This window comes from Micropterus salmoides, unplaced genomic scaffold (assembly GCF_014851395.1).
Source record: "Micropterus salmoides isolate LMB-PRFRI ecotype aquatic unplaced genomic scaffold, ASM1485139v1 Ms_hic_scaffold_1, whole genome shotgun sequence".
Taxonomy (NCBI): domain Eukaryota; kingdom Metazoa; phylum Chordata; class Actinopteri; order Centrarchiformes; family Centrarchidae; genus Micropterus; species Micropterus salmoides.
The window spans coordinates 23107501-23179589 of NW_024040040.1; the positions used below are offsets into that span (position 1 = coordinate 23107501).

A 72089-nucleotide genomic window follows, 5' to 3' on the forward strand; every position below is an offset into this window, starting at 1 on the left:
CATGGCCTAAACATTCTCGAAAACTCACCAAAATTTGCAAACGTGTCAGAACCGGTGAAAAATTTCGTATTCTACAAGTTTCGCACATGGGCGTTGCAAAATGACTCGCTAGCGCCACCTAGAAAATTGGAAAAAATTAGCCCCTCGTTCACGTTCAACCTACATGTACGAAATTTTCTGGGGACATGTATCATATCAAGACGCACAAAAAAGCCTCAAGAACCCATAGCCTAAAGTCAACAGGAAGTCGGCCATTTTGAATTTTACGGCCATTTTTGGATGATTTACACACTTCGTACTTTAACGAACTCCTCCTAGGGATTTAGTCGGATCGACGTCAAATTTCTGCTGTGCCTTCTAAAGGCATTGACGATGAAAAGTTGTGCTATTTGCGCGTTTTCGTCAATGGGCGTGTCCGTGGCGTCGATGATTCGCTATGAAACAGGAAGTTGTTGTAACTTCAGTGTACATGCTCACATCTGGACCAAACTGTACATGTAGGATGATAGTCCCGCCCTGAACACATGTACATGCCGACATTCACCCACAGTCATAGCGCCACCTGCTGGCAATAGAAAGTGACCTTTAACGAAGCAGCCCCCGCCGCATGTTTCACCTACGTGCACGAATTTTCTGTGGTACGTGTATCTTGTCCAGACGCACAAAAAAGTCTCTTGGAGCCATAGCCTAAACCCAACAGGAAGTCGGCTATTTTGAATTTTACGTCAAATTTTGGATGATTTACACACTTCGTACTTTAACGAACTCCTCCTAGGGATTTAGTCCGACCGACCTCAAATTTCTGCTGTGCCTTCTAAAGGCATTGAAGATGAAAAGTTGTGCTATTTGCAAGTTTTCGTCAATGGGCGTGTCCGTGGCGTGGCGTCAAAGATCAACTCTTCACCATGACACGGAAGATGTCGTAACTTCAGTGTACATGCTCACATCTGCACCAAACTGTACATGTAGGATGATAGTCCCGCCCTGAACACATGTACATGCCGACATTCACCCACAGTCATAGCGCCACCTGCTGGCAACAGGAAGTGACTTTTAACGAAGCAGCCCCCGCCGCACGTTTTACCTACGTGCACGAATTTTCTGTGGTACGTGTATCTTGTCCAGACGCACAAAAAAGCCTCTTGGAGCGATGCCCTAAAATCAACAGGAAGTCGGCCATTTTGAATTTTACGTCAAATTTTGGATGATTTACACACTTCGTACTTTAACGAACTCCTCCTAGGGATTTAGTCCGACCGACCTCAAATTTCTGCTGTGCCTTCTAAAGGCATTGAAGATGAAAAGTTGTGCTATTTGCAAGTTTTCGTCAATGGGCGTGTCCGTGGCGTGGCGTCAAAGATCAACTCTTCGCCATGACACGGAAGTTGTCGTAACTTCAGTGTACATGCTCACATCTGGACCAAACTGTACATGTAGGATGAGAGTCCCGCCCTGAACACATGTACATGCTGACATTCACAGACAGTCATAGCGCCACCTGCTGGCAACAGGAAGTGACTTTTAACGAAGCAGCCCCCGCCGCACGTTTCACCTACGTGCACGAATTTTCTGTGGTACGTGTATCTTGTCCAGACGCACAAAAAAGCCTCTTGGAGCGATGCCCTAAAATCAACAGGAAGTAGGCCATTTTGAATTTTACGTCAAATTTTGGATGATTTACACACTTCGTACTTTAACGAACTCCTCCTAGGGATTTAGTCCGACCGACTTCAAATTTCTGCTGTGCCTTCTAAAGGCATTGAAGATGAAAAGTTGTGCTATTTGCGAGTTTTCGTCAATGGGTGTGTCCGTGGCGTGGCGTCAGAGATCAAGTCTTCGCCATGACACAGGAAGTTGTTGTAACTTCAGTGTACATGCTCACATCTGAACCAAACTTTACGTGCTTGATAACTCTCCCACCCCGCTATGGAGGACCGATCCTGACACAGTCAGAAATAAATACAGAAATAAATAAATGCTCAATAAATAAATAAGCATCCAATTAAATACACAAAAAAATTAAGTAAATAAATAAATGTAGGTAGTAATTAAATTATACAAGGAGACATAAATGTATATATTTTAATTAGTGCCTTTACTTATTCACCTTTGTTATAATTACCTTATTTGTTTATTCAACTTTATTTATTACTAATTTTTTTAATGTATTTATTTATGTGTGTGTTTTAATATTTTTGTCTGTTTTATTCTTCCTTTGTATTTATTTACCTTATTTATTTTCACCCATGGTATTTATTTCTGCCTGTCTTTTTTAAATTTTTGTATGCATTTCTGCCTCATTATGCAAATGAGGAGGGGCTGTGTCTCAAGGGGTCATCTTCTCTGCTATTGGTGGACCAGTCAGACAGGAGAGCTCCTACTCTGCCTGCAGACATCAACGATCTTGCCCCTCACACAGTCAGATGGCTTCCTTCAGTGCGCTGAGGTGTTTAACAACTCTGAAGACAATACTACCAGCAATGTCTTCCTTCTCTTTTCACGTAGACACTCCGACAGACAGTGCTTTCAGTTTGCTGCATGCATGGACACAGAACTGCGGTATAGGGAGAAGCACACGGTCAGCTGGCTGCAGCTAAATCTGGAGTGCACTCGTATTCAATTCTGTATGGTAAATTCAGTTTTAACGGAGCAGAGCGAGCTGACAGGCAGAGTTAGAGACTTTTTCTGTCTGTTTCTCTCTTTACAAAGACGCATGTTGCAGTCAGAGTCTTCTCTGAGATGCGAGCACGACATACAACACAATTTATCAAATTACACAACGGACATACAGTATGAAAATAAGATTGATTGGATTATACTCACAGGAAGTATAAAACCTGTTACATGGGTCTATTAAAAGTAAAGTAACACAAAAATGTCAGGGAAATTACTTTACTTAGATTTAAGTACTGCAGTTGTACATTTGAAATACCTTCCTACCTTTCTGATAGGAAGCCTTCTTGAGGTGGTATAAAACATTTCTTCTTATATTCTGATTTGAGTTGTGGACAACTATGACCACATGAATTAAAAAAATTAAACATTTCACTGCCCAAGTCAGCTATAACACAAGTCTTGTTCATCAGACTACATGCTGTGGACAGATTTTGTCCCAGGATTTATTATGCATTTCTTCTTCTTTGTTGCATGATTTAGAATAATAAGGTGAGAAATGGTTCTATTCTGAGTTCATCCTGCACTGCAGTAGCTAATAAAGTCCATTTAATCCCAAAACGCTTTTCTTTTAGGCAGGCTGGAGCAGAAAACAACTCACCTTTCTCAAGTTGTACAGTAATGTCACATGTGTATGAAGGTGGATCAAACCAGCTAATCTTAAATGTCAAAGTAGAGAGGAGCCTAGTAGGCCTATTTATTTTCATTCATTACACAATATGAATAAGCTATGCAGACAGTTGTAAAGAAAGAACATCTTTTTCTTCTGTTCTCTACTTGTTATAGTTACACAGTATTAGGGGTGTGGGCTGTATTAAAAGTATCCACTGTTCTCCCATGCTCTAACACACAGTAACGATGAAATGTGTGCTGTTCTCACATTCTCCCTCTGTATGTACACATAAACAACAAGGCAGGGAAATATAAAAGGAATTTATTTTATTGTTTGGGTACATTATTGTTCAGTGTACATGCTCACATCTGAAACAAACTTTACGTGCTTGATAACTGTCCCACCCCGCAGATATCTACACGTCAATACCGATTTATATTCATAGCGGCAAGTGCTATGTAGCTCCACATAGGGGACACAGGAAGTGACATATAACACCTTCATGCGGCGTCGGAACCGCGTAGGAAATTCACAGCCGCACCGGCAGAGCTCCAGAATATGCAACTCGGCCGGCTCACGCGCGGACGCGCTTATAAGTGCGAGGGCCCGCCCAACGCTGCTTGCAGCTTTAATTAGCTTTAACCTTTGTTATTCAGACTGCATTACAGTTGCACATCATTTGGTATCTGCTTGTTTCACGTTTACTTTACACTTTATTGGAACTATACGTGTGTTTATACTGAAAATTCAAATCCAAGACGTTTTTATGGCTGAATTATTCCATCAAATGGAAATATACTACTGTAGATCATCAACATTATTTTATACACATTCCTCGGTTCACTCTGCCATATTAGGTATTTGTGAGAAGTCTGGGACCACTACAATTCATAACAAAGACCTGTGGGTCTGAACAATACTTTTTTGAACATGAGTCTGACTGACCCTCCAGGTTCTGGGACTTTGTGTACAAATAGCTTTTTATTTATCTGTTTCAACCATCACTGGCTTCTTCTGAAACAGCCTTTCAACCCTGATGGGACTAAAAGTCTTGAAAGCAAGACTAATGAAACTAATGAGTTAGCAGCTTTCTAAGGCAATGCAAGCCTGTTGTGTAATGTCCTCTCTCAGTAAGCTGAAGTCATTTGTCCGCCTAGACATCTGATAAATCATTCTGATTGGCTCTGTTCAGGAGGAAGCTTCCTCACAGAAGAAGAAGGCAATACTGACTGGCTGATAATCTGACATAAAAGGCAGCATATACCCTGTAAATCATCTCACCCTGTCTTGTAAATGCTCTGTATTTGTATAGCGCCTTTCTAGTCTTTTCGACCACTCAAAGCACTTTTACACTAGATGTCTGCATTCACCAGTCAAACACATTCATACACTGAGCCTAAGTACTCAAACAGAAACTAACATTCACACACATTCATACACTGGCGGCAGGGCAATTCGGGGTTCGACATGCAGCCTGGGGGAGCCGGGGACTGCACTTGTAAGGCCATCTTAGTTTCATAGGCCCCGTGAAGCCCCACCCGGCCAAACAACAGGGTGTGTATGTTTACACGCCCTTTGATATTGGTCTAATAACAAGTGAGCACTCAGGTCGTGTCCGCAGCAGCAACCTGGGACTCCTGTCATCAGTGCAGGTTGCGAATGCACCACACCCCTGCCGGGAAAGAGATGACGCCTCCACACAGCACCCACCTCAATCCAGGGTGCCACCCACCTACCTGGCCCGACAAAAAGTTTATCTAAACAGAAACTACCTGTTGTATACGTAAGTGCACTGCACTTTTCTGCCTTTTTAATACAGCAGTGTTTATATACATGTGGCTGCTGACTGGATAACACCTCTGTCACCCACCAAATTAGAGAAAACGTACCTCAAAGCCCTTTTTGAGGAAACATGTCGTTCAACCCTGAAACTGTAGTAAACAGGTGCAAAACATTTGAGACTGAAAGTGCCCCAGGACTCGCTCAGCTTTGATCAATTCGGCTGAGGCACAGCAAGACTGGAACTCTACAGGCACATTAACAGCCATTCAGAGACATGCTCTCTCTCTCTCTCTCTCTCTTTCTCTGTTCTCTATGAAAGGTTATTATGGCCAGGTGAAAAACGGAAATAGTAAATAGTAAACAGAAAGAGATTCAGAAATGAATCTCTGAATTCTGGGGAAAAAAGTCAGGCAACCCAGAATAAAGGCCGGATACTGAGAATTAATGTAAAAGTCCACTTACTAGCTTATTACAGAGCTTTTAACTGCATCTGCAACTGCTTCCATGCTGCTTTCTGCTGTTTACTGACCCTGTTTAACGGCATGGCCGACATCAGAAAAAAAACACAAAAGGCCAACATCTACTGTCCATTTTGGGAAGGAGTCAATCACCTAGTTTAAAAAACGTGCAACACGCGCTGTTTTGATGTGAAAAGGGGATTAGATTTATAACAGATGATATTATTCTGTCTTTATTCCAACAATTGTGACTTGTTTTCTCCAAATATGTCTCATGCAGTGATGTCACTAAAATTCAGCTGTGACCTGTGTGGACTTTTTAAAACATTAATCAGGAATGTAAATTTAAATGAAAGACAAAACCTCCCTTACCATTCTGTAAGTGTTTCAGTTTACACAACCTTGTCACCAACCAGTCTTGCTGGGTGGACTGCAGAGAGGAGGACAGAAATATTGTGGCCCCTTCTGTAGTTTACTTTAATTATAGAGTACTTGGTGTTGGATCAAAGTGAGGATCACCCCAAAGCAAGACCCCATAGTTCCAGGCTCAATCAATAGATGCTCACCTGAGAGTTCCCCCTCCCTGGCCTCCAGGCCCCTGTTTCTCTAATCCTAATCTTTAAATAATCTTTAGTCTTGCCCCTTGCCAAGGGTCAGTTTGCTATTGGTAACCCTACCAGGAGCCACAGGTGTACATGTAAACTTCTCCACCATCCAAGGGGGGCAAGAAATTCAGTGTTTTGCTCAGTGTTAGCCTGAAAGCAGGCTCACACCAACCACATCACATTGCTTTGCTAACTTGTTAGGACATTTCTTAGAAATCAAAAACATGGGAATCCTATTGTTAAAATCTACTAGTGTTGCATCCCTTTTGATCCCTCCGCTTTAATCTTAAGAAGCTGCCTTTCACTGGTCTTGTGCCGAGTTTTGCGTGCATGCCGTACGGCCAAAAGCTTCATGCACATCGTTGTTGCTCGCATGTCTATTTAAAATATTATTTAAAAATGAGATAATATTGTTTGTGTGGGGCTTCAATGGTGATGAATGATCTGAACGTCTCGCGAGGTACCAACAACTCGGCACAATACCAGTGAAGCTGGGGCTCCATCTCAACAGCAAGTGTTCCTCTTCTGCCACTACACACAAACACATACACGCTATGCCTACAGCCTTGTAATAGGCTGTATATTAAATTATTGGGAGAAAACTGGCAGTTCCATGTGTACATCAGATATTGAGCACCCCCATATCACCAAAATGGCATGATCCTTGTTTCGCTGCGAAGCGAATATATATATGTATAATATTATATTATTATATAAATATATATATAATTATATATATATATTTTTTACCAAGTATATAGTAAATCTGTATTTCTGTTTAGAGATATTTGTTTGTATTTTAGACACTTTTGGCTACCAAACTAGCACACTATTTATTAAGTATATTTTAGGTATCAGAAATGTTGCACCTGAAAGTGTAATCATAATTTGTAAAAAAAAAAAAAAAAAAAAAAAGACAAACTTGACATATAACGTCAGTGCATTTTAAATACATTTTGAGGAATTATAAATATGCTTTTACTCAAATTTAGGAAAAAGTATACTCAGCAGTTAGTTTGTGTTAAGTTGAAAGCACTTAGTACTTAGTGTACTTAGTGTAGTAAAATGCTGCATTTAGGATAAACTTTAATGTATAGAAATTGTCAGATACATTATGTGGAGGTGCTGCAGACAGACGGCCAAACAGAGGTTGGAGTTAGTGTGGACTTAACTGACTGGATACTTTGGTACTTTAATGCCTAAAATATTGCTTAATGGAGCTGTAAATAAAATGTCTGTGAACCATCCATTTATGGTAAGCATGACTCAATAGCACTAAAAACATTTGGCATAATATCTGTGACAGAATCTTTTTTTGTTTGCATGTATTTTTTTTTGTTTACAGAAAGTTTTTAATTTTTTCGTTTTCCACTCAGTATTTCTAACAAGACAGGTTGGACTTTGCCAACTTCTAAAAAAGAGTGTAAGCCATGTTGTGTTTATGTGATGCTTGTCTCTTTGTGAGAGCATCACAATAGAACTCCTCTGTCAGTAAACGGCCACACATGCCTGGTGCTTCCCATCCATCAGCACTGCTGGATATTATTGAGCATTTCTTTTCCCCCTTCCCTTTGACAACGACGCATACAAACACACACACACACACGCCGTTTCTCACACAGTCTAGTCTTGCTGTCTTTCTCTTCCCAACTTTCTCTCTCACATTAAACCAAACCTCTGGAGAAAGCCCATTTTCAAGGCTCAACTAGGATCTCAATCATCCAGGCTTCCCTCAAATACCTCCCATGTGTTTTAAATATACTCCTGACATTTCTTTCTCAGCTCTGTTATCCCTAGAAACATTTCATTTCATTGATGGATTTTCATATTAGCTTTCCCCTTCTCCCCCCAGATGCTACTTACCTTTTCAGCCATGCTTGTTTGCATATTAAGCCCACTTAGCCTTGTGACCCCCTGACAGACAGAGTAAGTGTTTTGCTGGTGCCCTGACGCTCAGAGGACACTTTGCTGTCAAGCACAATGTGGGATTCAGCACAATTGGAGACATCTTCTTGGCACAGGAGGAAGGAAACATTAAACACAGGCTGATGGCTGTAAGATGAGAGAGAGAGAGAGATTCATCATCTTGCTGGACAGGAACACGTCCAAACACTGCTGCCTAGCGTAGTTGGCCCACCACAAATCAATGAATCATCCTAATTCCTGACGGCTAATGTGTCTTCTTTACAAAACTGCGTATCAGTGGCGATATTAGATAGAGTGCAGCATCAGTTGGCCTAATTCAGCATCCGAATCACGAAGAATAGCCACCATGCTGCCAGAGAGTGTGTTTTGATATTTACTCGGTGAAAGGTCCAGGAAAGAAATTCATTCTCCTGCCATCCATCTCGTCTGTCCCTTATGAATCATGAATAACTCGCTGAAAATGTCCAGACACATTACTAACGTGTTATCATGAAATCAGGTTACATCAGACTCTGCAGTCTGCTGCTGAAATGTACAGTGATCTTGTTTTTAAGGCACAGCCTCAAGTTCCTGTCATCACCCACTTATTACCTCTCTGTGTGTATGTGTGTTCATGGTGATGTGCACTGATGATGTGCAGACATGGCTGATGAGTGTGTGTTTTTGTGTATAAATGATGGCTCAGTCTGTCTCTCCGTGCAGTCTTTGATGTGCCTAGAGATGTTGTATCATGTGAACTGGGGACAGCTGCATGCTGTGTAGTCCAGGCTGCTGAATGATGAGGCCTTTGCTGTAGAAAAGTATTATTGTGGAAAGCAGAGGCTTTTGTTTTACTGTTTATAAGGGGTTAGACTATTTCTCGTTCAGGCACAATAACTTCCTGGAATCTCCAGTGGTTACCTGGCAACTGACAGAGGCAAGAAGTAGTCCAGTACACTCACCTGTAAAATGTCAAATTTATACACTTTGATTTCTGTACAGATAATGAGTTAATTAGTGTCTTTTATGTCTTTGTGCGACGCTAATATAACCAACTGCCCATGGTGGCTTCATATTTACTGTACAGTCATTAGGGAGGAACGAACTTCTGATCTAACTCTCCACCAGAAAGCAAATAAGTGTTTCTTCCTAAAATGTCTAACATCTCCTCAAAGTACAGGACTATGTTCAATAACAGTATCTTTTTAATCCAACCAGTTTCCAAACGTTTTTATGACACTTTCTACAATATCCACATATGGCAACTGAAGTATGACTATGGTTAGTAAAAAAGACCCACTACTTCCTTTCCTTTCCATTGAAACTGAACATTGTCAGTGAATGTAAATTGTGAGGTTTAGTACTCTTTGGCTCATTGGTTCACTGACAACTTTGTTCCACTCTATGAAGTGTGACATCCTTAAAAGTTCAGTATGCTGTCTACAGTCCAGCAACATCTGAAAGTGAAGAAAAAATATTTATGGCTGTTATAAATGGCCACAGTGGGAGGCTATCATAGCCTCCTCCTGTCTGCATCACAAAGCCTTCTGTGTGTCCTAGCACAGTTAATCGAACAAAGGGGAATAACAGTTTGCCTGAAATTTGCCTTCTCAGGCGCATTCATGGTGTTGCACGTTCGTTCACACACAATAAGTGACAGAAGTAGTTGTGAAGAATGAAAATAGAGATCATACTTACACACCTGGCCAATCACTGCATGCATGACTTATTGGATTTTCTGTTTCATAAATTACAAAAATTGTTGGCCCACCACTCTGAGTCCTCCATCACCTTTATGTTGCACAGAAGCAATGGGTGGATATAGATGGTTGGGTGTACAAAGCACATTAAACCAGAGCATTCTCATACCATATCTATGGGTGTGAAGGTTTATAGACACCATAACACTGCACAGAGGTTTATTGGCCCACACATTTTGAATTGAACTGAAAAACAAGTAGCAGATGTCCACCAACTGTACATAACACAAAACATCTCAACTTCCGGCGTAGACAGGAAGTTAAAAGACAAAACACCTGAGTCAGAGCACTTCCTTCTTTCTGAAACACATAAGGTTAACAGGCCAACGAGACAGGATTTTACAATTCTGAAAAGATCATGATTGCTATCACCCTGTCATCCATCTGGAAAGCAAGACAGCTATTTGCTGTGCAGCCTTCTCTCTCTCTCCCTCTCTCTCAGCTCTCTCCATTGTCCAGAAACAACAGCTGAGCACATGTATCTTGGCCAATAACTTGACGTAGCCTCGGGGCAAGGCACATAGGAGTTATCTAATATGACTTCACTCCAAAGAAAATTGCTCAAATGTTCATAGGGACAATTCTGTCTATATGCAATGCTATGCCCTGAGGGGTAGGGGGCGGGTTGTTGTGCCCCTACCAATGTTGAGACCAAACCTACACCCTTGGATATAAAGACCAGGATCCTGATTGTGACATATCTGTATGTGTGGAATTCCCTACCTGAGGCAGGTGTTGCTGAGTTGTTGGAGAATTTCAAGCATTTCTCCTCATCCTGTTTCTTTCTGTCTCCATGTGTCTGCCTGGCATTGGTCCCTGTGAGCCCCTCTCCATATGCTCACCCCAGCCATCTCTGCTGCACTGCTTACAAGAAAACCATGTGTTTGTTTTCAGAGATGCATCTGCTTAACTCCCAACACTCAGAGGCCTGCTGTCCCATCTGCCTCCAACTAAGTTTCTCATATTTTTTTATGGCGTACTACCTTTATCAGTTTTTGGTTTGTTGTTATGTAAGCGTGCATCCTCTGTAATATTTTATGCTTCACCTAGGAGGAGCAGGAGAGCCTGGAATCATTTTCGTATTTGTTCCAAATACGACTTGTGTGTGCCTCTGTCTCTCAGTCTGCAGTGCATGAAATTATTATGGAGTGAAGAGTTAGTTCATCTTTACAGTGAGTTTGCTATAGGTTTCTTTCAGCTGGAGGAGGGTACCAGTGATTTTGTGCAGTAGGAGGCCAAGCTGAGTATTCATCAGGCAAAACACAATGTTTTCACAATATGGTTGAGTACAAATTCCCATTAAAGCTGTTCTGGTCAGATGTATTGAATGGATATGACCACCATGACCACAACAAGAGGAGACAAGTGTTAAATCCACTGAAAAATACCTTATATTACATATAAATTTCATGCAACTTTTCATAGATGGCCCTTGCATTTGTGTTTTTGGACCTCTGGTGGACATGGAAACTATGACTCTTCCTAATCAGCCTGAAGTAGATTGAGAAGCACCACATCCACCACCATAACTGTCAACACTGGAGCCCCCCAAGGCTGCGTCCTGAGCCCCTTTCTCTACACTTTGTACACCAATGACTGCATTAGCCCTTCTCCCATTACAAAATACTTCAAAATACTCTGATGACACCGGCTTACTCGCCCTCCTCTCTGACACAGAATCAGTTGCAGCATATCACCAATCCATTGCCCACTTCACAAATTGGTGTAAGGACAGTCACCTCCTCCTCAACGTCACCAAGACAAAGGAACTCATCCTGGACACACGCCGTAAACTCTCCACCCCTCACTGCCCCACCTCCATAAACAGCCAGCCAGTAGAAATTGTTGACAGCTTCAGGTACCTTGGCATCACTATGGACAATAAACTGAGTTTTGATCACCACATCACAGACATCCACAAACATTGTCAACAAAGACTTTTTGTCATTCGTAAACTCAGGACTCTATCAGTCAAACCACACCTACTGCTTCTCCTGTACCGTAGTATGATTCAATTTTCAATTCAATTCAATTTTATTTATATAGCGCCAAATCACAACAACAGTTATCTCACAGCGCTTTTCATAAAAGAGCAGGTCTAGACCGTACTCTGTGATGTTATTTACAGAAGCCCAACAGTTCCCACCAAGAGCAAGCACTAGGCGACAGAGGCAAGGAAAAACTTCCTTTTAAGAGGCAGAAACCTCGAGCAGAACCATGGCTCAGGGTGGGCGGCCATCTGCCTCGACCGGTTGGGGTGAGAGAGAGAGAGAGAGAGAGAGAGAGATGGAGAGAGAGAGAGAGGTGTAAGGAGAGAGAGATGTAAGGAGAGAGAGAGGGGAGGGAGGCAGCCTACACAATATACACACAGAGGTACACACAGTGAAGGTAATGTTGCTATAGACTAAATGAAAAATGGTACAGATATTTATAATAGTGTTAATGGTAACCATCGTAATGTTAATGATTATAATAACAATAATAACAATAAGACTAGCAACAATAGTCGTTGCAGCAGAGGGTGTCGAGCAGGAACACGGGGGCAGCAGGTGACCCGCAGCCACAGATCCAGACTCCACAGCTCCAGAGCCAGAAAACCTGCAGGAAGTGATAGGAGAGAGGAGAGAGACGAGAAAGCACAAGACTACCAGAAAGGGGAGAAGTTGTGTTAGTAACATGCAATAATGGGATAAGGTTGCATACAGAGGGAGAGAAAGTAGAGGGAGAGGAGCTCAGTGCATCATGGGAAATCCCCCGGCAGTCTAGGCCTATAGCAGCATAACTAAGGGATGGTTCAGGACTACCTGAGCCAGCCCTAACTATAAGCTTTATCAAAGAGGAAAGTCTTAAGCCTACTCTTAAATGTGGAGATGGTGTCTGCCTCCTGAACCCAAACTGGAACCTGGTTCCACAGGAGAGGAGCTTGATAGCTGAACGCTCTGGCTCCTAGTCTACTTTTGGAGACTCTAGGAACCACAAGTAACCCTGCATTCTGGGAGCGCAGTGCTCTGGTGGGGTAGTAAGGTACTATGAGCTCTTTAAGATAAGATGGTGCCTGACCATTAAGAGCTTTGTAGGTAAGAAGAATGATTTTAAATTCTATTCTGGATTTTACTGGAAGCCAATGCAAAGAAGCTAAAACAGGAGAAATGTGATCTCTTTTCCTGGTTCCTGTCAGAACACGTGCAGCAGCATTCTGGATCAGCTGAAGAGTCTTAATGGACTTTTTCGAGCAGCCTGATAATAAGGAATTGCAGTAATCCAGCCTAGAAGTAACAAATGCATGGACTAGTTTTTCTGCATCATTTTTAGACAGGATGTTCCTGATTTTCGCAATATTACGTAGGTGAAAAAAGCGGTCCTTGAAATTTGCTTAATGTGAGACTTAAACGACATGTCCTGATCAAAGATAACTCCAAGATTCCTCACAGTGGTGCTGGAGGCCAAGGCGATGCCATCCAGGGGAACTATATCTTTAGATAATGCGTCACGGAGGTGCTTAGGCCCCAGAACAATAACTTCAGTTTTATCTGAGTTTAACATGAGAAAATTACAGGTCATCCAGGTTTTAACATCCTGAAGGCACATTTGAAGTTTAGCAAACTGATGAGTTTCATCTGGCTTGATCGATAGATATAACTGAGTATCATCTGCATAACAATGAAAGCTTATAGAATGTTTCCTGATAATATTGCCTAAGGGAAGCATATATAAAGTGAAGAGGATTGGTCCAAGGACAGATCCTTGAGGAACTCCATGAGTAACTTTGGCGTGCATGGAGGACTCATCGTTAACATGTACAAACTGAAATCGATCTGATAAATAGGACTTAAACCATCTTAGAGCGGTTCCTTTAATGCCAATGAAATATTCCAGTCTCTGCAATAGGATCTGATGGTCAATGGTATCAAATGCAGCACTAAGATCTAATAAAACCAGTACAGAGACAAGTCCTTTGTCTGATGCAATAAGGAGGTCGTTAGTAATTTTCACCAGTGCTGTCTCTGTGCTATGATGAGCTCTAAATCCTGACTGAAAATCCTCAAATAAACTATTGCTCTGTAGAAAGTCATACAGCTGTTTAGCAACTGCTTTCTCCAGAACCTTAGAGAGAAATGGAAGGTTAGATATAGGTCTATAGTTGGCTAAAACATCCGGATCAAGTTTGGGCTTTTTCAGAAGAGGTTTAATTACAGCTACTTTAAAGTACTGTGGTACATAGCCTGTTGATAAAGATAGATTGATCATATCTAGTATAGAGGTGCTGACTAAGGGTAAAACATCTTTAAGCAGCCTAGTCGGGATGTGGTCTAAGAGGCAGGTTGATGGTTTAGATGAAGAAATTATTGAAGTTAGTTGGTAAAGATTGAGGGAAGCAAAACAGTCTAAACATGTATCTGGTTCTACAGCTGTTTCTAAGGTTCCTGAGTTAAGAGATAAGTCGGTGCCAGTTGAGGGCAGGTCTTGGTGAATTTTGTCTATAATAGCTAGAATTTTATCATTAAAGAAGCTCATGAAATCGTAACTACTGAGAGCTATGGGAACACTTGGCTCAGTAGAGCTGTGACTCTCTGTCAGCCTGGCTACAGTGCTGAAAAGAAACTTTGGGTTGTTCCTATTTTCCTCTATTAATGACGAGTAGTACGCTGCTCTAGCATTACGGAGGGCCTTCCTATAAGTTTTAAGACTATCTTGCCAAATTAAACGAGAATTTTCCACTTTGGTGGAACGCCAATTCCTCTCAAGTTTCCGCGATATTTGCGTTAATTTGCGAGTTTCAGTATTATACCATGGAGCTAACCGTCTTTGTTTTAGTATTTTCTTTTTTAGAGGGGCTACAGAGTCGAGTGTCATTCGCAGCGAGCCTGCAGCACTATCAACAAGATGATCGATTTGGGAGGGACTGAAACTAGCATAGGAGTCCTCCGTTACTTTGTGACTAGATAATGTATTTAGAGCTGATGGAATCGCATCCTTAAATTTAGCTATAGCACTATCAGACAGACATCTTGTATAGAAATTTTTGCCCAATGGCGAGTAGTTCAGCAATACAAACTCAAAAGTTATCAAACAGTGGTCGGACAAAGAGGGATTCTGTGGGAACACCACTAAATGTTCAATTTCAATACCATACACCAAAACAAGGTCGAGGGTGTGGTTAAAACAGTGAGTCGGTTCATGAACACTCTGAGAGAAGCCAATGGAATCTAACAAGAGATAAACGCAGTACTAAAGCTGTCATTCTCAACATCCACATGAATATTAAAATCCCCTACAATAATAACTTTGTCCGTTTTAAGGACTAAAGTTGACAAAAACTCTGCAAATTCAGATAAGAATTCAGAATACGGGCCAGGTGCTCGGTACACTATAACGAAGAGAATTGGTTGCAGTGATTTCCAACTTGGGTGCGAAAGACTAAGAACAAGACTTTCAAATGAGTTATAGTTTGGTTTAGGTTTAGAGCTGATTAGTAGGCTAGAGTCGAAGATAGCTGCAACTCCACCTCCTCGGCCTGTGCCTCGAGGAATGTGAGTATTAATATGATTGGGAGGGGTGGATTCATTTAGGCTAACATATTCTCCATCACCCAGCCAGGTTTCAGTAAGACAAAATAAATCAATATCATAATCTGATATTAGTTCATTTACTAGTACACCTTTAGAAGAGAGAGATCTGATGTTTAAGAGTCCACATTTAACTCTCCTATTCATTTGCACTATTGCTCTTGTGGTTTTAATTTTTATGGAGGTTTTTATGCACAGCTCCTCTTCTGTTTACCTTTTTAAATAATTTCGATGGTCGGGGGACAGACACCGTCACTATAGGATTTTCACTAAGTAACTCCTGAAATGGAGGAGCAGAGAAGTGTGTTAGACTGCGACTCTGCGTAGGGTTTTGGGTGGGTAACTGCTGAAAAAGAAGGGCAGAGAAGTGTGTTAAACTGCAACTCTGCCTCCTGGTCTCAACTCTGGGTTGTCATGGATTTGGTCCACTAATAAACTTGGCCAGATTTCTAGAAATGTGAGCTGCTCCTTCCCAAGTGGGATGGATGCCGTCTCTCCGAATCAGACCAGGTCTTCCCCAGAAAGTCTGCCAATGATCAACAAAGCCCACATCGTTTGCTGGACACCACCTCGACAACCAGCGGTGGAATTACGACATGCGGCTATACATGTCATCACTGGTCAGATTTGGCAGGGGTCCAGAGAAAACTACGGTGTCCGACATTGTTTTTGCATATGTACACACCGACTCAACATTAATCTTAGTGACCTCCGATTGGCGTAACCGGGTGTCATTACCGCCGACGTTATCCTTAGCCAGCAGTTTCAAATAAGACTCAATGTCGCCCGCTCTGGCCCAAGGGATGCACTTAACTATGGCCGCTGGCTTCGCTAACTTCACGTTTCTCAAAATGGAGCTGCCAATGATCAGAGTTGGTTTCTCAGCGGGTGTGTCGCTGAGTGGGGAAAATCTGTTAGAAACGTGAACAGGTTGATGGTGCCCCGTGGACTTTGAATGCTTACGACTATTCCTCCTTCAGACAGTCACCCAGCCCCCCCTTCCTGGCTGCACAGGGGATGCCGGGGGACGGCTACCACAGGCTAACTCAGGCCGTTCCGCACCGACTACCGGGGACTGGCTAGCTACGGTAGCTAAAGACTGATCTACCAAGGTGCGGAGCCGGACTTCTAAATCACTGAGCCTCGCCTCCATGTCTATAAATAAACTACACTTATTACACGTACCATTACCGCTAAAGGAGGCAGAGGAGTAACTGAACATCTGACACACCGAGCAGGAGAAAGTAGGAGAGAGAGAGGGAGGAGGAGAAGCCATCGCTAGCTGCTAAGCTAAAGTCGCTAACGGCTAAGCTAAAGTACTGTAGCGTCAGTTACCAAAACTTTAGAACGATGTCTATGAAGATTCTCAGTCATCCAGGTCATAGTTATCCAACGAAGGGTTGAGAAGCCGTCATTGAACAGGGGAGGGGGTCTACGCCACCACTTATCCCCCACTTACAATGCTGTCCCTGACCAGCAAGGCAGTACACACCCACCCCCATTAAGTGATAAAGTTGATCAAGGGGGACCAGAGAGATTGGAATTGTGTCAATTTGTTTTTTTTTACAGCAGACATTTTCTCCATGCTAATGTGATCTATAAGGTGATTCCGATATTGAGTGATACTTATATTCTTTTTGGCCTTCCAGTTCATGAGGATAGTTTTCTTGGCGATGCATAAGGCAGTGAGAAACATGTATGATGTGTCAACCTCTATACTAATGTCACTTAGGTCCCCCAGCACGCAGAGTGATGGGGAAACTAGGACGGGGTAACTTAGCCATATTGATAGGTCTTCACATATCTTCTGCCAGAACTTTTGAACAGGTATACATTGCCACATAGCATGCATGTAAGTATCAGATATGTTACCTGAGCAGTTCCGGCAGATGTTTGACTGCATAAGACCCATTCTGAATATCCTTTGTCCAGTATAGTGTGTTCTATGGAGAGTTTTATACTGTATAAGTTGTAGATTGGGATTTGTAGTCATTCTAAAGGTATTTAAACATATCTGCATCCAAAAGTTTTGGTCTGGACTAATGGATAGATCTGTCTCCCACTTTAAGAATGGGAGAGAGATTGAACTATCTGTTTTTAACAGTAACATGTATACATTTGATAACAGTTTTGGAGGCGAGAGTTTAAGAAAGTCTGTTATCATTGGAGGTAAATCTAAGTCCATTATTTTATCCTTAAATCTAGCCTGAATTATGGATTTAAACTGTTGAAATTCTAGAAATCTATTATGGCTAATTCCATATTGTGCCACTAGATCCTGGAATGGAATAAAGTTACTGCCTTGCATTACATGCTCTAGATGTCTTATCCCTTTGTCATACCACAGTGGGGAATTTAGTGTTTTTTTATTTTGCAGGATGTCAGGATTATTCCAGATTGGGGTAAATCTGCATGGGATAGGTGAAGACCCAGATATTTTGAGAAGTTCCCACCAAGCTGCCAAGGAAGTGCTTATGTTAATGCTTTTAAAGCAGGTATGACGTTTGATGCTGGAACTGATGAATGGCATATCGGAAATTTTAATTTCCTTACAGAATGTTTGTTCTATGTCCATCCATGAGTGGTCCAGGGGGCTCTGATTGATCCATTTTGAGATATATTGTAGTCTATTGGACAGGAAGTAATGATAAAAATTTGGCAGTTCTAAACCACCACAGTCTTTTGCTTTTTGCATAGTTTTTAGACTGATTCGTGGGGGTTTATTTTTCCACAAAAATTTTGAGATGTTTGAGTCCAGTGATTTAAACCAGACAGCAGAGGGTTTGGTGGGTAACATTGAAAACAGGTAATTGATTTTAGGTAGGACCATCATTTTTATGGTGGAGACTCTTCCCATGAGTGATATAGGTAATGATGTCCACCGTACAAGATCATCCTCTATTGATTTAAGTAAAGGCGTGTAGTTTAGCCATGGCAGTTCTGACAGCCTGGAGGAAATATTGACACTCAGATATTTAATATTCCCAGACTTTAGCGGTGTGGTAGATATTCTGGAAATCACACTTTACAGGTAAAACTATGGATTTACTCCAGTTAATGGAGTAGTCCGAGATGGATGAGAATTTATCTATAAGTGTGATTGTCTCAGAAAGAGAAGTTTGTGAGTTTAGGAGGAAAAGTAATACATCATCTGCATAAAGGCTTATCTTGTGGTGTATATTTTCTGTTTGAATTCCTTTAATATTATTATTTTGTCTGATCGCAGCTGCTAGCGGTTCTATAAAAATAGCAAATAGCGAGGGAGAGAGTGGGCAACCCTGCCTGGTACCCCTCTGGAGACTAAAGCATGGAGAAGTATGATCATTTGTTTTGACAGAAGCTCTTGGGGAACTGTATAAGATTTTAATCCAATCTATGAAAGAGTTTCTAAATCCAAATTTATCTAAAGTAGCGAATAGAAATTTCCAATTTACTCTGTCAAATGCTTTCTCGGCAAAGAAACAACTGTAGTTTCCAGGTTATGAATAGTGGCAGAGTCTATTACGTTAAGTAGCCTGCGTGTATTGTTGGTGGAGTGCCTGCCCTTAATAAATCCTGTTTGGTCAGAGTGTATTATACCAGGAGTGACCTTCTCTAGCCTTCTTGCTAGGGTTTTGCAGATGATTTTAAGATCTGCGTTAATAAGTGATATTGGGCGATAACTGGATGGGAGTGTGGGGTCTTTGTCTGGTTTAAGGAGCAGGCTGATATTGGCAGAATTCATTGTTGGAGGCAACATGCAAGTACCCCTAATTTGCATAACCATCCTATAGAATGTGGGCGCAAGTATTTCCCAGAATTCCTTATAGAGTTCAGCGGGAAAACCATCTGGCCCAGGGGCTTTATTATTCGGCATATGTAAGAGAGCTTCCTGGAGTTCAGCCATTGAAACAGGTGAATCCAGAGCCCTGATCTGTTCATCATCTAACCTTGGCAAATCTATATTGTTCAGAAATGCATCGATGTTAGAGCTAGATGGGTCAATTTGTGATGTATATAAGTTTTTATAATAATCTCTGAATGCATTGTTGATTTCTTCTGGGTTATAAGTCAGATTCCCAGCTGAGTCCTTTAAGGAAGAGATAGTTATTTTTTCGTTATTCAATTTCAATTGGCTGGCTAAGAATCTGCCGGATTTATTGCCATGTTCAAAGTTCTCCAAGCGTAGTCTTTGCAACTGAAATTGGGTCTTTTTATTAATAATTTAATTTAATTCAAGTTTTGATTTTCTCAGATCATTCAGCATGTGTTCCTGTGGGGAGGTAGCAAGGGCAGTTTCTAATGTTTTTATAATTCACAAGATCTCTCTTTCTTTTTTTTGTATGATGAATAGGAGATTATTTTACCTCTCATGACTGCTTTTGCTGCCTCCCAAAGAAGACATGGCGAGGTTCCTGGCAGGTCATTAGTTTCCATATATATTGCCCACTCCTTTTTGAAGTAACTTATAAAATCTAGGTCTTTAAGCAATGATGCATTAAATCTCCAACTTCTAGTTGGCCGTGTGACCCTTTTTTTAGTAAGAGTGATAGAAACCGGTGCATGATCACTGATAGTGATAGGGTGAATCTGAGTGTTGGAAATGTCTGTCATAATTGAGCTGCTAACCAAAAAATAGTCAAGGCGAGAATATGAGTGGTGGACTGGTGAAAAGAAGGTACATTCTCTAAGAGTGGGGTGGTGAGAACGCCAAACATCGCAAAGACCAAAATCGCTCATGTATTGTTTAAGGATGTCTGTTGATTTCCAAATACGGTGACCACCTGCTGTACTGAGCCTGTCAACTGCTGGATTACATACCATGTTGAAGTCCCCTCCTAATATAAGAGCTGTGTCTGAGTGAGCAGAGAGTGAGTTGAAGAAAGCATGAAAAAAGGAGGGGTCGTCAACATTTGGGCCATAGATGTTAGCAATGCATAAAGGAGTATTTTGAATCGAAATGTTAACAATAATGAATCGACCCTCTGGATCAATAGTAGTGGTATTATGATTGAAGTGTGTTTTTCTATTTATCATAATGGTGACACCCCTTTGTTTTGAGTTATAACAGGCTGAGTACGAGTGAGGAAACTGTGGTGAGGTTAGTTTATCTGCTGTCTTGGGTAAATGAGTCTCCTGTAGTAGGACAATGTCTGCTTGCAGATTATTTAGATGGTTAAAAATTTTTAATCTCTTTTCCCTTGAACCAACTCCGCGTACATTCCAAGAGGTGATTTTAAGTGTGGTCATCATTCAACTAAGGGATGTGGTGAAGGCTAGTGTGTGTATTGTGTGTGTTGTATGCGCCTGTATGTGTGTGTCTATGTGTTCATGTTGTATGCGCCTGCGTGTGTGTGCTAGCGGTGTGCCCGACTGTTTGTGAATTAAACAGTATGAAAATTGCGCAGCTGATTGACGTGCAAACGGCGGAGGAAGAGCAACATTAACAAAAGAAAGAAACAGTGAAACAAAAACAGAGGAAAATACACAAAACATTATCGGACAGTCTAGTCAGATAACTACAGTATAGGCTGTTGAGACGTGCACTGTATTTTATAACTATTAACTTGCCATATGTCACGGGGTAATTAACTGAGAGGGGGAAAAAATGATCGCATAGTGATACAGTTCACCTGTTGCTGGATTTGGTTCTTAGTAGAGCCAAGGAGTGGTGTCTCGGTCGCGGTACAGCTGGCCATCAACGGAAAGTTTATCCACCGCGATGACAGCCCGTGATCCTTCTCCAATAAGCTTCTTTCTTATCGGGAACAGGACTCGGCGTCGGTCCAGGATCTCCCGGGGAAACTGGTCATTAACGCTGAAGTTGGTCCCTCTCAGCTCCCTGCCGCGGCCTTTAACCAGTTCCTTCTGCTTGTGTTCAAGTGTTCAAACTTCGCGACGATGGGCCTGGGCCTCTGGTTCTCCTGTCGCCGTCCTCCCAGGCGGTGCACCCGGTGGAAGCTGATGTTCTTCCGCCGCAAGCTCAACCACCTGTTTCTGGCTGAACTCCAGGGATTCCCGCAGAGCCTGAAACTCTTTGTGAAGTACTTCCACCAGAGATAATCGGGCATCAAAGCTAGACAATTTCTTGTCTATGTCTATCAGATGTTGTGAACTCAACCAGACGCACTTCAAAGAAGGTCAGATGGTGTCAAAAGAGGGAGGGAAGTTTTCCTCCCCGAGATTTGACCTTTTTACATGCAAAAACCAAAGACATCGCCTGGTGTTTGGTAAGGACCGGCAGAGACTCAATCAGACAATGCATCGCTTAAGGATTGTGTATTCAAAGAGCCTTAGTGAACCACCCTAGCCGTAAAGGTGTCACTAAAGACAGTCAACAGGACAGGAAAAGGGGCTATCTGACCCCTTTCTCCCTCCCGCAGCTCACCTCCGGCCTTAACCTGACTCTTTTCTCTCCACAGAACGGCTGAGCCATAAACCACCATTTCGTTCTCTAATAGCCAATGCGATAATAATAATAATAATAATAATAATAATCTTTATTTGTAGAGCACTTTTCAAAAACAAGTTACAAAGTGCTTTAACAAGTGTAAAGACAATACTACCCAAGAGACAATAATACAAAAACAATACAAGATAAAAGCATGAAAACATTGAAAAGACTAAAATACACGTTTAAGATAAATATAAAATTAGTAAAATAGAATAAAATAAAAGGGATAAAATAAAGTCAAATAAGATCAGGAAAGGCTCTCCTATAAAAGTATGTTTTAAGAAGGGACTTAAAAGAGTTCACTGACTCAGCCGACCTGATTTCCTCGGGCAGGCTGTTCCAGAGCCTCGGGGCCCTGACAGCAAACGCTCTGTCCCCTTTAGTTTTCAGTCGAGACTCTGGAACAGACAACAGACCTCTGCCTGAGGATCTCAAGGTACGTGCTGGTGTGTATGGGACTAAAAGTTCAGAAATATAACAAGGCGAGAGGCCATGAAGAGCTTTAAAAGTAATCAATTGAATTTTAAAGTCAATTCTAAAACATACTGGGAGCCAGTGTAATGAAGCCAAAACAGGAGTAATGTGGTCATATTCCTTTGTTCTGGTTAAAAGCCTGGCAGCTGAGTTTTGGACAGTCTGGAGTTGATCAATAGATTTTTGGGTTAAACAGGTGAAAAGGCTGTTGCAATAATCCAGGCGTGATGAGATGAAGGCGTATAAAATGGTCTCGGTGTCCTTAAAGTTAGCATAGATCGAATTTTTGCTATATTTCTAAGTTGATAAAAACATGATTGAACAAGCTTTGTGGTGTGCTGCTCGAAATTTTAATTACTATCAAACCAAACACCAAGGTTCTTTGCCACAGGCTTAATGTGATTTACTAGGGAACCAGCAGATGGCAGTATTTGTTTTGCCATCTGCTGGGACCCAATGACCAGGATTTCTGTTTTGTCAGAGTTCAGCTGGAGGAAATTATTTGACTATTTGATTATTTTAACTTCACAAAGGCAGTTGTTAAGTGAACTCAGCATTCCAGGGTCTGTGGATCTGACGGGCAAGTACATCTGTGTGTCATCAACATAAATATGAAAAGAAATGCCATGTTTATGCATAATATGTTCAAGGCGAAGCAGATACAAGGAAAACAAAATGGGTCCTAAAACCGACCCCTGAGGCACACCATATTTAACTGGACAGAACGAAGAGACATAGTTGTTTACAGACACGCAAAACTTCCTATTTGACAGGTAGGATGAAAACCATTCTAGGGCAGTACCAGAGATCCCCACCCAGTGCCTCAGTCTGTCTAACATGATGTTGTGATCAATGGTGTCAAAAGCAGCGCTAAGGTCCAGGAGTACCAGGACTGAGCACGTGCCTTCATCAGCAGACATTAAAAGGTCATTGGTGACTTTAAGCAGGGCAGTGTCAGTGCTGTGGTACTTCCTGAAACCAGACTGAAACCTTTCAAATATTTTGTTATTTTCCAGTACAGTGAGCAGCTGTTTGGACACAATTCTTTCTAGAATCTTTGCAATAAAAGGCAGTTTTGAAATTGGTCTAAAATTATGTGGGAGGGAGGGATCTAAACCAGGTTTCTTTAAAAATGGGTTCACGCAAGCCATTTTAAAATAATCAGGGACACAACCAGTAGATAGAGAGCTGTTAAAAACAGAGATCAAATGGGGCCCAACAGAATCTATTACTTTCAGTAAAAACTTTGTAGGTATTACATCAAGTGGGCTGGATGACACTCTCATTTGTGATACTGTTTTTAAAAGCTCAGACAAGTCGATGGGATAAAACTGGTTAAAACTGTCTTGTTGCTGGTGAGGGACCTCTGAGTAAGAGGCCGTGGGGGTAATAGAGGCTCTGATTGACACCATCTTATTGGTAAAATAAGATAAAAACAATTCACAGTCATCATTACTTCCAGCTGAGGCACAAGGAGGGGTTGGGTTTACCAGCTGATCCACAGTCTTAAACAGAAACCTGGGATTGTGTTTATGTGTAGTAATGAGTTCAGAAAAATAGTGTGTTCTCGTATCCTTAACCAAGTTATTGTATTTAATTAATAAATCCTTCAGACTGAGGTAATTTTTTCCATCTGCACTCTGCTTTCCTGCATTCCCTTTTGAGGCTGCGAATGCTGTCATTTATCCAGGGTTGCTTACTAGTTTTAGACGTAGGCCTAACCTTTAGAGGAGCAGTAATATTTAGTGACGACAAGCAGATATGATTGAAGTGATCGACCAGATTGTTGGTGTTGGAATCAGACAGATGTTGGCTTTGGCTCTGAAAGAATGCGCAAAACTTTGAAACACTTTGTTCATTAAAGATGTGAGAACACACAGAGCGCAGCTAAAAACAATACATCTGTGGTCAGATATGGTCATGTCCACTAATTCCACAGAGGAAATGCTGACACTCAGGGTAAAAACTAAGTCCAGTGTATGACCACGGTTATGTGTTTGCCCTTTCACCTGTTGTTTGAAGTTAAAAGAAGTGGCCATATTTAAAAAGTCAGTTGCATTAACATTGGTGGGGTCATCAATATGAATATTAAAATCGCCACAAAGAACAATTCTGTCATAATTTAAAACCAGAGTAGATAAAAATTCAGGAAGTTCTGATAAAAATCCTCCAGGCGGTTTTGGGAGTGATAAATTACAACAAATATGATGGTTGGTTGCAGCCCTCCAAGTTTAAGAGTGAGAACTTCAAAGGAGTTAAATTCATCACAGCGTACTTGATGACATTTTAAATTTTTCCTATACACGCTCACTAGCCCACCACCACGACCACTGACCCTCGGCTGACTAAAACAATCATATTGAGGCGGACACAGTTCAGCTAGCTGGCTATAGTCATTCATTTGCAACCAGGATTCAGTTAAAAACATAAAATCTAGATTTGCAGACAAGATAAAATCATTTAAGATAAAAGTCTTACTTGAAAGTTATCTCACATTGAAGAGAGCCATTTTAAATGAGTTTGTTCTGGGTGCTGGAATTGGTGCAGTTGTCCTAATCCTTAAGAGATTACTAATATTTCTGTGGATGTGCACATTTTGGTTTACTGGTCTATGCGTGATGATGACAGAAATAGAAGTCTTTGGAACACTGGGAGCAGACAGCTTTACATGCCAGCAGGTGGAGACAGTTGTTAGTGGCAGTGAGGCAGAAATCTGTTCAGTGAGCGGTGGTGTGTCCAGGTGTGCTGCAAGAATGATTAGTAATTCACGTAAGTCATGTGTGGACCGCACCACATGCTGTATTTGAGCAGCTAACATTTCTGAGCCCCGTTTGTTTGGGTGAAGTCTGTCTGTCTTAAAAAGAGGCATTCTTTGCCAGAAAATATTAAAATTATCCACATAACACACACGGTGAGCCCTGCAGGCGGACTGGAGCCAGTCGTGGAGGCCAAGGAGTCTACTGAAGTGGCCAGCACCGCGACCAACTGTGGGAATGGGACCAAAGATAAAAACGGACTTTCCACACTGCTTTAAAAAGTTAAAAAGACGGTTAAAATCTGATTTTGTCAGCTCAGACTGCTGAAGAGCTGTGTCATTTGTTCCGACATGGACTATCACTCTTGTGATGGAGGACGGGAGCGATGGCATTAGGTCCTGGAGTTTTTTTAAAATGTCAGCCGTGGTGGCACCGGGGAAGCAGTGAGTGATAGTGTTAAAAAAACAGATGTTTCTGCTTATGGAGTCACCAATTATTAGTGTGGTTGGGGAGAAAAGAGGACGAGGAGATGCCGGTTGTGGGGTTCCAGAGCAGGACTGAGCAGAATCTGCTTCCACACTGCGTGCGGACTGAGGATGGAGGGTGTGAGCTGCCGAGTGTTGTGTTGGAGTAGCAGTAACATACCTGAGAGAAGGGCTACACGACGGTGCAGGGTAGAGATGGCCTCCGGAGCGTCTGAGCACAGCCTCCTTCAGGATCCTACGTCGGTAAGCGGAGGTTTTGATGACGGCCGCCGATCAGGCCCAGCAGCAGACCGGCAGCCCAGTGCAGGAGATGTAGCCGGTGAAGGAGATGCAACAGTGTCGGCAGGCACTGTGCGCCGAAAGAGATCCGTATCAGGGAGACTCGGAGTGTCGTCATACAGGGCTACATAGCGGTTGGAGAGGCCGATGTGCGGAGGAGAGGCAGCCCCGTCCGAGCCTCTCTTGCAGCCACGGACCACCACTTCAGCCCAGGTTGACTGATGCTTTGGAGTCGAGCAGGAGGAAAGCCTCGGAAGGCTAGAGGGGTCCAATAACACGATGTCCTGGATGTTAGCAGTTGCGCTAAGAGAAACAATCTGTTTGGCTTGTACTGAAACCACATCCATAAAGCCAGTGAGCAGGGAATCTTTCTCTTTGAGTTCCTCTGAAAGTCGTCGGATGTCTTCCATAAGGTCAGCAATCTTCTTGTTCACTTTCTTAAGGAGTGTGCAGTCCTCATGGGGCAGAGTTATCTCGGCTAGCATAGTCACCAGAGCTTTGTTGTGGTCAGTAGCGTTGAACGCGTTTTTACGGTCATCTAGCTTAAAATCCATGTCGGATAACTAAAATCCTTAACCCACGTAAAACTTAAGTTAAATAAAAAGGATATAAAAAATGTAACGAAAAAGAGTGGATTAAAACTGGATAAGAGTCCAGTTTAAGACGGAGCTTCCGACAGGTGGCTACAGACGCCAACGCATGCGCAGAGTGCAGATTACGTCAGCGAATTAAGCCAGGAATGCAAAGAAAAGAGACCATAACAACCCGTTTCTCGAACCAAGCAAGGTTCCATTATAACTGTGTTTGTTCTGTTTAAATAATAACCTTTCTAAGTGAGCAGTGGCGTTTGCCTCTGAGTTTAGTAAGTAATGACCCCGTTGTTATCATTTTAGTGATGTTTGAAAACTAGCAGACCCATAAGAAAGTAATCTTGAAGAGTTCCCTAACCTCTTTCTGTTTTGTCTTAATTCATCCCTGTTACTCCCTAGTAATCACTGTCTGTTCAGTATTAACTAATGGTTTAGTTAAATGTTTCATATACAATTTCCTACTAAAATATCCATTGATACGCCTGTGTGTATCACCAGCCTCTCAGTTAAAGTGGTAAATCTCACAAGTGGAATGTCTACTGTTTTCTTGTGTGACCCGAGCGCCACCAAGGGGACAGGAAAGGTATAACACGCAAGTGTTTAAAACTCGGCTTACACTGACAATGATCGCTAAAGTAGGCCTACCTATCACCGTGTAATTGCATAAACGAAATTTTGCTGCCACACTTACATCTAAATTGTCTCTTGAGTTAAAACCGGTAACCAGCAAGTATACTGAGGACATGTAATTAAGCTTTGTTACGTTTTATATAACCATTATAACCTTTTCCATAGTGTTTAGCCTCGTTTTAATTGTCTTTATCCGAATGTTTAGAACTGAGTAGTTTTCCAAATGTCAATATTGTGGAGAGAGAGTTTAAAGGGAAATACACGCAACATATATTTCTTTATTCCAAAAGAAAGTTAACACCTTTGGGGTGACTTCCCCTGAGACCCACTCCCAAATTGACGTCACCACTAACTAATGGAGGCAGATAAAAGGTCCTTGTTGTCTTTTGTCTGCTCTTCTCTTCTAAAAACTCACTTGAAACTAAACGTATACGCTCTTTTAACTTCCTTTACTTTTTGAAATTCCGATCTTTTGTTGTTTCGTACTTAAATTTTCTTCAGACAAGCTGAGAAAGCTACGACCCTGAATCCCAATTTTCTTAGCGGGAGATCTGATTTTTGATTTTTGTTTGGAGCTGCCTGGGTGAAACTTTCCCCAGACCTGTTCAATCTCAGCAACATTAAATAGCCTATATTCCTGGGGCCTCACGAACCTACGGCGAATGTGTGAGTTTATTTGATTTTGTTGTTGCAACCTCATCTGATCGTTTTGAACAACTTTGGACCAGAAACTCAGAAGCCTTCATTTATGGCCTTGAATGAATGAAACCACATCTCTGACGACAGAACCCGGAGTGGGTTCCTCTATAGCGACACCAAACGAACTGAAATCAGAGTAAAAGCCTGGGCTGACGGCCCGTTGCTGCAAGCACTTCCCACAAAGGTATCCACCGGTTTCGAACTCAACTCGAAAACGCCACTGGGGTCAGGCCAGAACCAACTCCACAAGCCAACCAACAGTCGAGCCTTGCTACGGGACCTGCGGCAACGGTAGGGCAAAACAAACCACACTCTGTGACTCGGTGTTCTCTAGTTGGCTCCATCCACAGTTAATAAACCCCTAGATTAGTCAAACTAAACCTGCAACCTAATTTCGGGTATTCGTTCCCTCATACTCATAGAATTCTCTCCCTCTACAATATAAACTGAAATTCAATCGAGCCTTACATAGGCTACCCTGTTCATTACCTCCTGGTTGTCATATTGACTGTTGTCCCTGTAATATTACCACATTTACCCACTATTGTACTCTTTTGTTAGTTAATAAATTCACCTTGAGCACAGTGATGTGTGTGTGTTAAGAATCTAGAGTCCCTATACATAGAACTCACCCTCAGATTTGAGATTGACTGATTGACTAGAGTTTACGATTTCAGAATAACTGAACCAGTAACAACTAATGAATTACCAGAAATTTGTGTAATTCTCAGGCTATACTCAAGGACCTAAAGCCTTGGGCACACAAGCAAATCTTTAGGTGGTGCTCCTAATTTCGAGGCACAAATTAAAATTTTTTACGTAGCCTAGATCTGCTACACACTAAGTACAACCCTTTTCAACCCTGGCACACTGACCAATTTCTTCTGCTGTTAAACTAGCAAAATTGGATTTGGAAACTCTGTGGTAAAGTGGTAAAATATATTTCACATTTGTAATCAGCAACCATATAAAACATTTGTACATACAAATACAAATATACATACAGGTGCATCTCAAAACGTTTTAATATTGTGAAAAAGTGCATAAAGTGAATTAGTTTTTTGTTTTAATCTTGATGATTATGACTTACAGCTCATGGAAATAAAAAATCCATATATATATAAATACAATAAAGAATATCTAATACAGAAATGTCGACCTCTGAAAAGTTGAAAAGTTCTGAAATAGGTTCATTTATGCTCTCAGTACTTGGTTGGGACTCCTTTCGCAAGAATTACTACATCAATGTGGCGTGTCATGGAGGTCAATCAACCTGTGGTATTATGAAGCCCAGGTTGCTTTGATAGTGGCCTTCAGCTCGTCTAGATAGTTGGTCTGCTGTCTCTCATTTTCCTCTTGACAATACACCAGAGATTCTCTGTGGGGTTCAGGTCAGGTGAGTTGGCTGGCCAATCAAGCCCAGTAACACCATGGTCAGCAAACCAGTTCCTAGTGGTTTTGTACCTGTGGGCAGGTGACAGGTCCTGCTGGAAACGGAAACCAGCATGTCCACAAAGCTTGACAACAGATGGAAGAATGAAGTGCTCTAAAATCTCCTGGTAGATGCTACATTGATTCTGTCAATGCAATCTGTCAATATTGTCTTAGCTTCTCTGCATTGGCTTCCAGTAAAATCCAGAATAGAATTTAAAATCCTTCTTCTCACCTACAAAGCTCTTAATGGTCAGGCACCATCTTATCTTAAAGAGCTCATAGTACCTTACTACCCCATCAGAGCACTGTACTCCTAGAATACAGGGTTACTTGTGGTTCCTTGAGTCTCCAAAAGTAGAATGGGAGGCAGAGCGTTCAACTATCAAGCTCCTCTCCTGTGGAACCAGGTTCCAGTTTGGATTCAGGAGGCAGACACCATCTCCACATTTAAAAGAAGGCTTAAGACTTTCCTCGTTGATAAAGCTTATAGTTAGGGCTGGCTCAGGTGAGTCCTGAACCATCCCTTAGTTATGCTGCTATAGGCCTAGACTGATGATTTCCCATGATGCACTGAGCTCCTCTCTCCTCTACTTTCTCTCCCTCTGTATGCAACCTCATCCCATTTATTATTATTATTAGCTAGTTAGTTTTCAACATAGAAACGTCAAAGCTTAAAATATTCATCTCAATTAGGAATTGATTGCTTGTATTCAGAATTTTGATAATCTTCATACTTTTCAAGATATTCAAGGTTTTCCAGGATTTTTTCCCCATTCAAGTGAATGGACGGAATGTTCAAAATGTCCCCATTTTCACCCTTTTTCAAGGTTTTTCAAGTGTTAACTACTCATTCATACTTTCAGCTAGAAAGTCCATTCCAAGTAGAAAAGATTCCACATCTTTCCTTCTTTCTTTGTATTATTCAACTTTCAAATCCTATTCAAACTCTTCAATCTATTCAGCTTTCTTTGAAACTTTGTTATAATGAAAGTCAATGAGAAAATCATTCAAACTCACTGATCTTCAACCTCTTCCCACCAATTCATACATTCACGTTGAAACACCATTCCTTTAAAACGTTCATAAACCTTTGAACTCTTTCTAGTGAATTCAACTTTTTCACATCTCATCTATACTTTTTACACAATATCAATTCAAGTTTCATGTCGTTTACAGCCTGTTTCTTGAGTTTTATAATGAGTTTCTATGGGACGGAATGTTTGCAGCCAGAGTGAGAGGACCAACTGACAAAGTGGGAATTCACTTCAAAATCTTCTTAAAAAATTGTCTTCAACTGGCTGTATCTCCTACAGCTTTCACTATACATACGTAATTTTTCCACAAGTTGTAGGAATACTTGTTCTGCCACTCAAGCAAACAGACTTTCACAGCTGGTACAGTCGGCTTGAGAGTGAGAGGAGTCCCACTCAACTGCCGCATAGACTCCCATACTAAAAAAGTGCTGCAGTTTCAGGAAAGAGGCAGAAGGTGGACATCTCTATACTGCTGCTGTGAAGCCATTTTTGACAGTAGACACACAAATCACGTACATCACTTACCTGAGGATCTTATCTCTCTAACAATATGTTTACTTGAGCACTGAGAGTTACGGTCTGTTCGGTAGGACCAGGAGAAGCAGAGCTGTGCTCCAGGTTAAAACTCAATGAGATCAGCTGTCTAAGCCTGTCTAAGTCAGACAGCTTTTAGCATCGCCATGGAAACCTGGGAATGCTGGCTCAGCACACAGCTGATTGAGATGATGTCATGATGTAATGCAGACAACTCAGTAAACAACCCTTCACTACATCCTCCAGCACCTGGACTCTCCAGGAAACTACACCAGGATCCTGTTTGTGGACTCTGCCTTCAACAACATTATTCAAGCTCTGCTGCAGGACAAGTTCTCCCAGCTGATCATGCCTGCAGGTGTATCACAGACATACTGTCCAGCAGCAAGCGGCATGTGAACCTGAGAAAACATGTTTCTGACTCCAGGACCATCAGCAATGGTTCCCTTCAAGGCCGTGTTCTTTCCCCTCTGCTCTCCTCCCTGAACACCAACAGCTGCACCTCCAGTCACCAAACCACCAAGCTCCTGTTGTGTGCAGATGACACCAGCCTCACTGGGCTCATCTCTTGTGGGGATCAGTCTCCCCACAGGTGGGAGATTGACCATCTGGGGTCCTGGAGCAGCCAGATCAATCTGGACCTCAATGCTCTGAAGACAGTGGAGATGGGTATATATGGGTGTATACCAGTAAGAGCCCAGCCGCACTAATCCCATCAATCTGTGCAACTCCACACTCAACACCGTGGAGTCATTCTGCTCACCCAGGACCTCCAGTTGGAGCTGATACGCTTATGTCACCTTTCATACCCCTTTTTAAATATTTCAGATGATATCTTAACAACACTTGGGGGAGTTTCTCACATTTCTTTAACTTCTTCATGGCTTTCAGCTAAAAACTACATTCAAACCTACATTTATCAGTGCAGTTTGAAATTTATTAAACTTTAAAATCTTATTCATGTTCTTTAGATCATTTCATGTTTCCAAGATTTCATAGTCTTTCAGCTACTTTCTGTACATTAAAGCCAGCAACGCAGTGTAGCGTCAGCTTTTCAACAGTCCTTAAAACTTTCTGCATCTTTTATAAATTTGTACTATTCAACTTTATTCAAGACAGCAATTCAGTTTAGCGCAAGCCATTCAGCAGACAGCATTCACACCGCAATTTCTTCAGAAATTGCTTTTCTAGTTATTTGTCTTCTTTTGCACGTTTTTCGGCATGTTTCAACTCCTCTCTACTTTGTTCTACAAAAACCATTCAACTATCATAATGTTCAGCTTTTTAACGACATTAAGGTTTATATGTAACTTTTTTCTACCTTTTCTACTTTTTAAACTATTAAGCTTTTTATGCAATTTTTTTAACATGTAAATCAATGTAGAAATGTCATTTTAACTTTAAAATGTTCTGAAATCTTTAAGCTATTAAAGTTGTATTCAACTTTTTTTTTATATCTTTTATACTTTTTTCACTATAGCTGTTTTAGTTTGATGAACTCTTCAGGCTTTTTTTGAGTTTATAATGGGGAGCAGATGGGGAAATATTCAAATCCTTTTTAAGCTCCTTCAGCTTTCAAAGCCTACTACTTCTGCATACTTTAAGCTATTTTTGTCATTTCAACTGTAAAATGTTGAGAAATCTTTAAGCTATGAAACTTGTATTCAACTTTTTGATATCTTTTAGACTTTTTCCACTATCGCGATTCAGGCTGTTTCTGAGATTATAATGGACACGGATGAGACGGAATGTTCAGAGCTAGAGCACGTGACATCATCGCTAGAGGGCAGGCAGCTTGAGAACTCATACTAAAAAATAATTTTTAAATCGCTGGCCTGGCCACAATTTTAACTCTTCAGGCATGAAATTATACTTGAAATGTAATTTTTGTTGTGGTTCCTCACATGTGTTTAGTAAATCCCTCGGACTTATAGATTTGTCTCTGTCTCCTTCCAAAGGACAAGAGTGACAGAAAATCCTCCATAGGCTTCAGTAGTAAATTCTCCTCAACATTTCTTGACCAGAGCAGAACATACCAGTTTTTCAACTCGCCAAAGTGGTCCGTTTTTTCAACTTTATCCACACAAAAAATATATCACATCGTTTGCAAATGCCTTCTGCCGCTGCCAGTCAGGTCATTTTGCTGATACGACCTATAGTTTATACTCTGGAGAGGTTTGTTTTAGGCAAAGTCTCAGAGAGATTTTGCCAGCCCAGGTGATGTTAATAAGCAGAGAAAGATCTAAGGGAGACAAACACGCACACACATTCTCTCTCTCTCTGACACACATGCACACATACTTGGTCCTGTGTTGTGATTGGTGGATAGACGTTACGCTATTTCCTCAATGAAGTTAAGTGTACTGCATCCAGAGTACTGCATCTGCTACTACCACCACTACTACTACTACTACAATTAGTACTATTAGTAATGCAGTAGTTACTAAAACTGCTAATACTCCTACGACTAATAATACTTCTTGTACTACTACCACCAATACAACTGCACTCACTAGTACTACTACTACTACCACCACTACTACTACTACCTGGTACTACTATCACTACTACCTTGTACTATTTCTACTATTAGTACTATTAGTAATGCAGTAGTTACTACAACTGCTAATACTCCTACGACTAATAACACTTCTTGTACTACTACCACCATTACAACTGCACTCACTAGTACTACTACTAATACTTCTACTACTACTACTACTGCTAATAATAATACTTCTTTAGAGTGTAGTGATTGACAGACACACAAACACACACAGAGAGACACAAACAGACACACACACACAAACACACGCACACACACACACAAATTATAAAATAAAAGCCCTATTGTGTTAATCTTAGTCAGGTTGAGAAAGGCTTCTCAATAGTTCTCCGGACCCAAATTCTTCCATATTAAAACCACACAGTTAAAGCATCTTAACAAGGAATTCAGGATGAGGCTGATTTTTCAAGATAAAATCCCTTGATGGGGACAAGATGTCAACAACAGAGTAGGGATGGACCTAATGTTTCAAAATAAAAGCCCAAACACACAGGACCTTTCACTGCAGGATGTGACACCCAGCTTCTTGAACCTTCTTGACCTTATTGAACCTTAAAAAGCTCAACAGTTTTGATACATAATAGTCAGTATTCAGCTTTTACATATCACAGACTTACTGTCCAAAGGCAAGTGGTAAGTGAAGCTGGGAAAACATGTTTCTGACTCCTGGACTGTCAGCACTGGTTCCCCTCAAGGCTGTGTTCTTTCCCCTCTGCTCTGCTCCCTGTACAACGACAGCTGTACCTCCACTCACCAGACCACCAAGCTCCTGAAGTGTGCAGGATCAGGTGCAGATCTATCCATCCGTCTGTCTGTCTGTCTGTCTGTCTTTCTCCCCCTTAACTTTCTGTCTGTCTGTCAGTCTGTCTGTGATTGGTTCAATTAAAGGCCTATATTAAAGTGGCTGGAAGCTGTATGGGTGGCTGCTTTTTTCCCCCCATCAACTTAACTGATGTCTGTCTCTCTGTCTCAACTTGTCTGTCTGTCGGTCTCTTTACCTCTCTTTCTGTCAATGTCTGACTGCCTGTATCTCTACCTGTCTCTGTCTGTCTCCCACTCAACTTCATTTCTTTCTATCCATCTATCTGCCTGTCTATCTATTTGCTTGTCTGTCTGTCTTTCTCCCCCTTAATTTTCTGTCTGTCTGTCTTTCTGCCTTCAACTTTCTATTAAAGTTGTATTCATCTTTTTGATATCTTCTACAGTTTTTTCACTACAGATGTTTTAGTTTTATGATGTTTGCAGGCCCTTTTCTGAGTTTATAAATGGAAGCGGATGAGACGGAATGTTTGGACTTAGAGCACGTGATGTCATCGCTAGAGGGCAACCAGCTTGAGAACTCAAAGTAAAAAATTATTTTTAAATCGCTGGCCTGGCCACAATTTTAACTCTTCAGGCATGAAATTATACTAGAAATGTAGGTATTTTTGTTGTGTGTTTAGTAAATCCCTCGGACTTGTAGTTTTTTCTCTGCATCCTTCCAAAGGACAAGAGTGACAGAAAATACTCCATAGGCTTCAATAATAAATTATCCTCAACATTTCTTGACCAGAGCAGAATGTACCAGTTTTTCAGCTCGCCAAAGTGGTCCCTTTTTTCAACTTTATCCACACAAAAAATAGATCACATCACCGATTTCACCGATGCGACCTATAGTTTTGTCTCTAGGCAGGTTTGTTTGAGGCAAAGTCTGAGAGAGATTTTGCCTGCTCTCTGTTAATAAGCACAACATCAAAGGGAGAGAGACACACGCATGCACACACACACACGTGCACACGCACACATACATACACACACACACACACTTGGTCCTGTGTTCTGATTGGTGGACGGTCATTGAGCTATTTTCTGAATGAACTTCACTGTACTGCACAGAGATTACTGCTTACGACTACGTAGTACCAGTACCACTATTTGTACCACAGTCTATACTGCTACTCGTACTACTACTTCTTTTACTACAAATACTACTACTAACTAGTACCACAGTATTCATCTCTACTACCAATACTACTACTACTACATTGTACTACTACCACCAGTACTAATACTACTGCTATTTGTACTGTAGTAATGCAGTAGTTACTACCACAGCTGCTAATACTCCTTCCATTATTAATACTTCTTGTACTACTACTACTACCTGGTATTACTACAACCATTGCTACTATTAGTAATGCAGTAGTTACTACAACAGCTGCTAATACTACTACCACTAGTAATACTTCTTGTACTACTACCAACACCACTACTGCACTCACTAGTACTACTACAACTTTGTACTACTACTACTACTACTGCTACTACTACTAATAATAATACTTCTTTAGAATGTAGACACACAGCTGATTGAGATGATGTAATCAGGTCAGTTTGATTGACAGACACACAAACAGAGACACAAACAGACACACACACAGACACAAGCGCACACACAAACACAAATGTACACACACAAACAACATAAAACACCCACACAGAAACGCACACTTCCACACACACACACACACAAATTACAAAATAAAAGCCCTACTGGGTTAATCTTATTCAGGTTGAGAAAGGCTTCTCAATAGTTCTCCTGACCCAAATTCTTCCAAATTTAAACCACAGACAGTTAATGCATCTTAACAGGGAATTCAGGATGAGGCTGATTTTTCAAGATAAAATCCCTCAATGGTGACAAGATGTCCTATTGTTTGTGTTATGTCCTATCCGACCTAATGTTTCGAAATAAAAGCCCACACACAGAACCTTTAACTGCAGGATGTGACACCCAGCTTCTTGAGCCTTCTTCACCTTCTTGAACCTTAAAATGCTCAACAGTTTTAATACATAATAGGCAGTATTCAACTTTTACATCCCATTCATACTTAGACAATTTGAAACTTTCCCATCTATGATTCAGCTATGTAATACCATCTTCCATTTTTGTCTTTTGACAAACTCATTTAGACTTGTAGTTTCACTGTGTAACAACGTTCAGCTTGTTAAAGTATTTCAACTCTCATCAGCTTCCATGTTCTTAAGCAGTTCAATGCAGTCCAATTGCGCTTCAACACTTGAAGACATTTGAATTAAGCTTTTTTTTTTATTTTCTGCCATGTTTATCAATTGTTTGTGCATTTCAGCTTCGAGCATTTCAGTTAAGCTCTTTTTTATTTTTTTGCAGTGTTTAGCATAATCATAATAATCCTGCTTCAGGATCTTGGCCAATCAGAACAACGCGGGCTGTTGGTGGGGTGGGGGGTCTTAAAGAGACGGGAGCATCTACAGCTCGTTTCAGACAGAGGCTGAAATGACAGCTTGCATGAAGGGACTGTAACCCAGAAATTTATTTTTAAAACTTCAAAAACTTTGTATCATTCAAAATGATACCAGCATTCACATCGCAATTTCTCCAGAAATCTAGTTTCCAAATTAAATGCAAAATTTACTATCATGTGAAAAGAGGACTTTGAACCACTGAGCAACAGTCCAGTTCTTTTTCTCTGTAGCTCAGATAAAACGCTTTTGACACAACTCAAGCAAATCCTTTAAAACTAACTGGATTATTTGAAAATGAGTCATAAATCTGAAACAAAGCCTCTTCTTCTTAGCTCATAAAAGAAAGTTTGTGTTTTGGAATACATTGGACAGTGACAATATGCTAATTTCAAACTATGGGACTACATAAACCATGGATGTGGTTGTCTGAAGCTGGATTTCTGTCGCCAGATGTGGGCTACTGGAGTCAAAGAAAATATCTGCAAAGAGCAGGAAGCCTGGATGGAGATGAGGTGGGACAAGGAACCTAAAGCTACCATCAGTGTTTTTAGCTGAACACTTTTTGTGTAGACAATTTACACGTGTGCAATCAAGAAAGAAACATTTTTTCATGTAAATTTATTACAGATTAGATTTTAGACTTTCACATAAAAAAAAATAAATAAAAAAAAACATGATTACATACGTTTCTGTAGTGAACTAACATTCAAGCTATACAATTTTGTACCTTGGGTTCAAATACAGCTCACTGGTGTCAAGGCTTGTCATAATATCTAAAGGCCGGAATCTGAAGTTTCAGCCAGTGTAATCAGTACATATTCTTTTGTTCTTTGGACTGCATAGGCATAAAAATGGTCATCAAAGTACTTGACTTTTAGGATCCTCACAAACATAAGAATCGACTCATTTACTGCCTGGGGCAAGATATGAATGACTTCACCAAACAAACGTTCTTCTCTATGGTCTGTTCCCAGTGGCAGTATAGAACCAGTTCTATAAGCCTGGCCATACACATCAACATTGTGAGACACAAATATGGTACTGGTCAAAGAAAGGTCAGTTTCAAGGGTTAACCTCAAGTTTTCTAACAAAACATCAGCTTTTTTTAATGACCCTACACTAACAAGATAGGCATTGGTAACATCTATTTTCTTAGATATATTATCACAATGCTTATAGTGATAGATCTGTTGAACCTGATGTTTAAAAGCCAATATCTTTGACACATTTTTAAAGTTACAAACTGCATGTGCTAGTCTTTTAAATGGATTGTGCTTGGCTTCAAATCGCATGCAACAAAGTTTAGACAGAGGTCCAAACAAAATCATCATCCTTTGGTAATGAATAAAATTAAAGCTGCAAGCAGTGTTGGGCGGGCCCTCGCACTTGTAGCGCGTCCGGGTGTGAGCCGGCTGAGTTGCACATTCTGGAGCTCTGCCGGTGCGGCTGTGAATTTGCTACGCGGTTCCGACGCCGCATGAAGGTGCTATATGTCACTTCCTGTGTCCCCTATGTGGAGCTACATAGCACTTGCCGCTATGAATATAAATCGGTATTGGTGTGTAGATGTCTGCGGGGTGGGAGAGTTATCAAGCACGTAAAGTTTGGTTCAGATGTGAGCATGTACACTGAAGTTACAACAACTTCCTGTGTCATGGCGAAGACTTGATCTTTGACGCCACGCCACGGACACACCCATTGACGAAAACTCGCAAATAGCACAACTTTTCATCTTCAATGCCTTTAGAAGGCACAGCACAAATTTGAAGTCGGTCGGACTAAATCCCTAGGAGGAGTTCGTTAAAGTACGAAGTGTGTAAATCATCCAAAAATGGCCGTAAAATTCAAAATGGCCGACTTCCTGTTGACTTTAGGCTATGGGTTCTTGAGGCTTTTTTGTGCATCTTGATATGATACATGTCCCCAGAAAATTTCGTACATGTAGGTTGAACGTGAACGAGGGGCTAATCTTTTCCAATTTTCTAGGTGGCGCTAGTGAGTCATTTTGCCACGCCCATGTGCGAAACTTGTAGAATACGAAATTTTTCACCGGTTCGGTGCATAAAAAAATAAAAAATTAAAAATAATAATCTTAGCAAATTCAATAGGGACCTCACACGGTCGTGCTCGGGCCCTAAAAATATAATCTTAGCAAATTCAATAGGGACCTCACACGGTCGTGCTCGGGCCCTAATTAAAGCTGCAAGCAGCGTTGGGCGGGCCCTCGCACTTGTAGCGCGTCCGCGCGTGAGCCGGCCTAGTTGCACATTCTGGAGCTCTGCCGGTGCGGCTGTGAATTTGCTACGCGGTTCCGACGCCGCATGAAGGTGTTATATGTCACTTCCTGTGTCCCCTATGTGGAGCTACATAGCACTTGCCGCTATGAATATAAATCGGTATTGGTGTGTAGATGTCTGCGGGGTGGGAGAGTTATCAAGCACGTAAAGTTTGGTTCAGATGTGAGCATGTACACTGAACAATAATGTACCCAAACAATAAAATAAATTCCTTTTATATTTCCCTGCCTTGTTGTTTATGTGTACATACAGAGGAAGAATGTGAGAACAGCACACATTTCATCGTTACTGTGTGTTAGAGCATGGGAGAACAGTGGATACTTTTAATACAGCCCACACCCCTAATACTGTGTAACTATAACAAGTAGAGAACAGAAGAAAAAGATGTTCTTTCTTTACAACTGTCTGCATAGCTTATTCATATTGTGTAATGAATGAAAATAAATAGGCCTACTAGGCTCCTCTCTACTTTGACATTTAAGATTAGCTTGTTTGATCCACCTTCATACACATGTGACATTACTGTACAACTTGAGAAAGGTGAGTTTTTGGGATTAAATTGACTTTATTAGCTGCTGCAGTGCAGGATGAACTCAGAATAGACCCATTTCTCACCTTATTATTCTAAATCATGCAACGACGAAGAAGAAATGCATAATAAGAGACTTGTCCAGACGCATAAAAAAGCCTCAAGAACCCATAGCCTAAAGTCAACAGGAAGTCGGCCATTTTGAATTTTACGTCAAATTTTGGATGATTTACACACTTCGTACTTTAACGAACTCCTCCTAGGGATTTAGTCCGACCGACCTCAAATTTCTGCTGTGCCTTCTAAAGGCATTGACGATGAAAAGTTGTGCTATTTGCGAGTTTTCGTCAATGGGTGTGTCCGTGGCGTGGCGTCAAAGATCAAGTCTTCGCCATGACACAGGAAGTTGTTGTAACTTCAGTGTACATGCTCACATCTGAACCAAGCTTTACGTGCTTGATAACCCTCCCACCCCGAAGACATCTACATGCCAATACAGATTTATATTCATAGCGGCAAGTGCTATGTAGCTCCACATAGGGGACACAGGAAGTGACATATAGCACCTTCATGCGGCGTCGGAACTGCGTAGCAAATTCACAGCCGCACCAGCAGAGCTCCAGAATGTGCAACTTGGCCGGCTCACACCCGGACGCGCTACAAGTGCGAGGGCCCGCCCAACGCTGCTTGCAGCTTTAATTTGGCTTCTATGTGAAATAATAATTCCATATCAGACAAAGCTGGACTAAATTTGAAAAATGCACATATGACTTTAATTCACTTTCCATAGAGATCACTCTATACCGACATGAATGAACATAATAAAATTACCCACCTACCATAGAGGGGTGTCAAAGACTTTCAATAATATAGGCAGCCAAACATTTATTAAAAGAAGAAAAAAAATTTAAATGTATAACTCCTTTTTAAATAATTCACGTGATGTATTTTTAACATTCACTTGTTTAATAGCCAAGAAAAAGACAACGTCATTTGATGGGGTTTTTTGTTTTTGTTAACTTTCTAGTATCACACTCAAGGCTTCTTAATTATTTCTGATTTGGAGGGTTTGTTTACATAAAATACCTTCAGTTTTCTCTTCAATATCCTTCAACAGATTGGACATTCTTGGTTCCAAGGGAGCCACTGATTTGAGTTTGGGAATGATGTTGGCCTCCCCCATCTTCGTAAAAAGAGGTCCGTCCTTCCACCTGTAAGTTTGCCAAACTCTGAGTCCAGCTTACACAGAGGAGAATAAAAACCCATTACAATCAACCTACCAAATATTAACAAACTCACAGCATTAAATCAGGGAACTGAAAAATAAAGCTGTATTTATTTCATATTTTGGCCACTTGGTGGCACCGTAGTAAGCTGAAAACATCTTTCATTTGGTGCGTTTGAATTCATGCGGTGCTGCGCAGAACTGACTTAACATAAGGCATGCTAGTTAAAATGCAGTGTTGCAGTGCATTGATGGGCATACATTGATTTATTTGTGGAGGCCCACCACAATATCAAAGCTGACTGCCATATATTGATTTTGAATTTAAATTTTTGTTACCATTTAAAATGGGTTGAAGTTTAATTGTAGAGCTATGCGCACCTCCCATCTGTGAACAGCCCCTATTCTTTGTCCACAGTCTAAATTAGAACATTCTAATGTGCTGAAGAAAGACTTGTTGCTGGCTTTTCTGCGCAGTTAAGATTCGCAATCGATGGTTAACGTTAGTTATCATGAACACTGCTGCACAAATCAGTCCAACACACTGCAATTTCAGGAACCTACCTTCAAATAAGCTATTAGCGATAGCTATGTTAATGTTAGAATACAGCTGCTTTGTGGAAGTTACCACGCTGTACATAGCTCCTAGTCAGTGTTGACTGCACGCACACTATGGATCACCTGCTGTGAGCAGTGCTTGAAGTGGGCTGGTACTTACTTTACCTTTTATTAAGTGTTCTTAAATTGTGAGAAATAAAAAGACAAGAAGTCATCTCTCCAATTAGTGCTAGCTTTGTAACGGAGCGTTCAGGCGCAGTCAAACCAGCAGCTGGCTTTTAAATCAAGCTGCAATGCGTAAAATATAGCAGCTGTGGATGGGAGGAGGGTTGACTTCTTGAAGTCAAAGATGTTGTATTTAAGTTTATGCTTTGCTTGCTCAACAGTGGTTTGATAAAATGCTATCAAAATACATTCAGAGAGAATTTATCATAACAAAAGCAAAAAATTCCTCTGTGCAGGAAAAACCCTGGTGTGACACAAATAATTTCACTTAACTGCATGTGGCTGTTAGCGCTAATGTTTGTGAAGCACAGTTAGGTGTGCATGTCACCCTTTGCTGGTACTTTGGAATTGCATGGTTTCTTTTGTTTTATATTTGCTGCACAGAAGCCACGCAATCCTTTGTGAGTTCATCCCATTTGAGAGGAGTGGGACTAAATAAGCCAGTCACCAAGGAAGGGAGCAACGTACCAGACTTGGCGTGTCCAAAAACCGTGGGTACTCATTGAATATTTTGGCAACAGTGGGAGATCCTTAGTAATCCAGGATCTGCGTCAGGTGTAGGTTTTCTCCATGCCTGACCGCTGAAAGGTTCTCAGCTGAGTGCCGCAACCGTTTAATCAAGGTGGCCCACTCATTTGTGCTGCTGGTGTTACGGGTACCGGGCAGCGGCACCCATAAGCAGCTGAAATACAGGAAAAAGGGTGAGACAGAGAGAGACGTGGTGTTTCCTTGCAGAAATCTCTGCAGTTATTTATTGATTTACATTTCCTTTATACCATCAGAATCGTCTTTGTTTCAATTTCTCAGTATTTATCAGTACCGTACATGCCTTGTCTTCTTGGACACATTGTTCATGTTCTTAAAATAACATGCAATAAAACTCCAAGCACAAAATTATACACATTTCACAACCATTTCCATATTCGTCTGTCCAAATACTTTTGGCTATTACTGCAGTGCAAAATACACTGGATACTCTGACGCCACGAAATATGACTCTTGACTCGCTGACAGTATAACAGTATTCATCACTAAAACATATAAATACATAACACCATTTCCAAAATATTCCAACATGCTACATATCGTTTATGGAGCCAGCCAGTATATTATTCTAACCTAAAACAGTGGAGAAGTGTGGCCCACACTAGCATCTTACGCTAACATGCTATTAACAGAGCAAACCGCGCCGCTATCGTTACTCTCGGCGGGCCTCATGTGAAACCGTATCTCCAAAACCTGCTCATTTTACTCTTATACTTTAACTCAACTTATCTCTCAGCATTCACTAACAACCTACAGCGATTTATGTCATGTTCTAACACATTACTAACCTGAAATACAGGAAAAAGGGTGAGACAGAGAGAGACGTGGTGTTTCCTCGCTGAAATCTCCGCACTTATTGAGGGAAAACAGCGGAGCATGCGCTCTTGATCATGGTCCCTGATGGTAAACCACAGTCTCACACTGCCACCTACTGCCGGGAGGCTGCTACAGCAGGCCAATCTTTCACATTTCCAAAGCCATCTTACTTGTTTTACAGCACATAAAATCCTCTTCAAATAAAGAAAATAAAATACAGATATACCTTTAGCTTATCTTATACCATAAAATCAAACACCAATGTGATTACACTCTACTGGGCATCACACTGGCATGCTCATTCTCTGTTGCATCAGGTTTCTCAGGTCCAGTGCAGTCATTGGTCACTTTTCGCTTCCTATAACGCCTCTGCCCTTGCTTGAGATTGCGTCTGAGGTTGCGGAGTTTAGTCTCTAGGAATCCACAGTGAGAGACTGGATCATAGTAATGCTCCTGAGAATGGAAGGTGATATCAGTGAACAACAATTTTTTCAGTTCTCCTTAGTGGTATGTGGGTCGCAGGCAAACAGATTAGACATTTGCCAGGCAATTTTAATTGAAACCAAAGGCTGTGGTTTTAGGCTATGGAAGATATATGTTGTAGAGTAGTAAGACCAACCCTTAAAAAATAATCATGTGATTAAAGTTACCATAAAATATACAGTGGGTACGGAAAGTATTCAGACCCCTTTAAATTTTTCACTCTTTGTTTCATTGCAGCCATTTTCCAAAAATCAAAAAAGTTCATTTTATTTCTCAGTAATGTACACTCAGCACCCCATCTTGACAGAAAAAAAAACAGAAATGTAGAAATTTTTGCAAATTTATTAAAAAAGAAAAACTGAAATATCACATGGTCATAAGTATTCAGACCCTTTGCCGTGACACTCATATTTAACTCAGGTGCTGTCTATTTCTTCTGATCATCCTTGAGATGGTTCTACACCTTCATTTGAGTCCAGCTGTGTTTGATTATACTGATTGGACTTGATTAGGAAAGCCACACACCTGTCTATATAAGACCTTACAGCTCACAGTGCATGTCAGAGCATAGTAAATCAGTGGGCAGGTAAGATGTGCATGGATCAGGGAGGTACTGTAGAGCATATAAGTTGGCCACCAATACCATATTGGGTGATGCCTGAAATAAATATCGAGCTTGGTTTTCTTCAGGGAAAAGATAAGTGGGAAGTGGCACTAAAAATAGAGGAATATCTTAATTCAATTAGTGGGAGTACAATGATTGTTTATACAGATGGATCTAGAGATCCAGTTAGTGGGAGAGCTGGATTCGGGGTGTATGTGGAGCAGTTAGGGTTGGAAATTGGTTGGCGTATTTCTAATGGAAGCTCTGTCCTCACTGCTGAATTAATGGCAATTTTATGGGCTCTATGGTGGATTGAGGAAGTCATTATCTGCTCTGATTCTACAGGTGCTCTAGAAAATTTGAAAGTAGGAAAATCTAAAGCCCGACCTGACATTGTAAATGACATCTTGAATGTGGTTTTTAGAACTAGGTTTATTTGCAACATCAGTTTTTGCTGGGTTCCCGGGCACGTTGGGGTGAGGGGGAACGAACGAGTGGATAATATTGCAAAAGAGAGCTTAGGAAGAGAAGTAGATGTCCATGTATTATTAGGGAGAGTGGAATTGAGAGAAAGAATTAAAGAGGGCTTAATAAAAGAATGGCAGAGAGGGTGGGAAAACTAAATTAGAGGCAGACACTACTTTTCTATACAACCCAAAGTTAGGAAGAGATGTTTATGTAATATTTTGTCCCGCAGGGACTCAGTTAAAATGTGCAGATTGAGGTTGGGGCACTGTGGATTAAATTATTCTTTGTGCATGGTAGGGAAGCATGTTTCGGGCTTGTGTGAATGTGGGAGTGTTGAGACAGTGGGGCATGTTTTCCTGGAATGCAGAAAGTATAGGGCAGAAAGAAATGTACTCGTTAATAAACTGTCAGGACTTGGAGTTGAGGCTTTTTCTGTTTTATCTTTGTTTGGGCACAGTGACGAGCATAAACTGATCTCCAAGGCAGTCCTTCAATTCTTGCATGACACAGGACTGTATGTAAGAATTTAGTTCAAACTTTGACCTGTGGAGGGCAGTAATACGCTCATAGGCGTCCATACTTCCGGAATCTTACAAGAAGAAGAAGAAGAAGAAGAAGAAGAAGTGCATGTCAGAGCAAATGAGAATCATGAGGTCAAAGGAACTGCCTGAAGAGCTCAGAGACAGAATTGTGGCAAGGCACAGATCTGGCCAAGGTTACAAAAAAATTTCTGCTGCACTTAAGGGTCCTAAGAGCACAGTGGCCTCCATAATCCTCAAATGGAAGACGTTTGGGACGACCAGAACCCTTCCTAGAGCTGGCCGTCCGGCCAAACTGAGCTATCGGGGGAGAAGAGCCTTGGTGAGAGAGGTAAAGAAGAACCCAAAGGTCACTGTGGCTGAGCTCCAGAGATGCAGTCAGGAGATGGGAGAAAGTTGTAGTAAGTCAACCATCACTGCAGCAATCCACCAGTCGGGGCTTTATGGCAGAGTGGCCCGACGGAAGCCTCTCCTCAGTGCAAGACACATGAAAGCCCGCATGGAGTTTGCTAAAAAACACCTGAAGGACTCCAAGATGGTGATAAATAAGATCCTCTGGTCTGATGACACCAAGATAGAACTTTTTGGCCTTAATTCTAAGCGGTATGTGTGGAGAACACCAGGCACTGCTCATCACCTGTCCAATACAGTCTCAACAGTGAAGCATGGTGGTGGCAGCATCATGCTGTGGGGGTGTTTTTCAGCTGCAGGGACAGGACGACTGGAAAAGGTTTTCGTCCAGGATATCCCTGTACTTGGCCGCATTCATCTTTCCCTCGATTGCAACCAGAGTGCTCTGGACCTCAGACTGGGCCGAAGGTTTACCTTCCAACAAGACAATGACCCTAAGCACACCGCTAAAATAACGAAGGAGTGGCTTCACAACAACTCCGTGGCTGTTCTTGAATGGCCCAGCCAGAGCCCTGACTTAAACCCAATTAAGCATCTCTGGAGAGACCTGAAAATGGCTGTCCACCAACGTTTACCATCCAACCTGACAGAACTGGAGAGGATCTGCAAGGAGGAATGGCAGAGGATACCCAAATCCAGATGTGAAAAACTTGTTGCATCTTTCCCAAAACGACTCATTGCTGTATTAGATCAAAAGGGTGCTTCTACTAAATACTGAGCAAAGGGTCTGAATACTTATGACCATGTGATATTTCAGTTTTTCTTTTTTAATAAATTTGCAAAAATTTCTACATTTCTGTTTTTTTTTCTGTCAAGATGGGGTGCTGAGTGTACATTACTGAGAAATAAAATGAACTTTTTTGATTTTTGGAAAATGGCTGCAATGAAACAAAGAGTGAAAAATTTAAAGGGGTCTGAATACTTTCCGTACCCACTGTAGATATATGATTATCTTCACCTACAAAACACTCAGGATACTGCACTGATCTGATGACCTCTTGAAGCACAGTAAGTTCAACAATGTATTCTGGAGCCTTATGGTGTAATTAATATTATTTTAAAAAAATCAATTCTAAAACAAACTGGGAACCAGTATAATAATGCCAAAATCATGTGCAGCATTTGGTTTGTTAGAAGCTTGGCAGCAGAGTTTTATTCTAAATTAGACTGAAGAGGAGCGCGGAATTTACATTACAAAAATACTAGTACTTAAAAACTATTACACAAACTACTACTTACAAATTCATCCCCTTGTCCCCCTACTCTGACACTGAAGGTGGTGATGATGCTTTTCGCTATAGCCAGCTTGTCTGCACTAAGAGAATAACTAGAAAATAGGACAAAAACATTGCCAATTCCTCAATCAGTGACACAGGAATACTGTTGTTTTTGTTTAAGTGCAAAATATTTTTTTGGCATATTCATGCCAAAGTGTGGTATGGTGCAATAATAATAAACATTTTAGAGCATGTTTCCAAACAATGTAACAAAGTGCCTTTACATGAGCAAAGACAATAAAACACATCAAACAACTGACCAGATAAGGTAAAAAAAAGAAACTTACTTACAAAATTAAGAAAAATAGATACTTACAAACCACACCTCTCCACCAAATCTCCTATGCACGTCTTCAGAAGGAGCTTCTTCAATGGCACTGACAGGATACCTGTAGTCTCATACTCTGTAAGAATCTGTGGGGCTTTTTTCTGAAGTAGTGACTGTAGGGACTGACTGTGTTCTTCTGTGTTAGTGGTAGGCTGTGTAGAGGCAACAAGAGATACATCTTATTGCAGTCATATTCACATATTGACAAACAGTTTCAACAGAACTTAGAGGCAAAGCATTTACTCAAGAAGGCTATTTCCTATTTTAAGTACATACTGGTCATTCATCGACAACTTACCAGGGTTTTTCCTGGCTCAGAATGGGGCTATGGGGGGTGACTTTGCGCGACAGTAAGCATGGCTGGTACATAACATACACTAAAGGCAATGACTTAACCTTATGACCGAAATATACGCATTTTCTTTTCATTTCTGACCATTTGATAAACAAAGTATATCCACAACCTGGAGGAGTAAAGGTATACAAGTAAAGTATAATGTTAGTATAATAATATATTTACAGGTTACACTTGATTTGAATAATTTGCCTACAGATAGTTTATTAGTTGAGATTCAGCTGTTTCACTAATAAAACCTTTCTCTGATATTAGCCTACACCACTGTGGTTAAGGTTTGATTAGTGCTATTGTTTGTGTATTCATTATAATTTCAGATCATAGTAGGCTATAGTCTACTATGATCTACTACTATACTATAACTTACCATTAGTAGCCTAATATTAATTCCAGTTGGACAAAACCGCAGTTTCATTTTTGTAGGTTGTTCACAATCAGTTATTGTGCAAGACAAATGCTCTACTTGGTGTTCAGTCTCTCATTCGTTTATGCAAAGTAGCCTACTAACTCGTCAATAATAATAACCGTGCATACAGAACAAGGAGTTCAGCATTTCTAAAGTTTGCTGTAGTGCCTCAACATTATTTTAATGTCCCGCCTACTCCAGGCTGTGATTGGTTGGTTCGCGAAAAGTGACTTTGACTAGCCTGATGTACACGGCTGCATGAAAGGCAGGTGAGAGTCACGCTGTGTCCAGAAAACTGGACTTGGAGAGGGCAGAGAAGAGTACTGGTGCCGGTACGCCAAAGACTAAAAGGTAAAAGTGGCAGTACCGGTGAATACCAGCACACTTCAAGCACAAACGGCTTTTATATTGTGAGAAATAACAGGAAGTCATCTCTCCAGGTAGCGCAAGCTCTGCTTTCGTAGAGGAGCATTCAGGCACAGTCAAACCAATGCAGCAGCTGGTTTATTAACCCAACGCCAGCTGCATGTGTAAAAAAAACAAAACCGATGTTGATGAGAGGCGACTGCTGGAAGTCAAGACATCGTATTTAAGTTTATTTTCTGCTTACTCAACAGTTGTTTGATAAATGGCTATTAAAACACGTATGAGAATATTTGAAACTCTTTGTTTCAATTCTGATCATTTTGGCGCTGGAGATTTTCCTTTGGAGCTCGCTAAAACCTCTTTGGGGGGGCACCAAAAATTTCTTACTTACTTACTCAGCTGCCCGACATGACCAGAAATGCTCATCTCAATGTAGCTGTACATTTCTAAAAGAATATCTGTTTATGCTTAATTCACTACCTCTACAATGTGATGCATTTAAACATGTTTTTAACAGTCATTTGCTAACAAGAATAGCTGACTCTTCATCTGCATACTGTGTATGGTATTAATGTATAAAACTACAGCATATGTGTGGCGATGGTGCAATGGATAAGACTATGGCTTTGATGTGAGACCTGGGTTTAATCCCCCACTGTGACCCATCCACCATTGTATCCCTGAGCATAGACACTTAACCCCTAGCTGCTCCAGAGGTGTGCGGCCTCTGACATGTATAGCAATTGTAAGTCGCTTTGGATAAAAGTGTCAGCTAAATGAACAAATGTAAATGTGTGGGGGTTGTTGGAGTAATGCAAATTCGATTAGTCTCCCCAAGACAGGTTTGCATCTGGGGTCCTCTGGCTGACAGAAAAACATGGATTCTATCAATGTCCTTCACGTCTACATTGGTGTCAACATCAATATATTCCATGAAATCAGTGTTATACAAGCACACAGCTCGAGATCCATGCCACAGTTAACATAGAGAATTTTTTTTACAAGTCTCTTTCTCATCTTTAAAACTAGTAACAAGGACTTTGATAGATTCCAGGTTGTCATATGTGAGCTGTAATATGCACAGTCAACACAGACATTCACATCTATACCCACAATGTTGTTGTTGAATGCAATAAGCTTAGACACATAACTACGTTGCCATATGATCTTAATAGGTAATTTTTCCAACAATACAAATAGTGTGTTTAAGTGGTGCTAATTAGCAGAGATTCAGGAGCGGGACCACACATCAAGCACGTCATCGCCAGCATTTCCATAAATACCCACACGTCCTAAGTCCTCCCTGTTCGCCCTCGTATCCTGCATCCCTCCCTCCCACCCCTTTCTCTGTCCTGCCTCCTGATCTCCTTCCTCCTCTCCATAGGTTTATAGGGGGTCCGTCGTGCCCGGGTGCTATGGCGGATTTCCCTATCGTAGCTTCCCCACAACGCTTTCTAATGTCTATTGTGGTCGTCGCTAGTGAAAGGCTACTTTTGTTGCTGAAAATTAGCATATGCACTTAATGGCATAATAGGCAAGACTCCAATGTATATTTCATATCAGCTGCCGCCATGTATAAATATCAGAACACTGCTAACTGTAGCTTAAGTTTTTACCTCACACAGAGCTTCTGGTAGCTTGTCTGATAAGAGAAGGCAGAGAGGCAACATCATACTTACTTACTCAGTAATTATTCCTGTTTTTGTGGCAGTAACACAACGCATGGGCACTCCAATGACTACCTGTGCAATATTACGAGCTTTAAGAGATATATGGGGCTAACGATGTAACAACTCAATCAACATGTCATACAGCTACGTACTGACCTCCCTCCACACCCACCCTCTGAGTTGCTAACTCAGACACAGCTAACGTTACAACACAGACTTGCTTAAAAGGGCCACGCATATCCTTCTAACATTAGTGACAGTCACTGCACCAGCGGACTCTGTGATTCCAGCGCGGACAAGCGCTTAATGTTAACGTTACTGGTTAAAATAACACACAGCTAACAAGCATGACAACAGGCAAACGGCTCGTAGAAGCACATGCAACGTTTCTTGTCAACGCTGACCGATACAACGCTGACGTCAACCTTATCCTTACAAGATAAAGTAACAACTCAACTGTTAGGTGCACCACTTGTTATGGGTTTTCCAATAAATGTTATCAAACGTTAACGTTAGCTAACGTTCACGTTAATGGCTGTGTGTTATTATGAGTCGCTTTCAAACTGCTAACTTCTAACCTAACGTTATTATGTTAACGTTACCCCGTTTCATGCAGACTTTATCGAAACGAGCTGGTAACTTAACTTGTTGTCCCACTCCCAATCTGAATTTTACATGGTGTAATTTTGATAAGAAATATGTCAAAAATAAACTTCATAACCACAATGGACGTTTGGTGTAACCTAACGTTATGTCACTTTAACATCACGTAATGTTACAGTTAACGTTAATGCTGAACAAAACGTAAAGGTTATCATGGATTTACTTAAAAGTACTATTTAGTTAGTTCGTGTATTATGACATTATACATGCCGAATTTACCTTTACACGTTGCTACTGAGAAGTCCCCGGCAGCTTCATGCTCTGGATTGTGATTTCAGCAAAAACTACAGCGACACTTGGCTGCCACTGGGTGTGGCTGTTTAACGTTAAGGTTAAAGCCTGCAGGAGTAACGTTATTTGTTAACATTACTTTAAGTTACTGTATTTAGCCAAGGTAACGTTAATTAGCTAGCTCGAGACATTTGGAACAATAGCCAGCCAGTTACGTTAACTGTTAGCAATTAACCCACATAAAGTTAACGTTACACCACCAGAGATGTCCAACTCTTATCAGGAAAGCCCGAAACGCCAAAGATGGCAGTTTTCCCGCCCCTCCCACTGGAGGAATTTAACCCTACATAAATGTTAACTTACTTAAATATGAGATTTGCGCAATGGAGAATACAGCCAGCAACTAACATTAACACCACTTTGAATAAACACTCAATTAAATATGACCAAGAGAAACCATTCTAACTTAACAAGAATGGTCGCATTAGCATTGGCTCTCTAGCTAGCAACAGAGCTAACGTTAGCTAGCTAAACTTAGCAGTACCTTCTGGCTAACCAACTGTATGGTCCTTACTCCAAAATCCTCATATATTCCATATTTCATAACGGTATATATATAACATATTTTTCATTACATGAATAATTACATTAAGATCAACTACTAATGTATACCTACCGAAGTGCCTGACGGAATACCAGGCGATGCAGCCTCCATCATTGTCTCCTTTGTCTCTGTGGTGCGAAGAAAGTTTTTTTTTCTTCTGTTCCCGCTGCACTAATACATCATGTTGCTGGGCAGGATTAGATTCCTTTTGTGGATTTGTCATTATGTGTATTTTAATTGTTGTGTATTTTTATATTTTTCATTTTCTACTTTTAGGATTGGCTAGTTTATGTCTAAATTATAACTATGTTTTGTGTGGTTATGGGTTATCAATGCCCATAATTTGTATAGGCCTAGTTTATGCAGTCTATGCTAATACCATAGGCTACTCACAACTGAGAAATATCAGATTAATTAGGCTACATTAGGATACACCTCTTTTCAAATTTTGTAAGCTATACAATAAATCATGAAATATTAGATTTGGTGATTTGATGAAGATTGTGATAAGGGTAAGAAAAAGACCAATAACTGGTCATTTAGCTTTTATTGATATAGGCCTACAATTTAATTGAGTAACATAAAAACAGGATCAACACATAGTTACTGAGATAGCCTACTTGTTTTTAGTGAGGCTGTTGCTGGACTCTGAAAATAATACATAAATTGTGTTAAATTGTCCATCACATGCAGTGTGTTAAAATATTTTCACGCATTTTTACACATCTTATGTTGATATTTACACAAAATGTGTCATTTTTTAACACAACCCTTCTAAGAGTGTAGATGACAAAATTGTGTGCAGTTTCCAGTCATAGTAGAAAAGTATCTGCAGCAGCATTTAGATCATTTACACTAACAGCATAACAGGTGAGTCAGCAGTTAAATCCTGCTATCCTGCTGCACATTCCTGGACTGGAATGACTTCTTTTCACACACATTTGGTGTAAAACAACAGGCTGTAGATTATTTTATTGAAAAAACTGGAACTGACTGAATTTTAGTCATTGACTTCAAACTGGATCAATAGTTACACTTCGTGAACTGCTACTATGAGTTTTTTCGCTAAAATTGACACTAACGACAATCCTGACAGTCCTGTTATTACTTCCAATATACATCTTACTGGCTGATGTACAATTTTATTTAAAGGCCAATATTGGCAAACTAAAGCTAAAACTAACAGCACTGCTTCCTGCCCATAAAAGTGCTGTATTTCAACAAGCCCTCAATCTTTCATACCCGCTGTAATTGAACCAAACACTGGCTTTCAGCATGCTCTTTAGCAGCTTTCAAACAGCCAACAGCTCTGTAACGCGTGCTATTTTGTATGAGCTGTTCTGGATCATTGCGCATTATTCTGTGGAGACGGATCTCTCTGCTGATGGAGACAAATGGGCCTGGCTAAATTCCCCATTCACAGCCAAGGAAACAGAGACGTGCCTTAGATTGTAAATTATGCTCACTGATACTGATAGCCCCATGGGGACCATCTGGAGCAGGGACATCATTATAGAGTCTGGTTTATCTCTGTGGTTTGGCTGTATGTGTAACTCCAGGACTGATGCATTCAGGTCACATGGACAACTGCTCGATGACATGAAGGGAGAATTCAACTATAATCCCTTGTTGTCAAGTTGTCAAGAGCAACTGGGATGAGATCTTTCAGCAATAAGACAACTAAAGATTAGATGAATGCATGCAGTATCCTGCTCAAAAACAGGTGGCCACCAAACAGCCCTGCTCTCCCATGAAACTCTACCTTGTACATCATAATTCCCCTACATAGCTTTCTCATGATCCAGCTGCCTTTTTCATCTTTGTGTACTGGAAATAGCCGACAAGGGAGTCATTTCCAGCTGATCTGTTGCTCCCTTGAATGTGGAAAGACCTCCCCAAATGGAAGAATCCACAGTACGTGTTAGAATATATTCAGTTTGTATGCTAACATTTATTAATTAACACTAAACATTATGTACAGCTAAGGCTGATAGGAGTGTCATTAGTTTTGATCATAAGTAATAAGTATTAGTGTATTTAATAGTGAGTGCAGATGATCAAGTCTGCCAGCTCTCTTTGGCGTCTCATGCTCTCATGCCACCAAAACAAATCTCACAGCAAATAGAACGATGACACAAAGCTGCTCCTTTAAGAAAAAATACAGATATTTATGTTAAATAGGCTTTCTCTGTACACAAGAGAACAACATGAGGATCATGCAGCGTGAGGCTTTTTTCTACATTTCAGCAAAAGATACATTCCTGTAGCAATGCCCAACACAATGGGTGTGAATGGATGATCCATAGAATTAACTGTCTACTGCAGTTTTCATGGGAATATTTTCTGCTGAAGGAATTAATTAATTGCTGTAATGTGTGTCATAGTTAATATTTTGTAGTACCTGGACACATGTCACATAGCCTAACCCTAAAAATAATTAGATTAGCCTCAGAAAAGTTATTGAAATAGTTTGCAGAACAATAATAAAAAGGGTATAGTCATGTTAGTAAAGACTTCATACAGGGCATTATGCTACATTGTCAGGTACGGCACATGCTATAATGCAGAGCACCAAAGTAAAACAGAAACACTAATGCTCATTTCAGTCTGAACCAAAGTGGTGGAACAACCAAGTGACAATGAATCAATAACATTTCACCCTAAACTGTATTGGGGGCACAATGATGTGCGTATGCAATTAATTAATGAATCACAACAAATGTGTCCAGATGTGTCATTAGAATCTATCCAGGGACAGTGCTGTCATTCTCATTGGCAAGCGTCATCAATCGGACCACCCTTAGAAGTTCATTAAATACATGTCATTCTAGTTTTACATATGTTTAGTATTTTACCCTTCTTTCCGTTATTCGTTTAGTCATACAATGTAGGATTGGAATGTTACTGCTGGGATCCTCTTATGATTTTTTCTAGTGTTTTTAGGGGAGAAAATGGAGCTTGAGATCGGAACTAAGCACACAGCCCGAAGCAGTAGAAAAAGTAACGTAATAACGTCTCCATCAGTCATCAGCAGTAAAGAAGCTAATGTTTTACTTTATATGTATTGTTTTGTCCTCAAATGTGAAATACAAACATAATATTCATTCAGCTTCCAGTTCCCTTAATGCATAATCAAATGAATGGAACCCCTGTTCATTTATATGTCAGTATCCTTGTACATACCAGTTGGCATGTGTATGTGTGTTTAACGTGCACGAACTCTTCCACATATGTGTGATTAGTGTGTATGTTTAATTAAATCAACTAGGCTTGGAAAACACCTGGCTGCCAGTCGCAGGGCTCCAGTCTGACCTGCTGCTTTTCCATCTCAGTCGGCAACTGCTTTATGATGGCGGGTAGACCCTTTCCTTTTTTCCTGCCCACCAGCCAGTCAACATGAGGCATCTGTAGGGTCTGAGCACAGCTGCAGTGCAGCAGGCAGGAGGAGGCTGTTTATTCTCTGAAGTGAGGTTGCAGGCCAGCAGAATACAGAAGAGGGAAAAAGGCTTGCCTTGAATTGAGGAACTGACCTAGAAACCTGTGACAGAACACACACAACGACAGAAATGAGGAGGAAAAACAGCTGCCAGTTGCTTCCTCAGGGCTACTGATTGCAATTTGCTGATTGTATAAGGCCATATTAAAAAATCATACCTCTTTATTTCAACTATGACGTGAATGCACAACCCGTTGTCATTCTCATGTCATAAAATAGTTGGGTTTCATGGCTTGGTTTAAAATAAGTACGTAACTACGGTCTGCGTAACTATGTAATGTAGCTACGTAACACGTACATTATGTGAGGAGTGAAGTAAGTTACTCCGGACAACCCTGTGTTGTTTCCCTCCATATGTTTGTGTGTTTGGGTGTGAGTTTGACTGCACAGTGATGGAGCGAGAAGGATGCTGCATCCCAAGATTGTGGGGAGATTTTGTCTTTGACAACATAAACCTGCCAGATCTCGGCAATTACCTTAGTGAGTACAATGTTATTATTACAGAACCAGTGCCTAGAGCCACAAAAATAATAATTATAAGTATGTCTAAGTAATCTACCACACTTTACCACTAAGAGTCAGAAAACTTCATATTAAAGGAGACTTCCTCGTAATAATACATAAACATGTATTATGGTTAGGACATATTAATTCAGTGGATATTTGTTCCAATGTGTTTGGTCCTGTGTGGTTGTGAGAGAGCGTGCTGTTTGTTTTTGTGCAGCTCTCAGCCTGCTAGGTGTGTCTGAAGAACAGACGAACAGATGTTATTCCTGGTCCCTGTGTGCGTGCGTATGTGTGTGTTTGTGTGTTTCTGGTGAGAGGGTCTGGCCAACTACATCACAGAGCATGGGAACTTCAGTGATTTCTAGCTTGTGTAAGATCAATAGCATATTGAGGGCAAGAGGCAGCATAGGAAATGATATTACAGTTGACAGAAATCTTCAGACAATTATCCAATCAAAGCACGCTGTCTGTTTTGTGTGCAAAAAATGCTTCAAGTACAATCCTCTCTATATGAAGTGGATTATAGCGGATGATGTATGGTGGTATGATGGTATGGTGTATTTGAGAATTTAAAGAACTTTCTATTTCTAACTTTATATGATCTATTTGAATGTTTCTCACAACGCTCTCCTCTCCCCTCACATTAGTAACTTCACTCCCTGCTCCACCCTAATTTGTTTCAGCTGTCCCTCATTATCCTTCCCTAGTTAGGGCTCTTCTCAATTCTCTATTTTGTGCCTCCTCTTCTCCTCGCTCCTCCTGCCTGTGACCCGGTAATCGATCTCAGCGCTCAATCTTAAAGGATATCTCAATTCCAAAAATGCACTTCGAAGACAGAGGAGAGAGGAGCAAGAAGGCTTGCCGGAAGATGCATTGGTGTAACCTTTTCTTCTTAAGTCTTTTCTGGACCTTTGACATTTAAAAGAGCTGGAATATACAACACATGGCGGCAGCAGGACTTTACAGTGTTACAATTGTATTCAGAAGTCGTATATAATAGAATATATAGAATAGAATAGGTGTATTAGTTATTTAAGATGATCAAACTCTCTGCCCGTCACTGTCTGTGTAGCGCCTCGTAAGGTGCTGTTCTAACCATATTCCTTAATGAAATTAAACCTTGATATTACTTGTGTTTCTAATGATGAAAAATAGGCTAGTGGTGCATGAATCTCTGACAATTTATCATTCTGATTAATAGGAGGTAGGTAGCAGGTGGAGGAAATAGGATGAAGTGTCTCCTCATTAAGAGAGACATTGTGAGCATTTACACATGAGGCACAGCAGCGTAACTTCATATTTAAATCAGGATCAGTCAGGTTCTAATGTTAATCATGTTCTGTGTTCTTCTACATATCCAAAAGGTCTCACACAGCCGCCCTCCTGATCAATCATGAGCTCCATCAGGGCGTCTAAACATGGATTTCAGAAGCTAAACATTTTATTCTGTTTCCTCTGAAGAGTTTCCTTTGTCTGTCTGTCAAGGTTAGAACTACAGTTTTTAGTTTTGTTGCTTAAATGTCCCACAATATTTGCTGTGACATTACATGTGACATTTACATGACAGCAGACTCTCTATCCATTAAAGTCAATCCTTAAAGAAAACACTCATACATAAATACAACACAATAAAGAAATCACCTGGAAAGTGGGTTAATCATTTGTTCCCATGGGTGGCGGGTGGATTCAGATAATCCCAGAGCCAGTGCACGTATCACACCAATTCAACTGCTAGTGACCTGACGAGTGCATATCAGACAGCACTCCACACTAACCTGCAGAAATCACAAGTTGTACCAGAACATGGACAGATAATGCAGCTGTGCTACATGTCATATTTACCTGATGTCGCTTTAAAATGACAGCTCCGAAGTCTTCGCTTGATGCTTGTTGCTTCGACTCCTCTCTTCTCATGTATCTTCCTCGATTCCTCCGCTTGCATCTCGGGTGGGAGGGATAAGGACGCAAGGCAAAGAGGCAAGGAGGTCCAAACTGATACAGAATTTGATCTGATTTGTTTATAACAGTGTGAACATCCCAGGTCACATGGAATCTGATCTTTTCCAGTTCAGATTTGGGAATCTGAAATTCTGAATAGAATTTCTTATGTGGTCTGAATCAGATCCAGGTCCGATGTTTTGAAATGCAACCCCAGTCTGGACAGTCAGATCGGAATTCATGCCACTCTGATGCCACTCTAGAGCGACCATTGTCACAATTCTGCGCTAGCTAGAAATGTGGTGAATGCCAACATGGACTGCAGCGATGGAGGTAGTCAGTGGACTCTCTTTCTCCTTATCCTTGTTATAATTTGCTCACAAATTGCCTTTCTTCCACCTGAAGTCAACCACAGATGCCAACATCTGTGGTATCAGCGTGCTATGTGTGACATTGTATTATTCTTTTGCGCGTGCGGGTCACTTTCAGCCTGTGGCCAGTCACACTGGAATCTAAAATGAGCCACATTTTAAAAAATTATGTTAACAGTCAATCAATGAAATAGGATCTGAGAAATAAATCGGAATTGAGCATTAAGGACTGCAGTGTGAATGCAGCTTTAGTGGCACTATTGATCTTTTCCTGCCTCACCATTCCTGTAAGCCTGCTGTACAAGTGCACAGCTCTGCCTCTGTTGTCATTTGGTTTCAATTTCTTTGTTTCTGGTTACAATGCTTGAACAACAGCCAAAGCCGGTGTTAAGCTGATTCTTAAGCTGCAGTTCCTCTGAGGCCACAAGATGTTATTTTCCTAAATTGGTCATGTGACCTGTTTTTGACATGTGTCGTGGTGTTAGATTTACTATTATTTTGACTTAAAAAAAAAAGAAAAATGAATTAAGTGCCACGCATTCCAACCGCTCTTGCAGCATGTTATAAATCCCTAAATGTAGATAATGTTAGGGCTGTTCATAATGATTATTTTTCAAGTCGATTAGTCTAACAATTATTTTTTCGATTAGTCGATTAATCTAACGACTAATTTTGTGTATTCTAAAGAGAAAAAAAGTTGCCTATTACTCGATTAACATACCAATTTATCCAAAATAAATATCAAAACAAGTCTAATCAATAAATCAATATCTTATTCAATCATCCTGATGAAGCACATTAAAATAATGACAATAGTAGCATATCTTAAAATGAATCAAATTTCCACGTCACTGATGTGTTGTGATATTAACAATAACATTGATAGAACATTTATTAGGTTACTTTACTTAAAATTTTAAATGTTTCTGACATGGATTTATTTCAATACTAAGTAATTCAGTATGATAATCAAATGTATTTCTGCATCAGTGTGGGGCAAAGAAAACAACTGAAAGAATTCACACAATGTACTGTTATTGTTGTCTGTACTGTTAGTTTCAGCTGTTTTCTCGCTCATATGTGGCCGATAAATAAATAGAAAATATTAACGGCCGAACGTTAGATGATACATGGTGTGACGTTACGTTGCCATGACAGCAGTGGTGCAGAAATTACTTTTAACATGAAGGTCATCACCTGAAGAAATACTTCGAAAATACATTTTAACGGACTACATGTCCTCGTGCTGATAATGTGTCGTGCTTGTGTGGAGACAGAAAGTAAACACGATTTGCAGTGCTGCCGTTGCTGTCTACACATAGTGCTCCACTGTACTTTCGCTTCATGTGTTCATTCTGCTTCACGTATTCGTGGACAGCAGTTGTGCTGCAGTGAAGCTCACGGATCGAGCACCTTGTTGTTGAGTGTCTGTCTAAAAAACTCCCAGACTTTAGATGGGACTTCACCGCGGGAGTTTTCCTCGTTTGTCCTGGTCGCTGTTTACATTCCACCTCAGGCCGGTGTTAGTGAGGCGTTACTACACCTGGCCGACCAGATAACTAACGTGGAGAAAAAACACCCAGACTCCCTGCTCATTGTTCTTGGAGACTTCAACAGAGCATACCTCAGCCACGAATTCCCAAAGTACAGACAGCACATTAAGTGTCCCACCAGGGACACTAACACACTGGAACACTGCTACACTACATTAAAGGACGCCTATCGCTCTGTTCCCCGTGCAGCCTTGGGACTCTGATCGCTGTCTGGTTCATCTTATCCCAACATATAGGCAAAAACTGAAATCTGCTAAACCTGTTGTAAAGACTGTGAAAAGATGGACCAACGAGTCAAAGCTGGAGTTACAGGCCTGCTTTGACCGCACTGACTGGAGGACATTACAGGCCCCTTGCTGGACCCACTGCAGTTTGCCTACAGGGCTAATAGGTCAGTGGATGATGCAGTGAACTTGGGACTGCATCACATCCTGCAACACCTCGACTCTCCAGGGACATATGCAAGGATCCTGTTCGTGGACTTCAGCTCGGCATTCAACACCATGATCCTGGACATCCTCAGCACCAAACTCACCCAGCTCACTGTGCCAGCCTCCACCTGTCAGTGGATCACAAATTTCCTGACTGACAGGAGTCAGCAGGTGAGGCTGGGGAACATCACATCCAGCACCCGGACTATCAGCACTGGCGCCCCCCAGGGATGTATGCTCTCTCCCCTGCTCTTCTCCCTCTACACCAACGACTGCACCTCAGGAGACCCATCTGTCAAACTCCTGAAGTTCGCTGACAACACAACAGTCATCGGCCTCATCTGGGACGGTGATGAGTCGGCCTACAGACGGGAGGATGATCAGCTGGCTCTCTGGTGTGGTCAGAACAACCTGGAGCTTAACACGCACAAAACTGTGGAGATGACCGTGGACTTCAGGAGGAGACCAAACCAAACCAACAGACTTAGGAACAGTTTCTTCCCACAAGCCATCACTCTGATGAACAGCTGATTTCTGACTCACAGTGTCAGGAATAATTCTTGTGCAATAATCCAGTAACTCTGCCTCTAATCAGCCACCTGTTTACTGGCTAACACTTATTATTTATTCACCACTCTCTATTTCAGTTGTAGCATGTCTAAAACTTAGCTATGAATTTTAATAAATTTATGAGAATTAATACCCAATTATGAATTTTAATATTCATAAAATATCATAAAAGTCTCTCGTTTCGGGGCACCACCGGAGTTGTTATTATCCTAGAGTCTCCGGACCTCTAGGTGGCTTTTAATAATTATACAATTATTCACTAGTGATCAGTTAGTTAATAATCGCTCAATTATCTTAAATCAATCAGTCAGTCTCATATCTAAAGGGTCAATTCTCTTGGCAGGGACGTGGAAATAGTCAACACACACACTTTCTTGATTACAGTGAATTTATTAACTAACTAAAGCGATATAAAAGGGTGGTTAAATACAGGGAAAATAAACAATGGCTAAACAATGAGGAATGGAGGTTCGAAGCATTTGACTCATAGACAAAGGCAACGGAAAACTAATGAAAGTAAGCTATGAGTTTAGGAGTTAAAAAGACAATATTAACATTATGGGACATCCCTGACCACAAAATGTTTGTTTGGTCTTACTGCTTGTTGATGGCCTGCTTTGGCCTGTTGCACGGTCCCACGCTAGCTGCCCGATCCTGGCTTTTTGCTAGGGGATTCTCCGGGGTTCTCCGTGTCTGAAGAAAAACCTCAAGGGTTGAGCTGTCCTCCGTCTGGCAATTCGGCTGTTTTCAGGTTTCCTTCGTTGCCGCTGGCGAGACTACGTGGCTTGGTCTGACCTCGGTGAAGATGGCTCGACGAAAAAGCTTAAAAAGGGAACTTGGTCGTTCCTGAATTAGACCAGTGTAACTTAACGGACTGATAACTTTAACAAAACAAAAGAAAGAAAGAAAATAAAACAAGTAAAGTTGCTGGAACTGAGGGGCAAATCGATGTCGCGGCACTTTGCGTGTGTAGCTTCAAGCGAACAAAGGCCTCGTTGCACTTGTCGAACTTAGGGCGTTGCTGGGAGAGGCACGCCGGACGCGTGTCAAAGCGTCCAGAGAGCAGAGCGGAAGACCAGAGCACGAGGAGAAGAGAAGAGCAGAGCACGGGCGACGTCGTGTGTCGCTCTTTTGTTGTCTGGGGCGTGGTTCCCCAGAGGGCGTTTCCGGTTTCCCGAGGGACTGCCTTTCTAAACTTTTAATGTCTATAAAAGAAAAGAAAATCCATTTGCGCATATTATAATCAAATATTTATAATATTGTAGTGAACAACAGTGTGGATTTGTGCATTTTACATTGAATAAATTTGGAGCTACCCTAAATTCCTTTCTCCTCCCCAGAGAAGATGGGGAGGGGTCAAAGTTGCTCTCTCTAAGTGCTAGCCCGACCATAAAACTGGCACCATTTTGATTCCGAAGCTGATAACGCGGGGCCTGACTGTTAAACTGACAAAGGGACACGAGCCAGCCATTGGCATCTCCCTGAACAGCCTATCAAAACTTACCCCACCACACACGTTTCCGTGGAAACTGACCTTATTCTTTGTTTATTACCACATCAAAAGGATACTCCTTGTCTCACCTAAGTGTGACATGTTCCAGACACTGAACTTTGGATGACAAAGGACTGCATTCTCCAAAAGACTCAAAGCATCTAATTAAATTTAATTAAATCTTTAGTTACCTGAATACGTTTGCCTCTATTTGAGTAGTTATGTTAACTGTTGTTGCTATCTGTTGTTGATATTAGTGCTGAAAAGAAGTTACTTGTGCAATGTTTTTATTTTCAGCAAGACACTCCTTCATCTGATGTAATCAATGCTTGTTCATAATACTTTCTTACAAAATCCCTTTAGAAATGATGACAAAGAAATGTTTTACTATACTCTTAATCGCCAGCTTGAATTTAAGGATGAATCAACAATTTTCCCCGGTTCCTAAGGAGAGACGATCTTTGATTTAATCCAAGCTTTCCTCATGTAACCTGAGCTCCCCCAAGTGGACGAAATAAGTATTACATGCCCTCGTCGGAAATGCGGTTAAATGTATAAAAATCCTGACTAATGTGACAATTGTTTCCTGTTACCAAATACCTAGAACAGTACAACCGTTCAACCATTGAGGTTCAATTGTGGAAAATATTTGATTATAATACGTGCAAATAGATTTCTTTTCTTTAGACATTAAGTTTGGAAAGGCAGTCCCTGGGGAAACCTGAGACGCCCCCTGGGGAACCACGCCCCAGGCAACAAAAGAGCGACACGCGACCTGCTCGCCAGTCTCTTCGCTCTTCACTCTTGACTCTTCCCTCCTCTCGCTCTTCCACTCTGCCCTCTGGACGCTTCGGCACGCGCGTAGCGTGCCTCGCCAGGCAACACGCCCAGACTCGGCCAGCGAAACAAACAGGCCTTTGTTCGCCTGAAGCTACACACCTGAAGTGCCGAGACATCGATCTGCCTTCAGTTTGTTTTATTTTCTTCATTTCTTTTGTTTGTTAAAGTTATGAGTCCGTTAAGTTACACTGGACTAATTCAGGAACGACCAAGTTCCATTTTAAGCCTTTTTCGTCGAGCCAACTTCACCGAGGTCAGACCAAGCCACATGGTCTCGCCAGCTACAACGAAGGAAACCTGCAAACAGCCGAATTGCCAGACGGAGGAGGCGTTTTCAATCAGACACGGAGAACCCCGGAGAATCCCTAGCAAAAAGCCAGGATCGGCAGCTAGCGTGGGACCCGTGCAACAGGCCAAAAGCAGGCTGTCGACAAGCAGTAAGACTTAACACACGTCCTGTGATCAGATGTCCATTTTAGCTCCTAAACTATAGCATTAGTTTACTTTCATTAGCTCTTCTATGCCGTATGAGTCAAATGCTTCCCACAATCGAACCTCCAGGCTCATTGTTCAGCAAATGTTTATGTTCCCTGTATCCAACCATCTTTTTATCACCTTAGTTAGAGAATAAATTCACTGTAATATAATCAAGAGCTGTGTGTGTTGCCTATTTATAGTTCCTGCCAAGAGAATTGACCCTTTAGATATGAGACTGACTGACTGATTTAAGATAATTGAGCGATTATTAACTAACTGATCACTAGTAATAATTGTATAATTATTCAAAACTACCTAGAGGTCCGGAGACTCTAGGATTATAACAACTCCGGTGGTGCCCTTTACGAGGAAATTCTGATTTTATGAATAATAATTCATAATTGGGTATCAATTCTCATAAATTTATTAAAATGCATAACTAATAAATTTAGGTCCACTACAATATATTATTGTGGAATATTTCCCACAATCAAACCTTAGTGGTCAAACACTTGTACCGTTCTAAGTTAAGCATTTGGTAACAGGAAGACAATTGTCACATTATTGGTCCTGTTAAATAATGAGTGACATTTATACATTAACAGCATTTCCGACGTGTAATACTTATTTCGTCCACTTGGGGGAGCTCAGGTTACATGAGGAAAGCTTAGATTAATCCAAAACAATCTTTCCTTAGGAACTGGGGAATTTAGTTATTCAGCCTTAAATTCAAGCTGGATAATTAATTAAGTATAGTATGACATTTCTTTATTATCATTTCTAAAGGAATTGTGTGAGAAAGTATTGTGAACAAGCATTGGTTACAAATAAGATGAAGGAGTGTCCTTAATCTTGCTGAAAATAAAAACACTGCAAAAGTAACTTATTTAGACTAATATCAACAACAGATAGCAACAACATGGTAACATAACTACTCAAATGGCAAACGTAATCAAGTAACGAAAAGATTTAATTAAACAGTTAATGCTTTGAGTATTTGGAGACTGCAGTCTTTGTTTATTTAAAGTTCGCCTGTCCTGGATTATGTCACACTTAGGCGTAAAAGGGGGTATCCCTTTGATGGGGTAATGAAACACAGAGCAAGGTCAGTTGCCACGGTTACAAGTGTGTGTGTGTGTGTGTGTGTGTGGGGGGGGGGGGGGGGCAGTTTAGGATTTCCTGCCCCTCTCCAAGGAGAGTTCCGATTGGCTGTTCAGGGAAATGCTAATCGCTGGTTAATTTCTTTGTCATTTTAACAATTCAGGCAACAAGAGGCTTATCTCGGCTGTTGCCAAAGCTGGCCAGTTTTACGATCAACTGCTCATGAATAGCACTTAGTGAGAGTGACCTCCACCCCCATTCTGTTGGGGTCTCTTCAGCCATCTGTTGAAAGTTGATCTCAACCCCCCTGCTCCTCTCTGGGAGAGGAAAAGAGGAATTTGGAGTAGCTCCAAATGTATACAAAATAAAATGCACAAATCCACACTGTTGTCCATTACACAGTGCTGTTCATACTGTTATATTGTCATATTGTAGATACTGTATACCAAATCCACCTACCTCAAGTCATTACCCCTGCACAAAATACTTATTTATTCCAGCATCCTTTGCACTATGCTTTATTGCACTGTGTACATGTGTACATGTATGCATGTATATGTACCTGTATATCACACCCACCTCACGTTCAACCTACATGCACGAAATTTTCTGGGGACATGTATCATATCAAGACGCACAAAAAATCATCAAGAACCCGTACCCTAAACCCAACAGGAAGTCGGCCATTTTGAATTTTACGTCAAATTTTGGATGATTTACACACTCCGTACTTTAACGAACTCCTCCTAGGGATTTAGTCCGACTGACTTCAAATTTGTGCTGTGCCTTCTAAAGGCATTGAAGATGAAAAGTTGTGCTATCTGTGAGTTTTCGTCAATGGGCGTATCCGTGGCGTGGCGTCAAAGATCAACTCTTCGCCATGACACAGGAAGTTGTTGTAACTTCAGTGTACATGCTCACATCTGAACCAAACTTTACGTGCTTGATAACTCTCCCACCCCGCAGACATCTACACACCAATACCGATTTATATTCATAGCGGCAAGTGCTATGTAGCTCCACATAGGGGACACAGGAAGTGACATATAACACCTTCATGCGACGTCGGAACCGCGTAGTAAATTCACAGCCGCACCGGCAGAGCTCCAGAATGTGCAACACGGCCGGCTCACACCCAGACGTGCTACAAGTGCGAGGGCCCGCCCAACGCTGCTTGCAGCTTTAATTTATTCTTATTATTGTGATTTTGTATTTTTGTATGAGTAAGCACATCGTGAGCAATGTACAATCCAGAGTCAAATTCCTCGTATGTGTACACATACCTGGCAATAAAGCTGATTCTGATTCTGATTCTGATTGTAGCTGGAGCTTGTCTGGGGGACTCCCAATAACACTGGATGCAGCGACACTTTGACACATGCAATGTGAGTCGACGTATTTACGTAATCGATTACATCGATGAATCACCCCAGCCCTAGATAACGTGTCTGATTTGTTCAGTTATTCGGTAGGTGGGTTTGTGTCTCTAATATGTTAGCATTAGTGTTACATTGAGTCACAGAGCACTCAACACTTTTCTTAATCAGGGGACGTACTGCTGACGTATTGCGGTAAGCGTGTCGACTCATTTCCGTTTCCGGTGCTTGTGTGTTGGTACCGTGTTGTGCTGCTCTCGCTAAATAACAGTTACATTTGTTAGATTCCAACTGTCCGCTAAACACTTATTCTTTACAGTAATTTTGCCTAAGCACTCACAGTTCTTTCCATCTTTTAGTGACTGCTGTTCAATCTCATAGTTGTTCTAAAGTTTTGGTAGCTGACGCTACAGTACTTTAGCTTAGCCGTTAGCGACTTTAGCTTAGCAGCTAGCAATGGCTTCTCCTCCTCCCTCTCTCTCTCCTACTTTCTCCTGCTCTGTGTGTCAGATGTTCAGTTACTCCTCTGCCTCCTTTAGCGGTAATGGTACGTGTAGTTTATTTATAGACATGGAGGCGAGGCTCAGTGATTTAGAAGTCCGGCTTCACACCTTGGTAGATCAGTCTTTAGCTACTGTAGCTAGCCAGTCCCCGGTAGTCGGTGCGGAACGGCCTGAGTTAGCCTCTGGTAGCCGTCCCCCGGCATCTCCTGTGCAGCCAGGAAAGGGGGGGGGCTGGGTGACTGTCCGAAGGAGGAATAGTCGTAAGCATTCAAAGTCCACGGGGCACCATCAACCTGTTCACGTTTCTAACAGATTTTCCCCACTCAGTGACACACCCGCTGAGAAACCAACTCTGATCATTGGCAGCTCCATTTTGAGAAACGTGCAGTTAGCGAGCCAGCGGCCATAGTTAAGTGCATCCCTGGGGCCAGAGCGGGCGATATTGAGTCTTATTTGAAACTGCTGGCTAAGGATAAACGTAAATACAGTAAGATTGTTATTCACGTCGGCGGTAATGACTCCTGGTTACGCCAATCGGAGGTCACTAAGATTAATGTTGAGCCGGTGTGTACATATGCAAAAACAATGTCGGACACCGTAGTTTTCTCTGGACCCCTGCCAAATCTGACCAGTGATGACATGTATAGCCGCATGTCGTCTTTCCGCCGCTGGTTGTCGAGGTGGTGTCCAGCAAACGATGTGGGCTTTGTTGATCATTGGCAGACTTTCTGGGGAAGACCTGGTCTGATCCGGAGAGACGGCATCCATCCCACTTGGGAAGGAGCAGCTCTCATTTCTAGAAATCTGGCCAAGTTTATTAGTGGACCAAATCCATGACAACCCAGAGTTGAGACCAGGAGGCAGAGTCGCAGTTTAACACACTTCTCTGCCCTTCTTTTTCAGCAGTTACCCACCCAAAACCCTACGCAGAGTCGCAGTCTAACACACTTCTCTGCTCCTCCATTTCAGGAGTTACTTAGTGAAAATCCTATAGTGACGGTGTCTGTCCCCCGACCATTGAAATTATTTAAAAAGGTAAACAGAAGAGGAGCTGTGCATAAAAACCTCATAAAAATTAAAACCACAAGAGCAATAGTGCAAACTAATAGGAGGGTTAAATGTGGACTCTTAAACATCAGATCTCTCTCTTCTAAAGGTGTACTAGTAAATTAACTAATATCAGATTATGATATTGATTTATTTTGTCTTACTGAAACCTGGCTGGGTGATGGAGAATATGTTAGCCTAAATGAATCCACCCCTCCCAGTCATATTAATACTCACATTCCTCGAGGCACAGGCCGAGGAGGTGGAGTTGCAGCTATCTTCGACTCTAGCCTATTAATCAGCTCTAAACTTAAACTAAATTATAACTCATTTGAAAGTCTTGTTCTTAGTCTTTCGCACCCAAGTTGGAAATCACTGCAACCAATTCTCTTCGTTATAGTGTACCAAGCACCTGGCCCGTATTCTGAATTCTTATCTGAATTTGCAGAGTTTTTGTCAACTTTATTCCTTAAAACGGACAAAGTTATTATTGTAGGGGATTTTAATATTCATGTGGACGTTGAGAATGACAGCTTTAGTACTGCGTTTATCTCTCTGGTAGATTCCATTGGCTTCTCTCAGAGTGTTCATGAACCGACTCACTGTTTTAAACTTGAGAGGAATTGGCATTCCACCAAAGTGGAAAATTCTCGTTTAATTTGGCAAGATAGTCTTAAAACTTATAGGAAGGCCCTCCGTAATGCTAGAGCAGCGTACTACTCGTCTTTAATAGAGGAAAATAGGAACAACCCCAAGTTTCTTTTCAGCACTGTAGCCAGGCTGACAGAGTCACAGCTCTATTGAGCCAAGTATTCCCATAGCTCTCAATAGTTACGACTTCATGAGCTTCTTTAATGATAAAATTCTAGCTATTAGAAACAAAATTCACCAAGACCTGCCCTCAACTGGCACCGACTTATCTCTTAACTCAGGAACCTTAGAAACAGCTGTAGAACCAGATATATGTTTAGACTGTTTTGCTTCACTCAATCTTTACCAACTAACTTCAATAATTTCTTCATCTAAACCATCAACCTGCCTCTTAGACCCCATCCCGACTAGGTTGCTTAAAGATGTTTTACCCTTAGTCAGCACCTCTATACTAGATATGATCAATCTATCTCTATCAACAGGCTATGTACCACAGTACTTTAAAGTAGCTGTAATTAAACCTCTTCTGAAAAAGCCCAAACTTGATCCGGATGTTTTAGCCAACTATAGACCTATATCTAACCTTCCATTTCTCTCTAAGGTTCTGGAGAAAGCAGTTGCTAAACAGCTGTGTGACTTTCTACAGAGCAATAGTTTATTTGAGGATTTTCAGTCAGGATTTAGAGCTCATCATAGCACAGAGACAGCACTGGTGAAAATTACTAACGACCTCCTTATTGCATCAGACAAAGGACTTGTCTCTGTACTGGTTTTATTAGATCTTAGTGCTGCATTTGATACCATTGACCATCAGATCCTATTGCAGAGACTGGAATATTTCATTGGCATTAAAGGAACCGCCCTAAGCTGGTTTAAGTCCTATTTATCAGATCGATTTCAGTTTGTACATGTTAACGATGAGTCCTCCATGCACGCCAAAGTTACTCATGGAGTTCCTCAAGGATCTGTCCTCGGACCAATCCTCTTCACTTTATATATGCTTCCCTTAGGCAATATTATCAGGAAACATTCCATAAGCTGTCATTGTTATGCAGATGATACTCAGTTATATCTATCAATCAAGCCAGATGAAACTCATCAGTTAGCTAAACTTCAAATGTGCCTTCAGGATGTTAAAACCTGGATGACCTGTAATTTTCTAATGTTAAACTCAGATAAAACTGAAGTTATTGCTCTGGGGCCTAAGCACCTCCGTGACGCATTATCTAAAGATATAGTTTCCCTGGATGGCATCGCCCTGGCCTCCAGCACCACTGTGAGGAATCTTGGAGTTATCTTTGATCAGGACATGTCGTTTAAGTCTCACATTAAGCAAATTTCAAGGACCGCCTTTTTCCACCTACGTAATATTGCGAAAATCAGGAACATCCTATCTAAAAATGATGCAGAAAAACTAGTCCATGCATTTGTTACTTCTAGGCTGGATTACTGCAATTCCTTATTATCAGGCTGCTCGAAAAAGTCCGTTAAGACTCTTCAGCTGATCCAGAATGCTGCTGCACGTGTTCTGACAGGAACCAGGAAAAGAGATCACATTTCTCCTGTTTTAGCTTCTTTGCATTGGCTTCCAGTAAAATCCAGAATAGAATTTAAAATCATTCTTCTTACCTACAAAGCTCTTAATGGTCAGGCACCATCTTATCTTAAAAGCTCATAGTACCTTACTACCCCACCAGAGCACTGCGCTCCCAGAATGCAGGGTTACTTGTGGTTCCTAGAGTCTCCAAAAGTAGACTAGGAGCCAGAGCGTTCAGCTATCAAGCTCCGCTCCTGTGGAACCAGGTTCCAGTTTGGGTTCAGGAGGCAGACACCATCTCCATATTTAAGAGTAGGCTTAAGACTTTCCTCTTTGATAAAGCTTATAGTTAGGGCTGGCTCAGGTGAGTCCTGAACCATCCCTTAGTTATGCTGCTATAGGCCTAGACTGCTGGGGGATTTCCTATGATGCAATGAGCTCCTCTCTCCTCTACTTTCTCTCCCTCTGTATGCAACCTCATCCCATTATTGCATGTTACTAACACAACTTCTCCCCTTTCTGGTAGTCTTGTGCTTTCTCGTCCCTCTCCTCTCTCCTCCTATCACTTCCTGCAGGTTTTCTGGCTCTGGAGCTGTGGAGTCTGGATCTGTGGTTGCGGGTCACCTGCTGCCCCCGTGTTCCTGCTCGACACCCTCTGCTGCAACGACTATTGTTACTATTCCTATTGTTATTATAATCATTAACATTACGACTGTTACCATTAACACTACTATAAATATCTGTATCATTTTTCATTTAGTCTATAGCAACATCACCTTTACTGTCTGTACCTCTGTGTGTATATTGTGTAGGCTGCCTCCTCTCTCTCTCTCTCTCTCACCCCAACCGGTCGAGGCAGATGGCCGCCCACCCTGAGCCATGGTTCTGCTCGAGGTTTCTGCCTCTTAAAAGGAAGTTTTTCCTTGCCTCTGTCGCCTAGTGCTTGCTCTTGGTGGGAACTGTTGGGCTTCTGTAAATAGCATCATAGAGTACGGTCTAGACCTGCTCTTTTATGAAAAGCGCTGTGAGATAACTGTTGTTGTGATTTGGCGCTATATAAATAAAATTGAATTGAATTGAATTGAATTGAATCTCTGTGACTCAAATGTAACACTAATGAGAGTGTTGTTAATGAAAATGGGAACCTTGGTTTCTACATTTGCTCTGGATGTGAACTGTGAGGTGAGGTATTCCCAGGATACTTGGCTGTAGAAACCATGTACAGTATGTACCCCTTAAAAAGGTGTATGCCCCATTTAAAGAAGATCTAGGTTACTTTTCCTTACCACTCCACTTCCCATAGATTTTCTAGCTTTAGTAACTGGCAAACATAGCAGCTAGTGCCAAATAGTAAACTACCAGCTATTTGGATTTATAAGTCACAATGGCCTCTACAGTAAGAGCTGCTTCCATCTGGCTGATTAGGAAAGTGAAAAAAGATCAGACAATATCCAAAGGGCATTTCACTGAGTTGTGAAATCTCTTTCAAGAATCCTGTCTGGTAGGAAAAAAACTCTGCTGGAGTTTGAGTGATATATATCAACTGACTCTGCTCTCATCTGTTGTGGGTCAGGCTCTTACATGAGGTCATAACCATCCCTGTGAGGAGGAGATGGGGGAAGAAAATCAGTCTGTTGTGAAGCCTGACACATGTTAACAGTCCAAAATATGTCCAGGGGTGACAAGTTCATAGAGGATTTTCCATCCGGCAATGAGTTACTTTTTCCTCTCCTCTACTCGGACTGTAAAGCTGCCTTAAATTTCAGGGAAGCTCATATCTATGACTATTTTCCCCAATTTCTACCTCGGCGGATGAAATGACTGAAATGGCATGGGTGTGTGAATAAATCTTGAGGGATCCTGCTCCATCTTGTGCTGCCTCTCTCACTGAAAACAGTCTGGAGGGAAGAAGGATGAAGCGCTAATCCCTTTACCTTCTGCTGCTTCGTCATCCTTAAACAACGCAGCCTGGGATGCATCTGCAGATGTTGAGGATTTCACCTTTTAACTTTCCAGGCACCAGGCTTCCCTTGGTGTTTACGTAATGTCCAAACTGTATCCAAGCGCGCTCTGGCCAGGGCTCTGTGGGCTTTTCCAAGCAAATCATCATTAGATTGCAGAAAGTCATCCTGAACACATACGAAAGCCATATGTCTGCCTGGGACAGATTTACAGTGTGTGTAAAGGCAGGAATACTTTCACAGATTCTTTTCACTTCTTCTCTCCCTCTTTTATTGCTCTTTTCATTTGGTCTCTCTCTCTCTCTCAAACAGGCACACAGTCAGACATATTTTTACACGCCTTTTTCTCAAACTCACTATTTTCAGACGTGTCACAGTGGCTGGTTGGGTACAGAGCGTCTACTCATCTCCTATATGTTAGAGACTGATGGGGTGTTTTGAAGGCTGATATACAGAATTCTATGGTCAACTATTTGACCTGTACAACTTCATGTCCCACATTACGATCATATGCAACTATTATAATTAGCAAAATACCATCTGGATTACAATTTACAACATATTAGACACAATATTCCAGTTGAACCTATCTGCACATGGCCATTAACGTTACTGCTTTTTAAGATGTTTATTTAAAGGTTAGGCTACAACAAAACTAAATCCTTGCACATTGTGAAGTGAAATGAAATGATCAGGGCAGCATTACTACATGTGTTATCAATATGTCACAATTGAGAGGCATTTCCTAAATTACCACAAACAAGGTCAACAGCAATTTTTTTCCCCAGAGGCCCATGATGGCGGTCACAGAAAAGGAATGGTTCAACATATTCAACAATATGCTTATTTGCTTTTATTACAGTAGAGAAAATCAATATTAATCTCTGACACATTTACAAATGCATTCTTCCCATAATTGTATGAAGACTGTATGGCTGTGTGATATGGGCTAAAGATCATCCAACAGTATTTATCTTGTTATTCAACTTATCTGACAGTATTTGTCTTTTTCAGTTGAAATGGCACATTTGTTGCAGGTTGATCAGTCCACAGTGTAGAAAACTAGCTTTGGCTTTACCTCTCACCCTGAATTAAA

General features: G+C 41.2%; 1 long non-coding RNA gene across 1 annotated transcript; it reads right to left on the reverse strand.

Moving 5' to 3' along the window:
* Positions 1-40312: 40312 nt before the first annotated feature.
* LOC119905535 lies at positions 40313-42763 on the reverse strand. The gene is made up of 2 exons (XR_005444835.1): positions 41844-42763; positions 40313-40606 (listed from the first exon to the last, which is right to left on the reverse strand). It is a non-coding gene; the product is annotated as an uncharacterized LOC119905535 (long non-coding RNA).
* Between the last annotated feature and the right edge of the window lie 29326 nt (positions 42764-72089).